This window comes from Schistocerca americana, chromosome 7 (genome assembly GCF_021461395.2).
Source record: "Schistocerca americana isolate TAMUIC-IGC-003095 chromosome 7, iqSchAmer2.1, whole genome shotgun sequence".
In the NCBI taxonomy this organism is placed as follows: Eukaryota; Metazoa; Arthropoda; class Insecta; order Orthoptera; family Acrididae; genus Schistocerca; species Schistocerca americana.
In genome coordinates, this window is record NC_060125.1 from 438616449 (window position 1) to 438688537 (window position 72089).

The following is a 72089-nucleotide window of genomic DNA, read 5'->3' on the forward strand; positions in this document are numbered from 1 at the left end:
CAGGCATGTAACTTGAATAGTACATGAGTTATGGGAGGTCAAATTGGCCAATTACTATCGATCGTGTCAGGCCATAAGTACTCCACAGTTACACGAAAAAGCGGTCGCAGCATCCTTATAAATATATTTATTCACCTATGTCTTTGTTTATATCCGATATATACTATTGATGAAGAAACTGGGTAAATATTTACTGTGTTTTAGAAAGCACAGAGACGTTAGGCTACTGGCCTACCTTTTGTTGCTATTCCTTTCATATATGTTTATTTAATTTGTTTATGTATTTAGTAATGTGTGTTAGAGGGAGTTTATGGCCTAGCCATAGAAATATTTATTTAATTTCAAATTATTTAAATGTAAATCCAGTGTTTGGAATGTGTTTCATTATGTTTATGAGTGTGCGTTGACTTAGAGACAGGGCGGGAGTGCTCTAGCCAATCACAGCGACAGTCGCACAGGACACGGAGAGTACGGGAGAGAGCTGGACAGTATGGAACGACGGACGCACAGTCGCTGGAAAGACTTGGAGAGTGGAGCAGTTTTGCGCCTGGTAGCGGGAGATAGAAATATTTCGTAGTGCCGACTTGTGCACTTGTGAGAGTTCCGTGGCTTCTGCCGTGAAGACGTAGGATGCGTTTAGAAGTGAATATCTCGCGAGCCATGTGGTTGCTCATAACTACGTAAAGTAGGAATCTATTGTTCCCCTGTTATTCAACTTATATTTTATTTAATTGCTGGACCATCGACACCAATAAGTGTTTTACAGTAATAAAGGGCATTCTTAAAGGTACTTCTGCTATCGTACTCACCATTTAAAGTCGTTAAAATAGTACCGCAGATTTTATTTAATTGCAATCTTTCATTTGTAAATGTCTATTCATTCAAAATTCACAATTGGCGAGAGATAGGAAACTTCGAACATTCGATTCATGTGTATATTCATATTGTAGACTCAGCAGTATTTGGCCTGTAATGCAGCAACTATGTATCCCAACCCCTAGGCAATGAAATCAGCCAAAACTTTTAATATTTCAACTCTGAGTCTGAGGGTACATAGTTGAGGGCCACCGCACCACACCATTTCATTATTATTAGTGTTGTGTACATAGTTCCACGTAGTCAGCGCGTACACAACTTTCCCACTAGAGCGCACCCCTCTAAGCACAACAGCGCAGGCGCAGCACTCGTCCATCTCCGCACTACTAGATGGCGCTGCCTTAGAGACGGACCAAATTCTGCTTCCGCCGATACGCGTATTAATATGTAACGCAGTCAATGAGATTGCTGCTAACGTTGAAAGGTGGCTACACTGAGCCACAGCGCCAGAGATTGCGCCAAAGAGTATTATTCCGCCGCCTCCACTGGCAGTGCTTGTCGAGGACTCGTAGTAGGCAGTGCTTGCTGAGATGTCGTAGAGAAAAGTTTTTGTTGAGATGTGGTAATGGAGAGTGCTTGTTGAGAACTCGTAGTAGGGAGTGCTTGCTGGGATGTCGTAGTGGAGAGTGCTTGTTCCATGTTTTATGCAGTTGTTTAATGGGATAGATAGCAGATGTTGTTCTAATGGAGATATTGTAATGATCATAGTGCTTTTCGTCAATATATATGAAGGTAACAAAATTTTCTGTTTTTTTTATTATTTTAATGTCGTAAATAATGCGTCATTACAGGTTCAGTCAACAAAGCATCTGGCTTGTGTTCTTGTATTAGAGTGTAATTCTGGTTTTCTTGCGCAATTATAGTATTTCTATTTTCTTTTAATTACTTCAGTATAAATGGTATTTAAAATTTCTTGTCTTGTTGAAGAAGAACTGTGCCAGATGTGTACGTTGAATCACACTCCCACACACAGAACAATTACACTTGTGTTTTGGTTTGGTAGGTTTTATAGTTGCTGGGGACTTAATTAATTAATTGTGTTAACGAGAATTTACATTTCATTCTTTGTTGTTGTTCTATGCAGTCAGATTGCGTACAAAAACTAGTCAGGGCCAACCGTTTACGACACTACGTAATCGAACATACAGCTACTAAAAAATTAAAAAGTATTTTGCATTCATCATATATATATAATTAAGCCCCCATGCAACGTAGAACCTTTTCTCCTCGCGGATCACACTCACGCAGTGATACCTGAACGCGTGAGGTATTATAACGAGTGTACAGACCTCCGATTAGTCAGTCTGCATTTGTCTGCACCAGTCTGTACTAGTCTGCATTAGTCTGTACCAGTCTATAGTCAAATTTCAGCCTGCACCTAAGAAGATTATCATATTCCTGTACATAGCCATGAAGATAAATGTATAGACACTTTGTCAAGTATCAGAGATATGTGAGAATAAGGTTAACGTACCAAGACCAAAGGAACTTCAGATTGTCAATTGTAAATAGCATCCAGAATCAAGTAATTTTATGCTTGTTATTATTTTAATAAATGTGTGTGAAAATTAATCAAGTTGTGTTTAAAGATGGTCACCGTCAATCTGCTACTCTAAGCGTGCAAGTGGCATTTCTATCGTCTGACCTAACGGCAGAAGATAAACACGCCACGATAAGACCACGAGACATATTTCTGACACTCGCCTACTTCGTTAGAGCGACAAGTCAAATAATCTGATGGTGTGTGTACCGAAGGTCTTACAGTACGCACACCACAATTAGATAGCCAGCAAACCCAAAGTCATGTGATAGGCTTTTGGCAAAACGATGCCCTGTTTATAAGCGAAGATAACTGGAGTACGGATATCTAAAAGATAAAAAAAGAAACCTGACTGGGGTTCAAATCATAGGTCCCTGGTAAATGTAGGTTTGATGTCGCTGCATACTCAGCGAGCTACAACAGCTGGTATGGTACTCCAGGGCGATACACCTTCCACTGTTATCTTCCGAAGTACTGCAGGATTTGACAGTGTTGCGAGCTCGTTTTCGTGCCTGTCTTTTCAAAAAATGGCTCTGAGCACTATGGGACTTAACTTCTAAGATCATCAGTCCCCTAGAACTTAGAACTACTTAAACCTTGCATGGGGGCTTAATTAAATAAGATTGGAAATATTTTTAGTAGCTGTTAGTCCGATTACGCAAGTCTCGTTATCGGTTGGCCCTGACCAGTATTATTACGCTATCTGACTGCAACAAACAATGTAAGTAGATTTTCGTAAACACAATTAATTAATTAAGTCCCCAGCAACTATAAAACCTACAAAATCCAAGCACAAGAGTAACTGTTCCGTATGTGGGAGTGTGACTCAACGCCCACATCTGGCACGGTTCTTTTCCAACAAGACAAGAATTTTTAAATACCAACTATACTGACGTGACAAAAGAAATTTAGAAAAACTATAATTACGCAAGAAAATCACAATTACACTCTAATCCAAGAACACAAGCCAGATGCTTTGTTGACTGAACCTGTAGTGACACATTATTTCAGATACACAACTAATAAAAAAAAACATTGTAATTTTTACCTTCATATATTGACGAAATGCACACAATAACATCTGCTATCTCTCCCATCAAATAACTGCATAAAACAAGGAACAACACTCTTAACTACAACATCTTACTCCAACTTCACAGCAAGCAGTGCCCACTAGCACCTCTGGGTACGACTGACCTCCACAAGCTCTTAACACACACTGTCCTCTACGAGCTCTCTGCTAGCACTGACTGCCACGAACTCTTAACACGCACTGTCCTCTCCGATCTCTTAACAACCACTGACTGCCACGAACTCTAAACAGGCACTGTGGAGGCGGCTTAAAAGTACTCTTTGGCGCACTCTCTGGCGCAGTGGCACAGTGTAGCCACCTTTCAACCTAACTAACCTAAGGACACCACACACATCCATGCCCGAGGCAGGGTTCGAACCTGCGACCGTAGCGGTCGCGCGGTTGCAGAATGTAGCGCCTAGAACCGCTCGGCCACCACGGCCGGCTGTGTTTTCAAAGTGCGCCCGATCTAATTTTGCTAGATCACCGTTTGCCTCGAATTTAGATGAGGACTCGCACGCCGACCTCCAAGTGCGGCATTTTTTCTTCACCGGGGTGTATTTGGTTTTCTTTAAGAGGAGCAAGAGCTGTGTTTACTTGCGGTCAAGCTCCCAGCGGCGTCGGCCAGTACCTGACCTTGCGAGACCGAGTGACGAGCTGCAAGGGCAGCAGGTAGGGACGGCTGGGTACCTGTGGCTGGTGCCTGCTGGCTGGCGCCACTTGTTGATCGTGGTGCGGCGCTGAGCGGCCGGCGCGCTGCTAATGAGCCGCGCCACTGTATAAAACCCGGCGAGTAGAGGGCTCGCCGCTCGAGAGGTCGGAACAAAGGGAGCCAGCCGGCAGCGCCCGCCCGAGATACTAGGAGCACCCGGGCCCAAGCGTCTCGGCCGCTAATCCTCACCGGTACGAGAGGCAACGCCGCCGCCCCTGCGCCATCTCCTGTGCACCGAGCGAGCAAACATCGAAACAAGCCTGTGTCACTTCCGTCTCGAACGCTCTAACACCTGCATGCACATTTTGTAACACCTGCATACATATTTTGCAACGTTGGTCACAGTGCGCCGGATATTTAATTTATTTTCAAATGATTCAAATGACTCTGGGCACTATGGGACTTAACGTCTGAGGTCATCAGTCCCCTAGAACTTAGAACTACTTAACCGAGCGAGGTGGCGCAGTGGTTAGCACACTGGACTCGCATTCGGGATAACGACGGTTCATTCCCGCGTCCGACCATCCTGATTTAGGTTTTCCGTGATTTCCCTACATCGCTTCAGGTAAATACCGGGATGGTACCTTTGAAAGGGCACGGCCGACTCCCTTCCCCATCCTTCCCTAATCGCCGGCCGAGGTGGCAGCGTGGTTCTAGGCGCTACAGTCTGGAACCGCGTGACCGCTACGGTCGCAGGTTCGAATCCTGCCTGTGGCATGGATGTCCTTAGGTTAGTTAGGTTTAAGTAGTTCTAGGGAACTGATGACCTTAGAAGTGAAGTCCCATAGTGCTCAGAGCCATTTGAACCTTCCCTAATCCAATGAGACCGATGACCTCGTTGTTTGGTCTCTTCCCCAAAAACAACCCAACAACCCTAAGGACATCACACACATTCATGCCCGAGACAGGATTTGAACCTGCGACCGTAGCAGCAGCGCAGTTCTGGACTGTAGCGCCTAGAACCGTTCGGCCACAGTGGCCGGCAATCACAAGAGGAGGAAGTATACTTGGAACAGGTCGGGAGATACGGGAAGATTTTAGTTACACTACGTCATGGTCAGACAGAGATTTCGAAATCAGATACTGGATTGTAACGAGTACCCAGGAACAGATACAGAGTCACATCACAATTTAGAGGTGATGAAGAGTAGGTTGAAGTTTAAGAGACTAGTGAGGAAGAATCAATGAACGGAGAAGTGGCATACGGAAGTACTAACGAATGAAGAGACATGCTTAAGTTATCTGAGACTATAGATATGACAATAATTAATAGCTCAGTAGGCAGTTCGGTTGAAAAGGAATGGACATCTCAAAAAAGGGCAATCACAGAAGCTAGAAAGAAAAACATAATTACGAGGAACGGTAACTGTGAAGAAACCATGGGTAGCGGAAAAAATATTCCAGCGACTGCAATAAATGTTAAGTGCAGGGAAGTTAAGGCGAAATGGCTGCATGAAAATTGTGAAGGAATCGACAAAGAACTGATTATTATGTAAATTGAAGACAGAAGGTGGTGAAATGAAAGAGAAGGGAAGGAACTAATGATAACAACTGCATCAGCACTTAATGCGGAATCAGCACCGACGAGTGAAAATGTGTGCAAAAGCGGGATTCGAACCCGTGACCGCCTGCTTATAGGCAGTTTCGTTAACTACTGTCGCACCTGGACACAGTGTTTATCGTGAATCGCTGATTATGTTGGCACACTCCCTGGCCGATCCACATTCACACCCAATGCCACCTATCCAGAGTTTTTTAGATTCTCACAGAAGGTCGAACATTGTTGTGCATTCGCCCTGAAGGGTCTGGGTTCACTGCCCATCGAGCAGAATCAATTACGTGAATGCGTGGCATCTGTTCCTTCAGACGTGTCGCAAGAATAGACGTCATTCATTTCTATACAATAAATGATTGTCAGAAAGGTTGGTTCAGCGTACAGTAATGTGAATTAAAAGTAAGAGTGGTAGCATTAAGAGTCCCCCCCCCCCAAAAAAAAAAAAAATTTTGTAAGTCCCTCCAGATCCTTGAGCACCATGCAGTTCACCTCGCCTTCTGTATAAGCCTCCCGTCCCCCACATGGATCCTCTACGACCTGATTCCTTTCCCCCATCTGCTCCTATTCCTCAAACATATCTGCGTACTCTACACCTCCAGCCGCCTCGATCCCCCTCATCCCCTGGCTTCTCCTTTCCTCTCCATACCCTGCCCTCTTCCGTGCCTTCATCATTGTGTCCCATCTACCCTCCATCTCTACACCCTTCATTTCCTTTCCCAAGGTGGCTTCCGTCGACTCCCCCTCCCGGATGATGCCCTCTCTCCATCCATTTATCCCTCCTATCAACTCTGATCCTCACTTCCCCCTCCCTTCCTCTGTCCTTTCCCCAGGCTCCCTCTCTCTATCCTGTTTTTTTCCCCGCCTACCCTCTCTCTGTCACATTTCTCTTCCCTGAGTCCTTTTGCATTCCCATCGTCTGGCTTTCCCCCTTCCCTGTCGCATCTGCCCTGCCCCCCCCCCCCCTATGAGTCCTCTCCCTCCAATGATTCCTCCCCCCCACTTCGTTTTTCCTCTCCTCCCCCCCTGTTCTTCCCCTCATTTGTCCAGGTCCCTCCCCCCCCCCCCCCTCCTCAATCTGCTCTTGGCTGTGGTGTGTCATCTTTTGTCAACTTTTCAGCGCAGTGTTTCCAGTGAGTGTTAAGTGTTGTGCATCTTCCAAAGTGTTGCGAACGGAAATCATACTGTCGCTGGGTATGATTTTTATATCTGTTGCAAACAGAAACCAGACTGTCACCATGTTTTTTAATTGTCTGTCTATTGCTTTGCCTGTCCACTTCCTGTGTATTTTCTTAGCATCGCCAACCCTTTGTTTTATGTTTTAAGTTCCCATAATTTTCCTCCGTTTTACAATTTTAGACACCGTTTTATCGCCTGCTTTTGTTGTTTATTATCTTCTTCTAATGTTTTAAAAATTCTGTAGGCTGAAGAGCGGCGTACTAAGCTGCTGCCAGCCCGCCCCCTTTGGGGGAATCGAAAATCAATAAAGAAAAAAAAACAATAAGAGTGCAATGAGAATTCCACTGTTAAATGCATAGGAGAGAGTGGATAGGTAGAAAGAGTACATTGAAGGCCTCTATGGGGGGAAGGTCTTGTCTGAAAACGTGGTAAAAAAAAGAAACATAAGTCGATAAGGAAGAGATAAGGGATCCAGAATTAAAATCAGAATTTAAAAGAGCTTTGGAACACTAAAGATCAAATAAGAGCCGCGCGGAGTGGTCGCGCGGTTTGAGGCGCCATGTCACGGATTGCGCCGCCCCTTCCGCCGAAGGTTCGAGTCCTACTTCGGGCGCGGGTGTGTATGTTGTTCTTAGCATAAGTTAGTTTAAGTACTGCGTAAGTCCAGGGACCGATGGCCTCAGCAGTTTGGTCCCTTAGCAATTCACACACATTTGAATATCAAATAAGACAGTAGGGATAGATAACATTCCGGAGTTTCTAAAGTCAATGGAGTAAGTGGCAATAAAGCGACTATTCACGTAGGTGTGTAGAGTGTATGAGACTGGCGATATACCATCCGCTTTCAGAAAAACATCATCCAGACAATTACGAAGACTACAAGCGCCAGCAAGTGCGATAATTATCGTACAGTTAGCTTAATAGCTCATGTGTCCATGTTGCTGACAAGAATAATATACAGACGAATGCGAAAGAAAATAGAGTCCCCGAGAAAAATTGGAATGTTTCGAACCCACCAAGCTGCAGTGGTCGGTCACGGGTCTTAGCGCCAGTCACAAGTCTTCAAATGGCGGCACACTAGCCCTCCAAAAACACCACGAAAAATCATACTCCAACGGAGAGGCTTGCCACCAAAAAATAGCGGCTCCTTGATACGTCAGCAGGCATCGCCCACTGTCCGCCAGCCTGCTTGCTCATTTTATAGTGCACGTTGGAAGATGCACTTTGGAAGACTGCAGCTTAGGAAGCGTAACCTAATTATAGTTGGAGTCATGAACGATGGCGGTCGAGTTTAGGCTCGTTCTGCGCACCTACGTCACGTATGCTCCGATAGCCAATGAGCGTTACGTTCTGAGCGGTCTGCTGTGAATGTCGTAGCTAATGCGAGCATTGAACGTGACCGTAGTGAGTTGTTTAATGAATTTCGCTTCCATTTGCTGCAAGCTGTCATCGCTGATTGTGGTGGTAAGTGATAAAGTCTGCTTAAGTCAACTAGAGACATAATTTACGGAATATACGCTTTCTTCAAGCAGTAAGCACGTACATGCGCGTACCGCACCTGCCGCTTGGAATTGTCAACTATGCAATCCCGTTCGCTCCTCGAGATGTGCGAAACGCCATTGTTAGTGGATCGGACTATAGTAAAATACTGTGCACGACGGGCACCCCTCTGCCACTGAACCGAGACTCGAAGAACACAAAGATACAAAGCCTGTCCGTCCTGACCCAGGGGCTACTGTGTGAAACTGGCAGGTTTCATGCAGTCCTCGCTACCTTCCCTCCGGCCGAGAGAAAGCCGAGGGCCTTTTTGAAAAACACCGCTATTGTCATCTGGGCGCCACCTTTCTGGAAAACCAGCCGACTCGGCGACGTAGAACACATTTCTCTCACACACCTATCCCACACAGGATATCCACCAAAAGGTCTTGGAAAATAGTGAATGTGACAACACCCATCACCTGATTCAATTTGAACATACATACATATCGACATGATGACGAGGTACTTTTGCACCCCAACTTGTCAGGACGAACATTCCATCTCCTGTCGAATCGGATGTCATGTGTAAACCAACGCTCTCTCACTACGCAACTGTTATAGACTGAAGCGCAACAGAAACTGGTTGTTGTTGTTGTGGTCTTCAGCCCTGACACTGGTTTGATGCAGCTCTCCATGCTACTCTATCCTGTGCAAGCTTCTTCATCTCCCAGCACCAACTGCAGCCTACATCTTTCTGAATCTGCTTAGTGTATTCATCTCTTGGTCTCCCTCTACGATTTTTACCCTCCACGCTGCCCTCCAAAAATAAGTCGGTGATCCCTCAATGTCTCAGAACATGTCCTACCAACCGATCCCTCCTTCTAATCAATTTGTGCCACAAGCTCCTCTTCTCCCCAATTCTATTCAATACCTTTTCATTAGTTATGTGATCTACCCATCTAATCCTCAGCATTCTTCTGTAGCACCACATTTCGAAAGCTTCTATTCTCTTCTTGACCAAACTATTTATCGTCCTTGTTTCACTTCCATACATGGCTACACTCCATACAAATACTTTCAGAAACGACTTCCTGACATTTAAATCTATACTCGATGTTAATAAATTTTTCTTCTTCAGAAACGCTTTCCTTGCCATTGCCAGTCTACATGTTATATCCTCTCTACTTCGACCATCATCAGTTATTTTGCTCCCCAAATAGCAAAACTCCTTTACTACTTTAAGTGTCTCATTTCCTAATCTAATTCCCTCAGCATCACCCGACTTAATTCGACTACATTCCATTATAATCGTTTTGATATTGTTGATTTTCATGTTATAACCTCCTTTCAAGACACTGTCTATTCCGTTCAAGTCCCTTGCTGCCTCTGACAGAATTACAATGTCATCAGCGAACCTCAAAGTTTTTATTTCTTCTCCATGGATTTTAATACCTACTCCGAACTTTTCTTTTGTTTCCTTTATTACTTGCTCAATATACAGATTGAATAACATCGGGGATAGGCTACAACCCTGTCTCACTCCCTTCCCAACCACTGCTTCCCTTTCATGCCCCTCGACTCTTATAACTGCCATCTGGTTTCTGTACAAATTGTAAATAGCCTTTCGCTCCCTGTATTTTACCCCTGCTACCTTCAGAGTTTGAAAGAGAGTATTCCAGTCAACATTGTCAAAAGCTTTCTCCAAGTCGACAAACGCTAGAAACGTAGGTTTGCCTTTCCTTAATCTTTCTTCTAAGATAAGTCGTAGGGTCAGTATTGCCTCACATGTTCCAACATTTCTACGGAATCCAAACTGATCTTCCCTGAGGTCGGCTTCTTCCACTTTTTCCATTTGTCTGCAAAGAATTCGCATTAGTATTTTGCAGCTGTGACTTATTAAACTAATACTTCGGTAATTTTCACATCTGTCAACACCTGCTTTCTTTGGGATTGGAATTATTATATTCTTCTTGAAGTCTGAGGGTATTTCGCCTGTCTCATACATCTTGCTCACCAGATGGTAGAGTTTTGTCAGGACTGGCTCTCCCAAGGCTGACAGTAGTTCCAATGGAACGTTGTCTACTCCGGGGGCCTTTCAGTGCTCTGTCAAACTCTTCACGCAGTATCATATCTCCCATTTCATCTTCATCTACATCCTCTTCCATTTCCATAATACTGTCCTTAAGTACATCGCCCTTGCATAGACCCTCTATATATCCCTTCCATCTTTCTGCTTTCCCTTCTTTGCTTATAACTGGGTTTCCATCTGAGCTCTTGATACTCACACAAGTGGTTCTATTTTCTCCAAAGGTCTCTTTAATTTTCCTGTAGGCAGTATCTATCTTACCCCTAGTGAGATAAGCCTCTGCGTCCTGACATTTGTCCTCTAGCCATCCCTGCTTAGCCATTTTGCACTTCCTGTCGATATCATTTTTGAGACGTTTGTATTCCTTTTTGCCTGCTTCATTTACTGCATTTTTATATTTTCTCCTTTCATAAATTAAATTCAATATTTCTTCTGTTACCCAAAGGTTTCTACTAGCCCTCGTCTTTTTACCTATTTGATCCTCTGCTGCTTTCACTATTTCATCCCTCAAAGCTACCCATTCTTCTTCTATTGCATTTCTTTCCCCCATTCATGTCAATTAATCCCTTATGCTCTCGCTGAAACTCTGTACAACCTCTGGTTCTTTCAGTTTATCCAGGTCCCATCTCCTTAAATTCCCACCTTTTTGCAGTTTCTTCAGTTTTAATCTACAGTTCATAACCAATAGATTGTGGTCAGAGTCCACATCTGCCCCTGGAAATGTCTTACAATTTAAAACCTGGTCCCTAAATCTCTGTCTTACCATTATATAATCTATCTGATGCCTTTTAGTATCTCCAGGGTTCTTCCATGTATACAACCTTCTTTCATGATTCTTGAACCAAGTGTTAGCTATGATTAAGTTATGCTCTGCACAAAATTCTACCAGGCGGCTTCCTCTTTCATTTCTTAGCCCCAATCCATATTCACCTACTATGTTTCCTTCTCTCCGTTTTCCTACTCTCGAATTTCAGTCACTCTTAACTATTAAATTTTCGTCTCCCTTCACTACCTGAATAATTTATTTTATCTCATCATACATTTCATCAATTTCTTCATCATCTGCAGATCTAGTTGGCATATAAACTTGTACTACTGTAGTAGGCGTGGGTTTCGTGTCTATCTTGCCCACAATAATACGTTCACTATGCTGTTTGTAGTAGCTTACCCATACTCCGGCCGGCCGAAGTGGCCGTGCGGTTAAAGGCGCTGCAGTCTGGAACCGCAAGACCGCTACGGTCGCAGGTTCGAATCCTGCCTCGGGCATGGATGTTTGTGATGTCCTTAGGTTAGTTAGGTTTAACTAGTTCTAAGTTCTAGGGGACTAATGACCGCAGCAGTTGAGTCCCATAGTGCTCAGAGCCATTTGAACCATTTTGAACCTTACCCATACTCCTATTTTTTTTATTCGTTATTAAACCTACTCCTGCATTACCCCTATTTGATTTTGTATTTATAACCCCGTATTCACCTGACCAAAAGTCTTGTTCCTTCTGCCCCGAACTTCACTAATTCCCACTATATCTAACTGTAACCTATCCATTTCCCTTTTTAAATTTTCTAACCTACCTGTCCGATTAAGGGATCTGACATTCCACGCTCCGATCCGTAGAACGTCAGTTTTCTTTCTCCTGATAACGACGTCCTCTTGAGTATTCCGCGCCCAGGGATCCGAATGGGGAACTATTTTACCTCCGGAATATTTTATCCAAGAGGACGCCTTCATCATTTAATCATACAGTAAAGCTGCATGCCCTCGGGAAAAATTATGGCTGCAGTTTCCCTTTGTTTTCGGCCGTTCGCAGTACCAGATCAGCAAGGCCATTTTGGTTAGTGTTACAAGGCCAGATCAGTCAATCATCCAGACTGTTGCCCCTGCAACTACTGGAAATGCTGCTGCCCCTCTTCAGGAACCACACATTTGTCTGGCCTCTCAACAGATACCCCTCCGTTGTGGTTGCACCTACAGTACGGCTATCTGTATGGTTGAGGAACGCAAGCCTCCCCACCAACGGCAAGGTCCATGGTTCATGGGGGGGGGGGAGGGAAGGGGAGGGGCAGAAACTGGTATAGATACGTAAACAGGAAAAATACGGCCCTGCGGTCGGCTACGGCTATGTGAGACAACACGCGTCTGGCGCGGTTGTTTGATCGGTTACTGCGGCTAAAATGGCAGGCTATTAACGTGGTGTTATAGTCGGCGCACGAGCGATGAGATACAGTATCAGCGAAGTAGCGATGAAGTTGGAATTTTCCCGCACGACCATTTCACGAGTGTACTGTGAATATCATGAATCCGGTAAAACATCAAATCTCCTACCTCGCTGCGGCCGGAAAATGATTCTGCAAGTACGGGACCAACGACGACTGAAAAGAATTTTTCAACGTGACAAAAGTGCAACCCTTCCGCAAATTGCTGCGCATTTCAGTGCTGGGCCATCAACAAGTGTCAGCCTGGGAACCATTCAACGAAACACCATCGAGATGGGCTTTCGGAGCCAAAGGCCCACTCTCGCACTCTTGATGACTGCATGACACAAAGCTTTACCCCTCGCCTGGTCCCGTCAACACCGAGATTGGTCTGTTGATGACTGGAAACTTGTTGCCTGGTCGGACGAGTCTCGTTTGAGAATCTATCGAGCGGATGGGCGCGTACGGGTATGAAGACAATCTCATGAATCAATGGACTCTTCATTTCAGCAGGGCACTGTTCAAGCTGGTAGAGATTCTGTTATGGTGTGGGGCGTGTGCAGTTGGAGTGATATGGGACCCCTGATACCCCTAGATTCGAATCTGATAGGTGACACGCACGAAAGCATCCTGTCTGATCACCTGCATCCATTCACGTCCATTGTGCATTCCGACGGACTTGGGCAATTACAGCAGGACAATGCGACACACCACACGTCCAGAATTGCTACAGAGTGGCTCCAGGAACACTCTTCTGAGTTGAAACAGTTCCGCTGGCCACCAAACTCGCCAGACATGAACATTATTGAGCTACCTGGGATGCCCTGCAACGTTCTGTTCAGAAGAGATGTCTATCCCCTCGTACTCTTACGGATTTATGGACAGCCCTGCAGGATTCGTGGTGTCAGTTCCCTCCGGCACTTCTTCAGACATTAGTTGAGTCCATGCCACGTCGTGTTGCGGCACTTCTGCGTGCTCACGGGGGTCCTACACGATATTAGCCAGGTGTACCAGTTTCTTTGGCTCCTCAGTGCATTAAAGCAGCAGGAGAAACATATTTTTAGCATATTTTTCGCCACAGCACTGTAAAGATATCTTATTTCGTAGGTCTTAAGAAAAAAGAACCAGTGCACCAAATGCAAACTATTATCTTCCTTTCTGTAGCTATAATTATTTAATTATGAAATTAACACACAGTTATACCATGCCTCGCAGCATACAGTTGATCTAAATTGTGTGTTAATCATTGATTTATAAACACAGTATTTACCTTTTATGGGATACATGAAAAAAAGCTGTTTATAAAACTTGTGGACTGTATGTTCCATACGTAGCGTCATAACAACCTGTTTTGCAAAGCTTAAAACGAAAGGAATAACAATTTTTAACGGTAATTGGTCTACAGAATTTGTTATCTTGAAGTTGTACACCGAAATTCTGCAAGAATGTGGAATAAAAGAGCTAACATCGTACGCGCAAGCATACGTGGCGCGGTTTGAGGGCGGCCTTGTGCAGGAAATGCTCTGGCGATGTGTGTTTAGCGAGGAGGCTGAGAAGCGACTGGACTACACCCGCCCTGTGACCATGCCTGAGCTTGTTTAACGTCGTGAGAATGCAGCTGCGATCACAACGACTTCATCGAGTTTCCGAAAACGCATGTGCCTGCTGTCAGCCGGTGCAAACAGTGGTAGGACGTGATGGCGACACACGCAGCTGCATTCTCGCAACGGTAAGCTAGTTCAAGCCTGGCTGCGGAATCGTCTGGCCCAGTCCCTCCTCAGCGTCCACGCTAAACATATTGTGCAGAGCATCTCATGCATAAGGCTACTGTTAAAACACTCCACGTATGCCTGGGTGTACGCTGTTAGCTATTCTATTCCACATTATTGCAGAATTTTCGTGTAGAAATTCATGTTAACCATTTTTGCAAACGAATTTTCGTTAAAAGCTGTTATTCCATTGGTTTTAAACTCGGTAAAAACGTTTGTTATGTTGCTAGGTATACTACATCTAGTCCACAAGCTTTATGAATAGATTTTTTCGTGCATCCCTTAGTGAAGTATATTGTCATGATTACACTCATTTTCGAACAGAACTCAGACGTAGAATTTATATCCATTACTGATTTAAATTGTCCAGCCAATAACTTGTAAGGAAGAAAGAAGGTATGTTATTTTCCCTAGTCAATAATTTTAGCTTTTTTTCATATACGTAAAACATTCACTGTGCATGGGGACTCACTCCTCCAGAGGACAAACTGCTGAAGACCACAAACACATTGGCAGATTTTATTGCATACAGACAGACTCCCCAACTGAATATGAAAGCGAGTTGCTGTGGAGCACTTTCACTTCCGGGGTCATAAAGTCATGTGGAACTTTAACAATTCTCTTTGCAAAAAAAACCGTCTCGGATCGAACATTTTGAACCACTACTCCAACATATGACTGTTTACAATTACTGTGGCCATGAAAAGCACCTTCTTCACAGCGGTTTCCTTTGCTAGTGCTAGTAGCTATGGGAATGCAAAAAATAGTTATACATCTTTAGAGACCTAACTCTCTTGCTGGTAAAGATATAGATACCTAATGCGTGCTAGCAAATAATGAACCCATGTCACAATTTCTTCGTATAACTTCTTGAGATTTTCAATGGGCAGCGGTAAGACATGCAAATACTATTAATTTCTGCCATATACATTTACACACAGAAAACAATCATTTCTTTATATTAGTTTGGTGAAGTTTTAATAACATCCATCTTAATTTGGAACTTACAATTTAAATCTACATCTGAACCACGAGCTCTTCGTCAGTCAATATTTTCACAAATATAAAGAAGGTATGTTCTAGAATTCCAATACATATCTGTTCTTCCTGTTAACTATCTCTTTCATGTCTACAACCATTAGTTCCGTTCATTCCTCCAAATAATCTATCCGATAGCGTCCCAGGTGTTTACTTTTACCTCTTCTATCCTGCATAATGGTTATAATTTTCCACATCTGTTTGGGCATACACCAGCAGCTCTTCTGCTGCACATTCGTGTGGGATCTGGGACGTAAATGTTTAAGTTTACCACTTTTGCCATAACAAAATAGCCATGATTACCCACTATGTTTGATCCAATCTATAATTATAGAGCATGTACATTTATATATTACCTACTTATTTGGTGTATGTAGAGATGGCCGTTGAGTGTGTGTGTGTGTGTGTGTGTGTGTGTGTGTGTGTGTGTGTGTGTGTCTGTGTTCACAAAAAAAAAAATCACGATGTCTTTATTTTATAATCAGTTTCCTATTCCATTTGCAAATCGAGCTTAGGAAAAAACGAGTACCTATATGCCTTCCTATTCAGTAGAGCAGATGTGTCCGTTCTGGTGGTAGCTGGGAGCTGAATAGCAAGATATCAGGCTGCGAATCGTCAGCGCGATGAATTTTCATACGCCGATGCTGATGTCTGTGGTGGACGCAGTATCTCATGAAAATGCACTCGGCATGGAGCTGCTGCTGTACAGTCTCTCTCTCTCTCTCTCTCTCTCTCTGTCTACATTAATTTATAGGCATGTGTTAAAGATGTGGTGCTGACACGAACTTGGACGAATGATATGCGTTATTCCAGTATTCCTATGGTTTTTTTTCTCGCCTATCTAAAAGACCGATTACAGTGGGTATCACGGATGGCAGTTTTGGCGGGCGAGTCGCATGCGTTTGGTGTAGGTGTCACGAGACAGGGCGAATCACGTTGTAGGTACATGCAACCCCTTTTCTCTGCTGTAGGTATTGCTTTAGAACATGAGGGTGTAAAAGATGGGTGGTGGTCTTGCTTAGACAATGCATCGACTCTTTGGTGGGTGATAAAAAATTTTCTTTTCTTATAGTGGAGGCGCTGCCCCCGATCATGTTGCCTTAAGGTTTACACGTATAACACTACCAATTCTTTAAACTTCCATTTTGGTCTACTGCATCACTTTTTACAGTTGATTCACACTTGACAAAGACGACACTGAATACGTTAACGCCATTTATTTTTTTTTTTCGGTGCACCCACTGTGCAGTAGTACAACATCTCATGTTTGCAACATAAATACTGTAGGTATAAATTGAAGCTTAACTCGTAAGATGGATCAACCATGTGCTACAAGACCTGATACAACACTGCCTCGATTTCCTCGTTAAATAATTGAAAATATGGAAAAGTAGACAATAGTTTGCGTTTGATACACTTGTTCTTCTTCTAAGTCCTATGATCCGATTCGACCAGTAGACGGAATATCCTGAGAGGTTGGGTCTTGCAAAAGTCCTTAGTCAATAGTCTTTAACACCTAGCGACGCATTAGAAATACATCGATGGCAAGCAATGAAAACCTAGAAACCCGATTTTGTTAAAGACTGCAGGTGAAGCGTAAACAGTGTCTCAAAAGATAATATAAAGTGATACAGAAAGTTGCTACATATATAACTGTAAATTAGAAGCCTAGTTATTGACAGATAAGAGAAATCCATCCACTTACAAATCTCTCTTTGATTGCGGCGTTAATGGCTACTGGAATTAACAAGTTTTCGCAGACATATGCAGTTATGAGGTTTTCATTGGCTACCATCGAAAAGTGTGTAGGGACAAGATTAGATTTGCAGAAATATGAGTTCAGTCGAATCTTTTCATGTAGATCCGCACAGAGGGCAGTGCAAGATGCGTTTCCTCTTAGCAATGATTTAGATCTTGATGCCCACACCCTGATCTTCTCACCACAGAGCACAGATCTAGAATGGAGAGGAAATTGGTTAAGAACAGAGGAGTGTTACGGCTATTGGCTAAGAGTAACAGCGCATGATTGATACATAATTCAGATACTTTTGAGTATAGGCAGTGTCGTAACATTGTTGTTAGCTGTTCGGGCGAAGAACTACACCTAACGTCAGGCAGATATTTATTTACATCGTACGCTTCTTTTTCTGCGACTAAAATTTTTCGGATTATGACAGGATATCATTGTTTTATACTATCAAAGTAATTTACCTACAGTAAAAATACCTAGTTCTTTTTGAGCACTAATTAATTTTGGGTGTTGAAATTACATTTCACCGGACTGTGTCGCATGTAAGACGCTCATCTTACATCGACATGGTACATGTGTGATGCACTCGTGACGCCATGCATATGTCACATACTGCAGTACGACGGCGTCAGCTCGTTCGGATACTTTTGGAAGGCAAAATAATTAATTTTGTTATATGAAATACCCAAGCATTGAGCTAGAATGGAAAGCATATTGGTCGAAACCATTTCCTTTTTTTTTTTAATTTTTTCATTACAGCATGAGACATGCAATTTCAATCTTTCAGCAATAAATATTTAATTGTATTTAAAAGACATCACTGAGCAAAGGTTTTGAGTGCAAGATGCACGTTGAACAAAGAAATACAATAGGTTCAAAATTTAACAAGGAAATCGATATACATCAGAAAATATCGAAAAGGGCTTCCTAAGCAGTGATATGACGCACTAAAATGCACTAATATTCCGATGGATAAATATGAACCCTGTTCTGTATAGTGTTTCCATGGTAACACATTTCACAAAGCCACGAATGTATTGTCTCAACATAGAGAGTGCTCATTAAAGTGTTGTGAAATCTGGTATCGCAGGACAGAGCGCATCAGGTTGTGGAAAGGGACCCAAATCAGTTGCTGTTAGTTGCACAAACATACAAACTTTATTTTGTCAAAACACACGCCCTTAAAAGAATTCAGAAACAATACGGCTGAAGGCCACAAGTTATTAAAATTGGCTCAAGGAATACACACAGCTGAAGGCCTTGGTTAAAAAATAGAAGAACTGAGGGCTTAAGGCCTAGATAAAATTTTAAAAGGTTTTACAAAAATTACCATTCAAATTTTAATTTAAGACGGCTGATTGCCTTATCTTAAAATATTTCACGTAAGGTGCGTCTGAAAGCCATATACTGAACATGAAAATAACCTAAATTAACACACAGCTGAAGGCCTTGCACACTACTTGAGACTAAAAGAAAATCACAATCCAAAACAACAGAACAGTGGTGCTCAGAAGCGTTCCAAGGGTCGGCCTGGGGAGGAAACTAACATGAGTTTAGGTGAGACAGGCAGCCAAGCGTAATACTAAATAATCAAATGCCAACACGACCTAGGGACGGCTTAAGAACCAACCAACAACTTAATCAATACCCTTCCATCGACCAATGGGATGACAATCGAAAATACCAGCAGAACTACAACTTGACAATTGACGTCTAAATACAGTCAAGGTACAATAACCACACAAAAAAATATGAACAACACCAAGCCTGTCGAACTACACGCCGTGCCGGACAGCATCGATACGGTGAGGAAAACACACTGCCGGAAAACTATGCTAACGACCAGGGCAGGTAACCGGAACGTTAACAGCCACAAGGCAGAAGATATCGCTGGTGCACTTCACTAATAATTTACCATCAATTCAGTAGTTAAAGACCATACAGGAAGACGGCAGCAAAATTTTGCCGACTCCAGCACACCATATGTTGCTGCTTGTGGGAACAGCCCAGGAAGCAATAACCGGCAATGAACGAAGAAATGTCATAGCAGTTGAGGTTTCATAAAAGGTTAACTGATTACTCAACTCAAGTATCCAGGTTCGGTGGGCGACGAACTTTGCAGCTCTCGCAGCTAGTACCTCACAAGTCCGACGGCGCGTGCTCGCCGCCAGCGGCCCCGGCCAGACCACGCACTGCGGAGACTTCCTCGCTGCTCCGTCGCAACCGACTGACTGCCTCACACAAACCACCATACGTAAATATGGCTGTCACACCAAAGATGGTACAGCAGTACTAGTATCAATAAGCGCTGCTGCTGCCACTAATGGAAACAAGTCAGCCACTCGTTATGGTAGTAGCTCAGGGAGATTGTGAGAAAATGCCAAAGAAGAAATGGCATCAATGCGAGCCGGCTACGGCTCAAATTTCGCCACTCTAAGCGTCGCAGTACGAATCAGAAAAACGCACACATTTATAGCATAAGATCTGCCAATGCATGAAAGTCTCTGACTTCAGTTCTACGTAAATCTTATTAATCTACAAAAGCGTCTCAGCAAACTTGCATCTCTCGAGCATGAGCCACTGACTACACTTGTTTCTAGACGTGTTCTGTTCATTTTGACCCAAGCGTTCTTTACTAACAATGTGGCACGTTCCACTGATTGGCTCCAGTGACTCACTTGCTCATAGAGCGTCTGACAGGCATCCTACTGAGTGTGGTCAATGATAGTTACGCTTTCAGAAATCGGCAACTTGGTACAGAACATATCTTTGAAAAGTATCTCCGACTTAATAACACGTGGAAGAACATCAGTACTAAAAGTTGTGAATTTGACCATTTTCATCATGGCTTAGCTTCATTTTTTTCGAAGTTGAGAAGCTCGTGGTGACTATGGCGTTTCCATTAGTTCCTGCTCATGTTGGTGCGCACGCTGTAGGCAGAGTGTTGGCTGTATCCGTCGTGCGACAGAGCACGGAAGTGAAGGTATAGTTTTGGGCCAACAGTGTTTCAGCTACAAAGCAGATCTGGGTCTGTTGGTTTCCGCAGCTAACGGAATCCATAGCGCAAGCACAGTAACAGTATTTTAAACCCATAATTCACTCACGTTGTACCACTGCGAAACGAGTAAAGCAGAAAGAAACCAGTTGATTTTGAGCACCACTCCTGAGCACACCAACTGCTGTACCTTAATGTATGCAGCCTATGACGACACTACGATTCTCCTCAAGCTTCAACGATCATCAAGGGACTTTGTATGAAGCAGTTACTTTTCAGTATTAGCTCATATTGTCTGATCCCAGCCCGCATCTCGTGGTCGTGTGGTAGCGTTCTCGCTTCCCACGCCCGGGTTCCCAGGTTCGGTTCCCGGCGGAGTCAGGGATTTTCTCTGCCTCGTGATGGCTGGGTGTTGTGTGCTGTCCTTAGGTTAGTTAGGTTTAAGTAGTTCTAAGTACTAGGGGACTGATGACCATAGATGTTAAGTCCCATAGTGCTCAGAGCCATTTAAACCATTTTATGTCTGATCCTAGTGCCTGTCCTGTTTCAACGTAGGATATATCGTGTACTTTCTTGACCTACTTTTTAAACGAAACGCTTTTCACTCTATCCTTGACGACACTAGATTTATGGCCATCAGTTAGTTGTTTCTTTCCCTTGTACTCATTCATTTGTGTATTTGTTCATTCATCCATCGATCATCTCATAGTGATATAAGATTTATCATTATAATACAGTACACATACAAACAGAATGAATGTGTTTACGAGGATAAGACAGGTGGTCGGCCATGACCTTGCTGAAGGAATAATCCTGAATGAGTAAACTGACGGAAAATTTGAATCAGGATGACTGGACAGAGCAAACTTCATCTTCCAGAATATGAAGTCAGTGTCTTGACAACTGCACTGCTTCATTCGCTTGATCTATATTGTAGAATCTTCTCTTGAGCCCATAAAACTTGCACCAAATATCTCATACTAATAAAATAGTTTTGCGTTGCGCCACAGCACACACTATGGACGTCCGCTCGTAATTCCAAGACCACGAACTTGCACATCTGCACATCCTTCCTTTAGTCCACCTGAAAAAAGTGAGTCATGGTCCCCCACGATGAGTGAGATGTTGAACTCAGGGGAATGACAAGACATTATTATCAGTAACTACAGATCTTGGCACATGATTTTCCTGTCAAAGCATTACATTGAGTCATATTCTGCAATGTTACAAGGTCTTGTAGTTATCGCTTTTCGACGCTCTACTAGAAGTGTTTACAATTTTTCGATGGAAAAGTGTACAGTACGTTTAGAATGTCACTAATAATTGGCCGGCCGGAGTGGCCAAGCTGTTCTAGGCGCTACAGTCTGGAACCGCGCGACCGCTACGGTCGCAGGTTCGAATCCTGCCCGGGGCATGGATGTGTGTGATGTCCTTAGGTGAGTTAGGTTTAAGTAGTTCTAAGTTCTATGAGACTGATGACCTCAGAAGTTAAATGCCATAATGCTCAGAGCCATTTGAACCATTTTTTCACTAATAATTTCACTCTCAACATCTGTGTTGATATTCAAGTCTCCTGACAATGTTATGTTAGTTGTGGGGGCTGAGATTCTTTCCAGGACTTCAATTAATTTGTTGAAGAAAGTGTTCACATTACTACTAGGGGCTGGTACGCGCACAGAATGATGCCTACCTTTGTTGGATCAACAGGTGACAATTCAAAATGTTTATCTACACCATGGGTATCAGATCGTCTCTAACTTTAAAATGTGTGCCATTTTTTATATAAATATATAATCGCCACCTACACACACACACACACACACACACACACACACACACACACACACACATACACACATAGCCTGTGATCATACAGTGCACATAGTTATATATTCCAATAGCCAAGTCGCCTCAGCGATATGTGGGTAAGTTGCGTTTACCATTGATTTTGGTAGCGGTTAATGAATGCATAGCAGAAATAATTTAAATTGAGAAAAGACTGCAAAATGTTTTGTGTTTCTTTCGTTTGCTGGATGAGGACGCAGCTAGCGAATGGTAGCCGAGGACCAATCTTCCAAGCTGCGCAAACATTTGTCCTCGACGAATCACAACTAAAAATTTCGACAGCATTTAAGTAAAAGATTTTGTGCCAACGTTTCCGCCGCAGTAGTGAATGAAAAGACTCTATTGAATTATAGTAACAGTCTGCACAAAACCAGTGCTGGACGATCTGTAGTGGAATAGATATTTCAACTTTGAAGTGAGAGATGTCTGTAATGCAAATACGCAACTTTCGCTACGCTACTTACTCTCATACTACGGCAACACTTTCGGGTAGCTCTGCAGTAGCAATCTGCACATTCGTATGACGACAGTACTATCCGCTGTACTTCAGTGTCTCTCCTCCAGTACTCCGTAATGCATACCACTGTGCAGTTCAAAGACAGTAGTTCGACTACAAGCTAGTGTATAACATCTTGGGTTGTCGGGTGTTCTGCCGGATATCAGCGTCGTACTTGCACGATATTTCGGTCACGTAGCTCGTAACCTTCATCAGATGCGACCTGAGACTGCTCCTCAAGTGGACCTGGTCCAGTATTTATGCCTATGGCCTTCCCCCTCCACCAACGGCTGCAGGCGCTTCCTCTGTGGTCCGCGCCCATTCCCTGCGACCTGCTGGAGCGTTGCTGCTCCGTTTTCCGTCTGCTGCGGTTCTAGGTGTTCCCTCTGCGGTCCGCGCCCACCAACCCCGCTCCTGGGGGTTTCATCTACGGTCTGGGGTACCAAGCGTTCCCCCTGCGGTCCGCGCCCGCTCACCACGACCTGTTGCAGCGTTGCCGCTCCGTTTTTCGTCCACTGCGGCTCTGGATGTTCCCTCTGCGGTCCGCGCCCACCAGTCCCACTTCTGGGTGTTCCATCTTCGGTCTGATCTGCCTGGCAGTCAGTCAGGGGCTCGTTTTCCATCTCCATGTCTCTGGTTCTTCTGTTTGTGTAGTGTTGCAGCTGGCCCCGTTGCTCCTTTAACAATTCCAGAGCCGGATCCCAGGCTCTGCTTAGCTGGTACCCTGTGTCACGGTTCATAAGATCGTCAGCCATTTTAATTTCTATCGATTCTCTTATAACACTGCCCCAAAATCTGGGTGTTTGTGCTAAAATCCTGGTATCCTCATACTGTCTAGAACTAGATCATGCCATGAAGTATGAGGATACCAGGATTCTAGAACAAACACCCAGATTTTGGGACAGTGTTATAAGAGAATCGATAGAAATTAAAATGGCTGAGGATCTTATGAACCGTGACACAGGGTACCAGCTAAGCAGAGCCTGGGATCCGGCTCTGGAATTGTTAAAGGAGCAACGGGGCCAGCTGCAACACTACACAAACAGAAGAACCAGAGACATGGTGATGGAAAACGAGCCCCTGACGGACTGCCAGGCGCACCAGACCGAAGATGGAACACCCAGAAGTGGGACTGGTGGGCGCGGACCGCAGAGGGAACATCCAGAGCTGCAGTGGACGAAAAACGGAGCGGCACGCACGCTTCTACCTTACGGGTCTGCCCTGACCCATGCAGGAGCAGGCTAAGCAGTCTTCTGCTATTCCTGCGTAAACCTTACACTTTGGAACTGCTGCCTCTCTTCATGGATTGGCCTCTAGGTTTCCTGGATGTAGATGTCCTATCTCTGTTGCGGAAGTTTTCATTCCCGCAGCAGGTCAGGCCAACGTGTTGTTGGCCTGTGGTGTGCAGGGTGTCCCAGATCCCTGATGAGCCGGTTTTCGGACCGTTCGGTCAGCTCGTAGAACGCTCGCGCCGATTGCTTGAAGCGGTCGCGGAGGAGGGGGATTCCCGTCGCTCGTGTAGTCGAACGGTCGAATATAACCTCGGCAGGCGCAGAGCGAGCTTGAGCGCCCTGTTCTGCACCCTCTACAGCTTGCTGATGTGTGTTTCGGCCGCGTTGCCCCACACCACAGCCGCATACTCCAGCACTGGACGTACCAGCGCCAGGTACAGCGTGATGCCGTGGTGAGGCGGCAGCGCAGACGAGGGATTGAGCAGAGGGTACAGGACACGTAGGCGCCCTATCGCTCTGCCCCTGACGTCCTCGATGTGCGGCTTCCATGTCAGCTTATGGTCCAATGTGACACCCAGGTAGCGGCCAGTCTTGCTCCATAGGACGGGGCTGCCCATGATGGTGACTGGCGGAAGATCAGGCGGCAGTGGTCGTCTCGTGAAGACCACCGCCTGGCTCTTCGCCGCGTTTTGCTTGAGGCGCCACTTGGTCGACCAGGCGCCAAGGGCCTCGCAACCTCGTTGGAGAAGACGGCGCATCTCGACCGCCTTCATGCTCCGCACGAACAGCGCAGTGTCGTCGGCATTTAGCGCCAACTTCACCGGCGTCACGCGCGGAGCGTCGGCGGTGTATAGGGAGTACAATAGGGGCCCAAGGACGGATCCCTGCGTGTCTGGCGTGAGGTCAGTCGTTTGAAGGCGCGTTTCGGGGCGGGCCCGCCCGTTGCCGGCGCGCCGTAGGGCACGGAAGCTCGCACTGGGGCGTATCGCTTTCCAGTCGGGTGTGCCGCGGCAGTCCTCACAGGGGAAGTGAAGCGTCTCTCATAGCCTCTCCTTCCCAAGTGGCTCTTTCCGCCTTCCCGTGGTGCCAGATGTTAAGCTTGGCATTCTGCCTTGCGACAAAAGGGAGAGCTGCGACCCAACCCGATGCGAAAGCGAAGGGTGCGTGGCACAGGGGGAGCTGTGTCAAGGGACCGAACACCAGTCCCTTTCTGTTCGCAGGGCACAGACCAGCAGGTGCTCTGCATGCCGGCGACCTCGTTTGTCGGCGTGGGATCACGGCGCGAGTCGGCAAGGGTGTTTCGCCGCGCCCCTGGGTAACCGGGGCGTGTTCTGCCAAACCCAGGAGGTGGTGACATCGCCTGGGCTAGGTTAGATGGGCCCAGACCGCCGAACGACTGGGGGACCGACCCACCACCTGAGTAGGAGTGGGTCCTTGGCCTTCAGGTGGAAGCTCGGGCAAGTAGGCGGCGAAGGGCGAGGGGTGCATTCGCCTCTCCGGAGTGCGGGGTGCAGTTGCCGAGGAGCGTCGTGTGATATCGTCGACGACGAGGCCATCGATGGGGACCAGTGCGCTGGCGACGGCGCGCTGAACCCGGCAGCTCAGAAGTGCCCTTGACCTAGGGGCGAGGTCGGTGGGCGAGCTGCAGTAGTCCCCCCCCCCCATGCCAGAGGAGCCGGTCCGGGGCAAGAGACGGGCTCCCACATCTTTATCACTCGTTACCTATGATGGCTGAAACCGAAGCGAGTGATACGAGTGCGCCTTTACGGGCTTCTATGATGTCTGCTCCCTCACCACAGGACGGGATGGGACAGGCAGATGATGAGAGCGTAGTACAGAGACACACAAGAATAACTATGCTCTTAGAGCAAAATGTTAAAAAAGGTAAAATAAGTCAATCGGCTCTTAATACAATTAAAAATGAGCTATCGGCCTGGGCCATAGCTCATGCAAGATTGGAAGGCCGCGTAATGGAGTTAACAAAGGAAAACGAAAGGCTAAGAAAGCAACCTAGTAAGATTTGGGCGGCTGTGGCTGCACAGGCGCCAACTAAACAGACCACAACAAAGGACACTATAGAAAAAGTTGCCAAACGGTCAGACACAGCAGTCTTCTTGAGGACTCTGCCTGGCCAATCCAAGAGCTGCTAACAACAACAATAGACCCAGTGAAGGATAAAATCAAAATCAAAAAGGTCAAACCCAGTAGGAATTCGGTTATTGTGGAAGTTGCTAGTGAGGAGGACAAAGAGAAACTTTTAAATAATCAAAAATTAAATGCAGTCGTTAAGTGTGAACCACCTAGAAAAAGAAACCCTCTAATAATATTATACGATGTACCCACGGCTATGACCAATGAGGAGCTACATGAGACAGTCAGATCACAAAATTTCGATGACATCAATGAGCAAGAATTCAAAAACTCTTTTAAGCTGAAATTTAAAACAGGACCTCGAGATCGCGATGTGGTACATCACGTGGCCGAGGTCTCTGCGCAATTATGGAAAAGGATAAGAACAATGGGCAGACTTTATGTAGGCTTTCATGCCATTAACACTAGGGACTATATAGTGGTACCTCGCTGCCATAACTGTGGCGACCTGGACCACATTCTGAGGCACTGCACCAGGGAGTCGGCTTGCTCCAGGTGCGGTGAGAGTGGTCACAACCGCAAGGAATGTAAAACAGCAGGGGTATGCATTCCATGTAAAAATCGGGGAAAGAAATCCTGTGGTGCCACGGGACGGAACTGCCCCACTTACCGGATGCTTGAACAACGCCTGATCTCAAGAACTGACTATGGCTGAGCAGAGCGCAGCTAACAGGATGCTCAAACACAAGTCCCCGAGTAAAAGAAGGCGGGATGCTGTGAGGGCTAATAAATTTAAGGAATTTCTAAGGTTGCTTTCGGGCACCTCAAACATCATGACAGTTGAGAGGGAAATTCAAACAGATCCCTTTATGGTGGACAGATGTATACAAACCGATTCTCCGGACAAAAACACAGCTCCCCCTTCCCTAAACCGGGGAGAAAGGCCGAACAACAACCTACAACGGCAGAAGCATCCTGTAGTGGTGGCGGCCTCCCTGGCCCCTACACACGAAGCTGTACAAACCAAACAACCTCTCCAAGAAAGTACAGTCACTAGCACCAGCACCAACCCAACTGAGGCAGATACCCCAGTAATCAGGCTACCGCCTGTAGATCCGATTAGGGTGTATCCCAATATAGAATTTACAATGCAACTGGCAAGATTGGAGCAGCCGGCTATCCTGACCACTGCCTTAAGACATGTGGTCCGGGTAGGACACGAGGACGGAAGAAAGGTCACCTTCTCAGTAATGGAGGCTGTGGATAGAATACAATTAAAGTCAGTGAATCTTCCCACCGACTTCGGGGCCCTGCGAGACTTACTTAAGAAAGTGTTTGACAGACGTGGGGAGAAGTTTGACTTAAATGACATCTACACTCAATCAATCCTAGCTCATGGTCGGATCGCTTTTGATTGGAGCAAGACTTGGCCTGATGACAGAATGCACACTTACTTCCCATAATGACAAAATTAACTGTTGGACAGTTGAACACGCATAACAGCAGGCTAGTGATGCAGGAGCTCCGAAGAGAGGTGGAGGAGAGGAGGCTTGATGTACTCTGCTTGCAGGAGCCGTACTCTCAAGCTGGAAAACTCCCATTTGCAGCCGCTACATGGCAGATAACGAGTAGTGGGGAAGCCCCCAAAGCGGCAATTGTCATCACAAACCAGTCTCTACGAGCAACAACACTTGCACAGTTTTCTACCAGTCACTGCAACGTCGTGGAGGTACAGGCCCCCATGGGAATTATAACCTTTATAAACATGTACTTTCAATACGGGGAAAACATCGAACAACATCTGGATCACCTGACCAGAGTAGCCACGGCGTTGCGAGGTCGCAAACTGGTTATAACAGCAGATATAAATGCAAAATCCCCCCTGTGGTACAGTGGCACAAGAGATGAAAACGGTGAAAAAGTAGAGGAAATGATTATGGCTCTACAACTTGTGGTTGCAAATAGACCTGGCAACCCTCCCACTTACGCAGCGGGAGGGGGGCGCGGCACCAATATAGATGTAACGCTAGTTACACCAAATTCTGTTAACATCATTCAGAATTGGGAAGTCAAGGAAAACGCGACAACAAGCGACCATAATCTTATAATGTTCAGCTTAGGAAATGGAGGTTGCCACTGGACCGCAGGGTGGGAGTTGCAACTGAATTTCAAGAGAGCTGACTGGGAGAGACTAGCGAGAGAGTGCGACATTCCTCCACTGCCAGAAGGTGATGCACAACAGGACTTGGACATAGACAAGCGAGCCGAAGAACTGGTAGGCGCAGTAACCAGAGCGGTCAAGGCAGCTGTTCCAACCAGGAGGAGAGCCATGGCGGCCTCCCCGTCACCATGGTCAGCTGAACTTCAGGAGATGCGTCAGTCTGTCAGAAGGCTGAGGAGGCACTACCAGCGCAGTGTCGTCTGGTGGGAAAAACAACGATGGTTACAGCTATACCGGGAGGCAAAAGACAAATTCCAAAAAGAACTAAAAGAAGTCAGACTACGTAGTTGGGAAAGATTTGTGCTGGACCAGCTGGCCCTGGATCCATGGGGAATACCCTACAAATTAGTGAGGGAAAAGATCCGGTCCCCAATGATGCTATCAACGGTCAGGTGCGGGGATGGGATGACAGAGTCCTGGCAGGAGACTGCCGAGGTTCTTCTCCGGTCCCTGCTCCCTGACAACGATGAGGCCAGCGACACGGAGGGACAGTCCCAGTTACGAAATCGAGATCTGGATAGAGTTGCTAACAACAGGGCAGTCTACCCCTTCTCTGAAGAGGAGGTGGCTGGCCACATTAAAGCACTGAAAACAGGAAAAGCCCCCGGCCCAGACGGCATTGTGGCGGAGGTGGTGCAGTTCCTGGCACCTCAACTGGTGGCACCACTAACCCAGTTGTATAATGAATGCCTAAGACAGGAAAAATTCCCGAAAATCTGGAAAGAGGCAAACGTTGTCATAATCAAAAAGGGACCCAACAAGGACCACCACGAGTACAATGTCCATTTCGATGAGTCTCGGCTGAAATGCACGCATAATAATATTTGTGAACGTAATTTCCATACAGTTGTGTCCCAGTGATTCTTCAATAAATCCTAACCGCTAAATCCAAAACTAAAAGTCACTCAATACTTCTAAAATAGCACATTATCTCCGCAACCAAAGCACACTGAACAGAACAGAATTACCAACATCTCACCACCTCTCGGTGCAGCAGACGAATAATCGGCTGGTGGACCGATCATTAACAGGCCTCAGTAGGGTACAGAATCACAACTTTGGCTTCCGATGCGAAAATTACGTCACTACTGACGCTAACCCACAGAACCGAACGGTATGGACGATACAGAATAGGGTTACTGGCCCCCTGGTTGTCCTAATCTGACTCCGCTGGATTTCAGTGCGTGGCGTTTATCAAGGACGCTGTTTACAGAACAAGAGTTCGAGATGAGACAACGGATGTACGTCGCAATAGACGTCACTACACCTGTTATACTTATCAACACGTGGAGGAAAGTGGAGTACCTTTTTGATATCTATCGAGCTACAGACAGTGGCCACTTTGAATTGTGTACAATGTTGGTCAAATAACGTTATAAGCCTTAATAGGTACTGAAATATAAACGAATGTTTTTATATACCTCCAGCCCGGACAACCAGGATACTGGACGGGTGTTACAGGGATCTGTATGATCAATATATGGCGCGCATGTGTAGGTGAGTCGCTGTGCTGATTGCGCGAAACGCTGCTAGCTGTTTGCTGAGCTCACCAAATGGACGGCAGCAGACTATACGGCCCCTTTCGGACGGCTGCACTTGCCGATATTGCACAAGCTGGCGACCTCGTCGCATTTCCTGCCATCGTAACTATTCAGCACATCTGCTCAAAGCTCCCCATCCGCTACAGAGCGACAGCTTATTCCCTGCGCGGCTTGTATATCGCCAAATCTCTCTTCATTTACGCACTAGCAATATCATTTGCACATGACCCGTCGTGCAAGCCTGAACAGTCGGATATTGCGCTTCACAGCTTAGTAATTCAATAGCGTGTCTTACGATCGTTGTTGAATATTACTAAGACACTGGCCTCGCATTCGAATGGACAATGGTTCAGATTCCGTAGGACCATCTAGATTTAGAATTGCCGTGATTTCCCTAAATCTTTTAAGACGGATTCTGCTGTGGTGTGGATACGGTCGATATCAATCACCTCTCCGAGTTTGTGCTCCGTTTCTAAACACATAGCCGTCTATGGGACGTTAAACCACAATCTACCTTCCTTTTGAAAGCGTGTCATCTCCTTACGAACCTCATATTAATACTCTTTTACTATTACAGTTTCTGTTCAATTTTATCCGCTCTGGCCTCCACAGGATGAACCAGAATTCCGCCCTTTCAGTGGTGGTAGTGTGGATGAAAGCAAGAGAAAAATGTCTGGTAAACATGGTCTCTAAAAATACATACCTTAAGAGCTAGTGTGAGGCACGTCTGTTCCACTGAAAGTTCTTTGCTTTCCATACTTTGAGAGGACGTAGACTGGACCAAAGCAAGCAAAAAATTTCCAGTAAACATGGGCACTAAAATGAATACTTTAAGAACAGTAAGCACTTGTTCATCTTCGCTGCTGTGAAACACGTCTCTTCCCATGGCTCTTAAGGTATGACATTTAGAGACCATGTTCACTACACACCACTCTCTTGTTTTGATCCACAATACCACCTCTGAACGTTTGTCGGTCGAGTTGTAGTTCATCCTATACAGGGTGGTCCATTGATCGTGACCGGGCCAAATATCTCACGAAATAAGCGTCAAACGAAAAAACTACCAAGAACGAAACTCGTCTAGCTTGAAGAGGGAAACCAGATGGCGCTATGGTTGGCCCGCTAGATGGCGCTGCCATAGGTCAACCGGATATCAACTGCGTTTTTAAAAATATGAACCCCCATTTTTATTACATATTCGTGTAGTACGTAAAGAAATATGAATGTTTTAGTTGACCACTTCTTTCGCTTTGTGATAGATGGCGCTGTAATAGTCACAATCATATGGCTCACAATTTTAGACGAACAGTTGGTAACAGGTAGGTTTTTTAAATTAAAATACAGAACGTAGGTACATTTGAACATTTTCTTTCGGTTGTTCCAATGTGATACATGTACTTTTGTGAACTTAACATTTCTGAGAACGCATGCTGTTACAGCATGATTACCTGTAAATACCACATTAATGCAATAAATGCTCTAAATGATGTCCGTCAACCTCAATGCATTTGGCAATACATGTAACGGCATTCCTCTCAACAGCGAGTAGTTCGCCTTCCGTAATGTTAGCACATGCATTGACAGTGCGCTGACGCATGTTGTCAGGCGTTGTCGGTGGATCACGATAGCAAATATCCTTCAACGTTCCCCACGTCAGATCCGGTGAACGTGCGGGCCATGGTATGGTGCTTCAACGACCAATCCACCTGTCATGAAATATGCTATGCTTCAACCGCATGCGAACTATGTGCCGGACATACATCGTGTTGGAAGTACATCGCCATTTTGTCATGCTGTGAAACATCTTGTAGTAACATCGGTAGAACATTTCGTAGGAAATCAGCATACATTGCACCATTTAGATTGCCATCGACAAAATGGGGGCCAATTATCCTTCCTCCCATAATTCCGCACCATACATTAACCCGCCAAGTTCGCTGGTGTTCCACTTGTCGCAGCCATCGTGGATTTTCCGTTCCCCAATAGTGCATGTTATGCCGGTTTACGTTACCGCTGTTGGTGAATGACGCTTCGTCGCTAAATAGAACGCGTGCAAAAAATCTGTCATCGTCCCGTAATTTCTCTTGTTCCCAGTGGCAGAACTGTACACGACGTTCAAAGTCGTCGCACCAGTTCCTGGTGCATAGAAATATGGCACGGGTGCAATCGATGTTGATGTAGCATTCTCAACACCGACGTGTTTGAGATTTCCGATTCTCGTGCAATTTGTCTGCTATTGATGTGCGGATTAGTCGCGACAGCAGCTAAAACACCTACTTGTTGCAGGTCGTGTTCGACGTTTCACATGTGGATGAACACTTCCTGTTTCCTTAAATAACGTAACTATCCGGCGAACGGTCCGGTCACTTGGATGATGTCGTCCAGGATACCGAGCAGCATACAGCACACGCCCGTAGGGCATTTTGATTACAATAGCCATACATCAACACGATATCGACCTTTTCCGCAATTGGTAAACGGTCCATTTTAATACAGGTAATGTATCACCGTCCGCACTGGCTGTGACCATCACAGCGCCATCTATCGCAAAACGAAAAAAGTGGTCCAACTAAAACATTCATATTTCTATACGTACTACACGAATATGTAATAAAAATGGGGGTTCCTATTTTAAAAAACGCAGTTGATATCCGTTTGACCTATGGCAGCGCCATCTAGTGGGCCAACCATAACGCCATCTGGTTTCCCCCTTCAATCTAGACGAGTTTTGTTCTTTGTAGTTTTTTCGTTTGACGCTTATATCGTGAGATATTTGACCCTGTCACTATCAATGGATCACCCTGTATATTAGCAAAAGCTCACCTGGCACACGACTATGTCTAATGACTTCGAGGGGCACAAAAAATTTGATTTTTCAGTATTTCATCCAGTGATGACGACTTTTAAAATTTTAAATGCTGTCATGATCTACTCATTAACAGCGGTAACCTTATGTTAAAGGTTTAACACAATTACAGTTAGGAACTGTGTAAATATCTTGAGGCATAATCTGACTCATGGAATGGAAATAACCCACATTATATTCATTTAGTATCTGAGATAACCGACGATGGAGGGAGGCAGGAGGACATATTAAAGCAGACTAGCACAGGCAAAGAGGGGATTCCTATCTAAGTGAAGTTTACTAGTATCGAACATAGGCCTTATTTTGAGGAAGAAATTTCTAAGAATGTACATTGAGAGTACAGATTTCATCTACATCTACATCTACATTGATACTCCGCAAGCCACACAACGGTGTGTGGCGGAGGGCACTTTACGTGCCACTGTCATTACCTCCCTTTCCTGTTCCAGTCGCGTATGGTTCGCGGGAAGAACGACTGTCTGAAAGCCTCCGTGCGCGCTCTAATCTCTCTAATTTTACATTCGTGATCTCCTCGGGAAGTATAAGTAGGGGGAAGCAATATATTCGATACCTCATCCAGAAACGCACCCTCTCGAAACCTGGCGAGCAAGCTACACCGCGATGCAGAGCGCCTCTCTTGCAGAGTCTGCCACTTGAGCTTATTAAACATCTCCGTAACGCTATCACGGTTACCAAATAACCCAGTGACGAAACGCGCCGCTCTTCTTTGGATCTTCTCTATCTCCTCCATCAACCCGACCTGGTACGGATCCCACACTGATGAGCAATACTCAAGTGGCAGTGCATCATGGACAGTGGGAAAACCGGAAAAAGAATCTAAGCGTTTGAGATGTGGTGCTACAGAGGAATGTTGAAATTAAGGTGGATTGATAAGATATGGAATGAGGAGCTTCTCCACAGAAAGAAAGGAACGTAAGGAAAACATTAAGCAGAGGAAGGGATGGGATGGTAGAACACGTGTAAAGACATCAAGGAATAACTTCCGTGGTACAAGAGGGAGCTTAAGAAGGTGAAAACTGTAGTGGATGGCACAGATTGGAATACATCCAACAAACAATTGAGAACGTAGGTTGCAAGAGCTACAACTATTAGGTTAGCGTAGGGAAGAAATTCGTAACGGACATCAACAATCAGTCAGAAGAGTGACAATTCAAAAAAAAAAAAGATTGAGAATGATAGCACTTAGCGGCTTCCAACAAAGCCTACACCTAGTTTCAAACCATTACAAAACTTTTTCTTGTTGACGCGCCCAACGAAACGATGAAAGGAATAAATGTTTATCGATTACCACGTTTTCGCTGTAATGCAGCAACAGTCCAGCATCAGGTACGACGTTTTAATTTATCACTTTTTTACTACTGTGTTGGAAACATATTTTGCAGACATGCACACTATAGGCACCTGTAAAGTTATATCATTGCGCGACGTATAGTTCGGGGGTTACGACGTGTTATAAATGGGAGTTCAATTCACTAAAGAATCGTATGTGGGGATTCATTGGTAATTTCTAAGCTGAATATAGCTCCTTTGAATTGCACATTACTAAAGAACTTTTTCTGTCTCTCTTTTTGACTTTTATTTCATTTATGTTGAAAATGTAACCAAGTACAGCAAGACCTGCAAAGGTTCTAAGCTCAGTTCTGGGACTACAGCTGACCGTCAATACTCTTATAAAGAAAAGATAAAGTATTCAGGCATGAACCCGAGATCAGCTCTGTGGAGCGGGTGGGGAGAGAGGAGGGCAGACATTGTTATATCAAATGGTTCAAATGGCTCTGAGCGCCATGAGACTTAACTTCTGAGGTCATCAGTCCCCTAGAACTTAGAACTACTTAAGCCTAACTAACCTAAGGACATAACACGCATCCATGCCCGAGGCAGGATTCGAACCTGCGACCGTAGCGGTCGCGCGGCTCCAGACTGTGGCGCCTAGAACCGCTCGGCCACTCAGGCCGGCCATTGTTATATCCTCTCCTCAACTTTCCCCCAACAATCCAATTTAACTTGCCACCACTCGCACTTTTAACTTGTCACAGATATCTGCAATAATAATAATAACAATAATAACATACATAAAATGTTTTATAAACTAAAAATTTGTTTGCATCAGTGGTTAGTACATCCCTTAAGGAAAACTAAGGAGAATTTCAATTCAGGGAAATGCAGTTCTCCAGAAGTCCGGCCCAAACTTTGAGAACTTCGGTTGTCATCCAGTTGGCTTACGGCCTGCAATCAGAGGTTAATTTCGGCCGGAAAGGCATTCCGGCACCCCTCAAGATTTTTTTTTTAATTCGCTGCAGCAAATCGGCATCGGTGATTTAAAATACACTGAGGTGAAAAATGTCATGGGGTACCTCCCAATATCGTGTCGGACCTCCTTTTGCTCGACGTTGTACACCAGCTCGACGTGGCGTGGACTCAACAAGTCATTGCAAGTCCCCTGCAGAAATACTGAGCCACGTTGTCTCTATAATCGACCACAATTGCGAAAGTGTCGCCGGTGCAGGATTTTGTGCACGAACTGACTTTTCGATCATGTAACGTAAAAGTTCGATGGGCTTCATGTCGGACGATCTGGGTGGCCAAAGCATTCATTCTAAGTGTCCAAAATGCTCTTCAGATCAATCGCAAACAATTGTCGCACGGTGACATTGCACATTGTCATCCATAAAAATTCCATCGTCGTTGTGGGAATCTAAAGCCCATAAATGTCTGCAAATGGTTTCCAAGTAGCCGAACTAATCATTTCCAATCAACAATCTGCACAGTTGGACCAGAAGGCTCTGTCCATTCCATGTAAATACAGGCCACACCTTTACAGAGCCACCACCAAGTTGCATAGTGGCTTGTTGATAACTTGGCTCTATGACATCGTGGCGTCTGTGTTACTCTCCAACTCCACCATCAGATCTCCCCAATTGACATATTACAATCGCCTAGGGTCCAACCGACATGGTCACAAGCCCAGGAGAGGCACTGTAGACGAAGTCGTGCTGTTTGCAAAGACATTCGCGTCGGCCGTCTGCTGCCATAGCCCATTAACCGACAAATTTCGCCGCACTGTCCTAACGCGTACATTCGTCGTACGTCCCACATAGATTTCAGCGGTTATTTCACGCTGTGTTGTTTGCACGTTAGCTCAGACAACTCTACGAAGACACCGCTGCTCTTGGTCGTTAAGTGAAAGCCGTCGGTCACTGCGTTGTCCGTGGTGAGAGCTAATGCCTGAAATTTGATATTCTCGTCATACTCTTGATACGTGGATCTCGGGCTATCGAATTCATTAACGATTTCTGAAATGGGATGCTCTATGCGTCTGGCTCCAATTACCATTCCACTTTCAAAGTCTGTTAATTTCCGTTGTGCGGCCATAATCACGTCGGACATCGTTACACATGAATCACCTGAGTACAAATGACAGCTCCGCCAATACACTGTCATTTTATGCCTTCTGTACACTATTCTACCGCCATCTGTAAATGTGCGTATCGCTGTCCCATGACGTTTGTCACCTCAGTGTAGTACAGGTGTATTAAATCGGAACGTAACTGTAATTTGCCACTGCACCGGCACTAGTGAAAGTGACAACGGGTGACCAACGTGATGCTATCTTTTACGACTGCCAGTAACGTCAGAGATATATAGTACAACCAAGTTAAGCTGTGCTTCGTTCTGAAGTTGTGATCGTTTTACATTGCCTTTTGTTTAAAACAATCAGCAACCTAAGCGATGTGATAGCATGGCGATGTGTCGTCAAATGTGTGTCAATGGAAAATAAATAACCTAAGGAGTGTTTGAACTTGAGTGTCTGTGTAACGTGCTTTCACGAAATCTTGTTTTTTCCGTGTCGTAATGTACGAGGTGCATTCAAGTTCTAAGGCCTCCGATTTTTTTTCTATGGACTGGAAAGAGATAGAAACATGCGCATTGTTTTAAAATGAGGCCGCGTTCATTGTCAATAAGTCCCAGAGATGGCAGCACCGTACGGCAGATGGAATTTTACCGCCAGCGGCGAGAATGAGAACTGTTTTAAATACTTAAAATGGCGACGTTTTCCTTACTTGAACAGCGTGCAATCATTCGTTTTCTGAATTTGTGTGGTGTGAAACCAATTGAAATTCATCGACAGTTGAAGGAGACATGTGGTGATTGAGTTATGGATGTGTCGAAAGTGTGTTCGTGGGTACGACAGTTTAATGAAGGCAGAACATCATGTGACAACAAACCGAAACAACCTCGGGCTCGCACAAGCCGGTCTGACGACATGATCGAGAAAGTGGAGAGAATTGTTTTGGGGGATCGCCGAATGACTGTTGAACAGATCGCCTCCAGAGTTGGCATTTCTGTGGGTTCTGTGCACACAATCCTGCATGACGACCTGAAAATGCGAAAAGTGTCATCCAGGTGGGTGCCACGAATGCTGACAGATGACCACATGGCTGCCTGTGTGGCATGTTGCCAAGCAATGTTGACACGCAACGACAGCATGAATGAGACTTTCTTTTCGTCGGTTGTGGCCATGGATGAGACGTGGATGCCATTTTTCAATCCAGAAACAAAGCGCCAGTCAGCTCAATGGAAGCACACAGATTCACCGCCACCAAAAAAATTTCGGGTAACCGCCAGTGCTGAAAAAATGATGGTGTCCATGTTCTTACCCATTGCGTTCCAAAGGGCACTACGGTAACAGGTGCATCCTACGAGCCGGCCGAAGTGGCCGTGCGGTTAAAGGCGCTGCAGTCTGGAACCGCAAGACCGCTACAGTCGCAGGTTCGAGTCCTGCCTCGGGCATGGATGTTTGTGATGTCCTTAGGTTAGTTAGGTTTAACTAGTTCGAAGTTCTAGGGGACTAATGACCTCAGCAGTTGAGTCCCATAGTGCTCAGAGCCATTTGAACCATTTTTTTGCATCCTACGAAAATGTTTTGAAGAACAAATTCCTTCCTGCACTGCAACAAAAACGTCCGGGAAGGGCTGGGCGTGTGCTGTTTCACCAAGACAACGCACCCGCACATCGAGCTAACGTTACGCAACAGTTTCTTCGTGACAACAACTTTGAAGTGATTCCTCATGCTCCCTACTCACCTGACCTGGCTCCTAGTGACTTTTGGCTTTTTCCAACAATTAAAGACACTCTCCGTGGCTGCACATTCACCAGCCGTGCTGCTATTGCCTCAGCGATTTTCCAGTGGTCAAAACAGACTCCTAAAGAAGCCTTCGCCGCTGCCATGGAATCATGGCGTAGGCGTTGTGAAAAATGTGTACGTCTGCAGGGCGATTACGTCGAGAAGTAACACCAGTTTCATCGATTTCGGGTGAGTAGTTAATTATTAAAAAAATCGGAGGCCTTAGAACTTGAATGCACCTCGTACGCCATAGTTACTGACTAACTGTGTGCACAGCGCACGCCTGTCAAATACTTGCAGCCTTTCGAGCCAATACGTTAACATTCTTTCCCCCTCCCTCCCCCTTTCCCCCACCTGGCGCTGAAGATCTTTTCTCATCCCCAGCCCCACATCTATTGTTGGAACATCTGTCGACACTCATCTTACAAAAATCGTAACTTAGGATTTCAGTGGCTGGGATGGGGCAGGAGAGGGGAGGTTGTATGGTTGTAGTAGTGCTAGTACAATTCTGGAAATTAAGCTCTGACTGTAACAACAACAAAATCCCAGAACTTACACGTATAAAATCGTCGTGTACTTTTGCCACTTAACGGCGTTTCATTTTAAGGGGTTCTACCACCATCAATAGTGGTATGGCGTAGTAAAACGAACCCCTTACACATCGTGGATCTCTGAAGCTTTCGGAACTGATCGCGCCTTATCCCGGAAGTGGCACTGCGTTGCTAGTTTAGGTTCTACAATGCCCAAGCGCTTCCAGTCATATGTCTGTATACAAGAAGGAGAGAGTTGTTGTTCAGATTTCGAGAGGAATAGTCGCATGTAGATGAGCTGCACAAAAATTACTGGAGTACTTTGCTAAAGTGCTGATTTATGAGTTTAGTTTTATTATGTCCACAGATAGAGTAAGAGTGAGCAGTCATGCGGTTTATTCTGGGAAGGTGCTGTAACGTAGAAAGTTATTACGAAATAAAATTCGATGCAATAAGGCACGCAGCCGTGTGTAGTACGGTGGCTTCAGCATGGCTATATTATTTCTTCGATCTGACTCACAGCGCAGCTGACGTTACCAGCCGTGAGAACGGTCTCAAGTAACATTCAGTGGGTACACAAATTCATACTCCCTACGAATTTATTTAAACCATAGTAATAACCATCCGATTTTGTTCAAGCTTGGTACGCAATCTTTTGTTATTAAGGAAGGGATCCTATCAAAATTTCAGATTTTAATCTATTATAGTTACGGAGATTGAGAAAGTTACTTAAATGTGCTAAAACCGACACTTATGTTTAAAACCTCAGTTAGGAACTGTAACCAAATGTCTTTTACTATCATCTGAAGTCATAACAAAGCTCACAGTATATAGAATCACTTAATCAGAATTCTCTTTTCAAAGACTTTAATTACTCTACCTAATGTAGTATAATAAAATCATTCAAAATTATTATTTGTTTATTATTTTGTTGTGTGAGTACATGGGAATGAATGAGAGACTGTATGCGGGACATACGTTAAAACTTAATGTCATTTTATGTAAAACTTATAAAACTGAACCGTGGGAAAATTGTGTTGCAACCACGATGCTGATGACGTATGTCATTGTGTGCTCGCTTTTGTGAGAGAGCAGCCAGAATAGAAGCCTGAAGCGGAAAAAGTTTCTATATTAATTTAAAGAATATTTTGCATTTCGTTATATTTTATTAAACTATATATTAGAAATTGAAACTGTAATAAATTTCCTTTACTTTACGTCTATGGTCACAAACTTTTCGTCAACAGATTACCGGTTTCGGTCTATAATGGCCATCTTCAGATCTGTTTTATAAAAACAATGGCTGCAGTACATTAGGACATTGTTTTTATAAAACAGATCTGAAGATTCTCATTATAGACCGAAACCGGTAATCTGTTGACTAAACGTTTGTGACCATAGACGTCAAGTAAAGCAAATTTATTCCATATACGGGACACTGTTTTATTCGCGACAATATCACAGCTTGTTGAAATTGTAATGACGTAAATGACTATCTGATTAGTAGTTGGTTACGGCAAGTTTTACCGCGAGAATGATCTGGAAGAATCATTCTGATTGGTCACTCGATCAATAGCCAATCAGAATTAAGCGGTTCCCACGTGCAGATGGTTAGGCAGAGATGAGAGGAGCATCGAGGGAATCGCTCGCTAAACTGCTTCCGAGTAACACCATGTTAGATGTCACCTAGAAAATAATATGTAAAATGAAGAACTCGGGAGTTCATTGTGTTTAGAACGTGTCGCGACTAAAACTGCTTAACTTACGAACATTTTGAGGAAAGTGTGATTTTTCGGAATTAATTAGTTGAAGTTTTGTAAGCGTGTGATCTTTTGGTCGTAGAGACAATTCTGCGTGGCATATTCCGTGTTCTTTATGGAATACTTTGGCGAGCACTTCTGTCGTAGAAGACCACCAAAAAGACGGAAAGTTCAACTCGCTGATAGTGGTGGGTCAGTGACTGTTAGATCGCATATTTAATCTGGTCAGACTTGCAGAAATTCTGGCTGCTTTTTCGTGTGAAAATATGTGGTATAGGCTGTGAACTTGGAATGATTTAGCCTTTGCCTTATTAAATACGGACTTGATAGCTATTTCATGTGCTTTATTAAGAATAAAAAGCCGTTTCAATAGAATTTTCAAATGTTTACTGAAATTAAACTGCATTCTCCTACCGTGCGAAATTTGTGGAAATGAACTTACAGGAACTGATTTGCAACTTGAGTTACGCGGCCTCTGTGTGGTAGGTATTGGGTAGTGGTTTCATCAACGCCGCGCACTGCCTAGCGTGTATCTACTACTGCAGAGTGCAGGGACGTCGGAAGGAAGAAATATAGGGGTAGGCGAACTGTTCGATGAAAGTGACTGAGAGAGAGAGAGAGTAAGGAGACAAAAGAACGACAGAACGACCCCGCCCCGCCGCAGAGCGTGTAATTACATATGGAATCAGTGGATGAAACAGCACCGTCGTTGTTAATCAATAGCTTCCATCGTAGGAACACATAAATATCTGAATAGTCATAAAAAGGTTACCGTGGACAGTGACAACCTTAAAAATTAATTCGGAAAAGCCATACAGCAATGGGAAACATAAGTGTGAAAGTGGAATGCATTTAACTGTTATTACGAGTGTGGCTAGGTCTAGGCATGGTTAGGGTGGTTCTCGCGGAAAGTCAATAAACGAAGTAGAATAATCTGTACTAAATAAGTTGAAAAATCAACCAGCCAGTTGCAAATAAAAGATTTTCAGCCCTTGACCTAGGTTTCGATATTTGTAAAAATATCTTCTTCAGAAGTAGTGGGCCTTGTTACATCACAGGATGGTACACTAGATGTAACAAGGCCCACTACCTATGAAGAAGATATTTTTACAAATAAGGACACCGATGTCTATGGCTAATAAATCTTTATTTGCAACTGGTTGGCTGATTTTTCAACCTCTTGAGATTTACAAGTAGCAGTCTCGCAGCCATGTTTAAGATTTTGTAATCTGTACAAGTATTCTCGTTTTTTTTTTTTTTTTTTTTTTTTTTTTTTTTTTTTTTTTTTTTTTTTTTTTTTTTTTTTTTTTTTGAGTTGGTCTTCGTTTCCTTTCTGTCTTAGTTCACTCAGCTTCCTGTGGGTTGCCAGTACTACCATTGGGCTCTGTGGAATTATTAGTAGTAGCAGCTAACGTGAGCTTGTGAGCAAACACCTACTCCTGACAGGAATAACCAGAATATTGTCTGCTTACCAAGTACGCTGCAAATACATCCAAGTGGGCAAGAAACTGAAAAGTTTCTTGTGTTAATCATCGATTGTAATTTTCTAGAAAACCTTGTCATTTTACTGTTAGTTCTCATGCTACTCCACTCTCCTAAAATTAGCTGGCATAATTGGAAATTGATTTTCGTAAAAATATAAATGCTTTTCATAATTACTGAGGCTTTCATGGCCACTTTTTGGCAAACTGACAGTTGGCTTAAGTCTCGAGTTCTTCAGCCGACATTGTGACAAACATGACAATACCTTCAACAAGAAACAGTTGAAGGATCCTGGATTCCCGTGCAGCAGGGAACGACCTCTGCAGGTAGCAAGGGGAGAACCACAGCGGTAATAAGCCCTCGGACGTTGGCGCGCCTGGTACATGTAATCTGCGGCCGCGAGCTCGACTCCAATCCAACACCAGCAGTGGAGGGGTGAAGGTTTGACGAAGCCAGCCACTTTTGTTGACGAAACGTCAGAAAAATCATCAAACCAACGACGGCCGAAGAACCTGAGACAGAAAACAACTGGCAGTTTGTCAGTAACTCTTTTATTAAAATTATTAATCCCACACCCACCATCCTCTTGGATCCGTGCCATAAGGTAATGCTTATAAACAGACGGAAGGATTACATGATCATATATATTATACTATATTATACATTATACCATTTTATTTGTTTCAAAATACTTGTTGTTGTTGTTGTGGTCTTCAGTCCTGTGACTGGTTTGATGCAGCTCTCCATGCTACTCTATCCTGTGCAAGCTTCTTCATCTCCCAGTAGCTACTGCAACCTACATCCTTTTGAATCTGCTTAGTGTATTCATCTCTTGGTCTCCCTCTACGATTTTTACCCTCCACGCTGCCCTCCAATACTAAATTGGTGATCCCTTGATGCCTTAGTACATGTCCTACCAACCGATCCCTTCTTCTAGTCTAGTTGTGCCACAAACTTCTCTTCCCCCCCAATCCTATTCAATACCTCCTCATTAGTTATGTGATCTACCCATCTAATCTTCAGCATTCTTCTGTAGCACCACATTTTGAAAGCTTCTATTCTCTTCTTGTCCAAACTATTTATCGTCCATGTTTCACTTGCATACATGGCTACACTCCATACAAATACTTTCAGAAATGACTTCCTGACACTTAAATCTATATTCGATGTCAACAAATTCCTCTTCTTCAGAAACGCTTTCCTTTCCATTGCCAGTCTACATTTTATATCCTCTCTACTTCGACCATCATCAGTTATTTTGCTCCCCATATAGCAAAACTCCTTTACTACTTTAAGTGTCTCGTTTCCTAATCTAATTACCTCAGCATCACCAGACTTAATTCGACTAAATTCCATTATCCTCGTTTTGCTTCTGTTGATGTTCATCTTATATCCTCCTTTCAAGACACTATCCATTCCGTTCAACTGCTCTTCCAAGTCCTTTGCTGTCTCTGACAGCATTACAATGTCATCGGCGAACCTCAAAGTTTTTATTTCTTCTCCATGGATTTTAATACCGACTCCAACTTTTTCTTTTGTTTCTTTCATTGCTTGCTCAATATAAAGATTGAATAACATCGGGGATAGGCTTCAACCCTGTCTCACTCCCTTCCCAACCACTGCTTCCCTTTCATGTCCCTCGACTTTTATAACTGCCATCTGGTTTCTGTGCAAATTGTAAATAGCCTTTCGCTCTCTGTATTTTATCCCTGCCACCTTCAGAATTTGAAAGAGTGTCCAGTCAACTCAAAATACTTATTAACTGGATAATTTGTATACAGCATTTCATACCTAATAGCCGTGAGCACTGCGGTAATCCATTATCTCTGCCTGTCGTACAAATTGACTTTTCTAAGAGAATGTATTTTCCGGAACGACAGACATCCTATAGAATTCTATCTTTCACAATGTCCGTCAGCATTACCGCGACATAAGCTTATACTAAAGGATAACACTTTTATGTTGATAAGAAGCCTGAACGCTAAACAGAACTCAGTCAATGGAATACGCATGGTTGTAACACTGTCGTAATACCACGGATAAATATCACCTGATCAGAGCATGCCTTTTCGATTGAGAAGAAAATATTTCATTTCCGATCACTGCAAACAAGTCGCATGGACTAACGCTTCAAAGAGCAGAGTTCTATTTACCCAATCCCGTCTTTACTCACGGACAATTGTATGTAACCTTTTCGAGGGTAAGTAAATCAACAAACATTTTTGTATCCCTTAAAGAATGAACAACAAAAAGTACACGAAAATTACATTATTACGTCAAATATTATCTACACCGAGGTGCTGTAATACTCTACAAACAATTTTGTTTAAAACTAGTTGCATGGAAATGTACATACAAGAATGTATCATAAATCCATGATTATTATTTAGCTTAGGCCTATCTCAACGACTGCACTTATTCCAAATACTGTCATTCTTTAAAACTACAAAAGTGCGAAAGTTTCGCACCGGTTCTCTGGCCTGCAAATAATCACAGAATACAATCACAACTGAAAAATATGTTGGATTATGTGTCTATACCTACTTATAAGTGAAATGACCACGCAGACTATCTTGTAGGAAAGGCAAATGCCTGAACAAAACTAATGAAGATGAACGTAACCGACACGTCCAAAGGGCAGATTACAAAACCATTATTTTGAGATTCTGTTGTATTATTTGTCAGTGTCTTCATCAAGAAATTGGACCGGTGAAGAAGATCCAAAGAACAGTAGCGTGTTTTGTCGCAGGTCCATTTACATCGATTAACAAAAGAAGTGAAGCTCCCAGAAAGTACTGAGCATGTCATTGTACCTTCATACTCGTGAACACTATCAGTGGGAGTGAAAATGATTAGAGCTTCAGTTCTCTATGACAGATACAAAAGCCACCAGAGTACATTAGAGTTGTAGGGTATATAGAGGACGTGACCAACGTCAGATGTTGAGTAATCACTGTGAAGGACCTAGATATAGCGCGCATTCGGGATGAGACAGCATTATCAGCACGTGACAGTCTTTGAAACCCATACAGCTGCGGTTGAAGTGTTGCCTTGAGGGAGGACATGGACTGTTGATGAATAGTGTCACACCGTGTTCAGTGATGGCTCAAGCTTCTATACCACCCTGGTTGACCGTAGTCGGCGATTATGGTGGCAACCTGGGAAAGGTTCCATTCTTTCAACGCTTTGGAGAAGCACAGATGTGTTACTGCTGGCTCTACGTATGTAAGCCCATCTGATACGAGTTCATGTCACAGCTGGTAGTCATTCAGAGAAGTCTGATGGCACAACAGAGAATGTCACAGACATCCTGCGTCTTCATGTGTTCTCTCTCACGCCACACTGTCGTGGTGCCGTTTTTCAACAGGACAATGCACGTCCGCAAATGATACATGCCTCTATAAACTGTCTGCACGGTGCTGGGGTGCTCCTGTTGCCAGCACGATCCCCAGACCTCTCCCCAACAGAATATGTATGGGACCCAGTCGAACGTCAACTCCATCCCAGTGCTTGTGCCCAACATATCAAGGATCGGTGCAGTAGATATCAGAGATGTTTCTCTCCTTTGACACAAAACTTTGTACCTGCTTGCCCCAAGAGAGGATACAACGACTTCGTGACACCGTGTCCAAATGAATCAGTGGATGCTGGATGCATCTGGGCCAGATAGGGTGCAACCTCATACTGGTAAGTGGGTTCATGCTTTCAAATTCTTTCCAAATTTGACTCGATTTTGCAATCACTGAAATAACATCACGTACCCTCTCAACCCGTGGATGTTATTGTCGTTTCTACTTTGCTTCTGGGAGCTTCACTTTATTTCTCAGACAATGCAGTAAATGGGTGGGAGCCGACCCCAGTGGTAGCCGATTCGACAGAAGCGTTGCAAATCAAAGAGATGTTTACCGTTGACCGTCAGAGAGTGTAATTCTAGGAAGTGGTAGACAAAATATTACTTCTTGCCACATATATCTTGCAAAAGGATCGTGATGGGAGGATAGAAATTAAAGCTCATATGTAGACTTTCCGAAAGCCTTTCTTCCCTTGCATTATTTGGGACTGGATCAGGAGAGGGTGAAATCATAATCATGCCAGAGCTAGGCCCTACTTCACAGTAAGGTGGTTTGTATGGAACAGTTGCAGACATTGATGAAAAACTGTCAGAGGTATCGTCTCATTGCCATCAGACATTTGGATGTACAACTGAGCACAACTGTAAATAACTTGTTAACTATTATAACATGTCGTCTTGAAACAGTACTGTTTCATACTATTTGCCACTTGGCATGTCCAGGCAAGTTGTAAATACGAGCTCACTCTTTTACTGTTATGAGGAGCATCTGAAGGAAGGATGGGGTGGATAATGTATTGGTTTGTTACCCAATAATATCTTTTTGGTCCACCTTCCATCTTCGAAATCTTTATGAGTGATTGGAAAGATAAGTCACTCCGTTCTGAAAGGCTGGCAGCTGTGGCCGAGTGGTTCTAGCCGCTTCAGTCCGGAACCGTGCTGCTGCTGCGGTCGCAGAATCGTATCCTGTCTCGGGCATGGATGTGTATGGTGTCCTTAGGTTAGTTAGGTTTAAGAAGTTCTAAGTCTAGGGGACTAATGACCTCAGAAGTTAAATCCCATAGTGCTTAGAGCCATTTGAGCCATTTGTTCTAAAAGTTCCGCAGGGTACCAGAGAGTTAACTCTAGCATGCATGAACTGCGCCAGTCTTACTGTATTCTGGTAGTTGTTGGACTAGCAGTAAATGCAGTGGGTATCAGCGATCTTCCTCTCCTTTGACCCTCGCTGTCAAGTAGTTGGCAAAAAGGTGATGGTGCTAGTTGTCCTCCTCCACTTAGTGAGGACGGGTCCACAGAAACCTACGAACGGGCCGACACTTTTCTGGTGTCCGGCGACTTGTAAGTATGGTACTTTACCTTCCTTGAGTTTACTGATGTAATTTGGAGGTAGTCATTGATATTTCATCATTTAGCAACTTTTAATCGATTTTTGTTTACAGCTTCAATTCAATAATTGTTTTTGTAGTTCCATTTCCCTTTGTATTTAATCAATTCTGGCGTGTTGAATGCGTTTAAGTAAGTTGGCCTCTGTTTAGAAAGCAGATCCACCTCCTTGTTCTTTAAAATCAAAGATCTTAGTGATTTTAGCACTGATTTACTCCAAAGTTAAATACGTATTTGTTAATAAAACTTTGAAATTCTCTTACTTCGGAACTCGTGCTGACTGAATGTGTTCATTCGTGCTTAAGTTTTGATCTGTTGCCAATGGTCACACCACATGGCACCTTAGTGGAAGCTCATCCTGAGCTCTTTCAATGAATATATTATCGCTTTCAGCGATCGAATTTAGTCAGTCTTCGGCTGCCCCTTCAGGGATATTTTATTAGAATTAAGGGCTTCTTCGTTCAATAGTGAACTCAGTAGCCATAGGCAGACACTGTCACTTGTCCTTCATCTAGCACGGAGTAAGTAATATAATGCTTCATACTGTACTACGCGGAATTATGAGCCCAACGAGTATCGACATCCATGACGACATTCTCCTCGTTTTACATTTATGGAATTTATGGTGTTTTTCAAGAGTTCGTTATCTGACCGCTAATATGACAGTAATCACCCCTTTTTTGTCACAGTGGGTTACACCGTAATAGTGGGACATCCGCGGTTTCCCAGTGGGTCTACCACTGAATGCCAATATGTTTGTGTCGATATCATGAGTGAACTGTTTCTGTTGCCTCTGTCAAAACCAATGTCCCTGTACGCCACATGCGTAAAACAAGCTACCTCTGTAGTAGCATCCCCAAGTTCATAAATGTGTATTACCAATTATGTTACAGTACCACATAGTTAAGAGTGTATCATTATTCTTACTGCCTCTGTTTACTGACTGAAACTTTTATTACTTGCCTTCTGTATAGATCGATGGCAGTGATGTGTGTCTGGAACCAATAAATGAATCCTTTGTGATCATAGCCCCATTACCTTTTGTTAATATCCTTCCTCCAATTGAAATTGTTACAAAAAAGTAAACAATTTCCCGAAAAGGAAGTGAAATTATTTACTAGAATGCGTAATTAGATTACTCTATGTACCATCATGGAAGTGAAACATGGACGATAAATAGTTTGGACAAGAAGAGAATAGAAGCTTTCGAAATGTGGTGCTACAGAAGAATGCTGAAGATTAAATGGGTAGATCACATAACTAATGAGGAAGTATTGAATAGGATTGGGGAGAAGAGAAGTTTGTGGCACAACTTGACTAGAAGAAGGGATCGGTTGGTAGGACATGTTCTGAGGCATCAAGGGATCACCAATTTAGTATGGGAGGGCAGCGTGGAGGGTAAAAATCGTAGAGGGAGACCAAGAGATGAATACACTAAGCAGATTCAGAAGGATGTAGGTTGCAGTAGGTACTGGGAGATGAAAAAGCTTGCACAGGATAGAGTAGCATGGAGAGCTGCATCAAACCAGTCTCAGGACTGAAGACCACAACAACAACAACAACAATGTACCATCACATAAATTTGAGCTTGTGTGCTAATAAAAATCATCTATCGTTTAAAGTCAATCGCAGCAAAAGTCGTTTAAACGCCCTCCTTTTTTCCTGGTGTTCCCGCTCAGGATACAAATTCGTGTAAACACCCTCCCTTCCTAGTCTACTGAATTTTTGGACTTCTAAGCGTTAATTTTTGAATGTTTATTTGCGCAAAGGATTTTTTATGTAACTTTTCGTGTGATGTAATGTGACTGCAATGAAATGTTATTGACAGAATCTGTGACACACAAACTTTAATCTTGATCTCTGAATTTCCACAGTCTTGCATTGAAACACTGTTGTCCAGAATGAGATTTTCACTCTGCAGCGGAGTGTGCGCTGATATGAAACTTCCTGGCAGATTAAAACTGTGTGCCGGACCGAGACTCGAACTCGGGACCTTTGCGTTTCACGGGCAAGTGGTCTACCAACTGAGCTACCCAAGCACGACTCACGCCCCGTCCTCACAACCCTTCCCGCGAAAGGCAAAGGTCCCGAGCTCGAGTCTCGGTCCGGCACACAGTTTTAATATGCCAGGAAGTTTCAAACACTGTTGTGATGTATCTTCTACTTTGAAGAGTCCGCCCCGTGTAGCTGAGTGGTCAGCGCGACAGAATGTCAATCCTAAGGACCTGGGCTCGATTCCCGGCTGGGTCGGAGATTTTCTCCGCTCAGGGACTGGGTGTTGTGTTCTCCTAATCATCGTCATTTCATCCCCATCGGCGCTCAAGTCGCCGAAGTGGCGTCAAATCGAAAGACTTGCACCCGGCGAATGGTCTACCCTACGGGAGGCCCTAGTTACACGACATTTTACCTTGAAGAACTATTCTGTAACACACGCTTATACTATGTTTTGCCTTCAAGATGATAGCTCTGCATGAGTCTCTTTTCTTGGCGTTGATTCGTACGTAAATGATTAAATGAAATACAAGGCCTAAAAGTATTCCGTTTGAGTTATAAATTACAATTTTCCACTTTGTTTTGCGATACTAGTTGCTACCATATAATATCACCGTTTATAGTACCAATTTTTCACTATGTTCAACAGTTTGTTAAAATTAAAACTTGTCCAATAACGGCCTTATTCAACAGTAACACCTATCTTTGAACTTTAGAAGTGTTTCAAAAATTGTTAGTTTTCTCAGTATTTCTACAGCACTCCAATATCATTCATAGTCACACTTTCTTACGTCCACCACTCCAGCCGTCCTAGGCTGCTGTGTTGTGTTGTTAAGCTACCTTGTCGTCCCTGCTCACGGTTCAGCGCCCCTGCGTCGCACGCCATACTTTTCGCGAGTTGCACAACATTACTTCGCGTGATTTACCCGAGTACGCCTCCGAACAATTCCGTTCTCTTACCAATGGTTTTTATCATCAAACTGCGAGCATAAAATTGTGTCTGAGCACACTGTGAATTTAATGAATTGAAATATTCAATTACCTAAAGAAAAGCTTTAATTATATGTCATTTCATAAAATTCTGACGAGACATCGAAGGTTTCTGATGATGTGGTCACCTTACACTATAACGTTTTGTCCATGTGCATCTGCTTTCAGCATAACGTTAAAGAGAGGAGGAGGGGTTAATTGAGGGGAGCACACACTCTAAATAAGTCATCTGAGTAACAAATGCACGTGAATAGAAAAATAAGTTTGGAATAATTTTGTTTCTTAGTTTCTGATATTTTGAACATACTGAAATCAATGATATTTATTTTGAATATACACTTACGGGGGAAAACGGCACCACGAAAGAATAATTAATGTAGAGTAATGCAATTTTGGGAAAACTTTTGTCTAGGTAAGTAATTAACATCGCAAGATGGTAGGTTAATGTAAGAACCAGATAAGCCATTGCCAATGTGTAACGTTGGCACGTTAATAACATTTGTAACCGCCAGACTAATGAATGCAAGCATGCAAACGTGCGTGCACCGTACTGTACAGGTGCCGTATGTCAGTTTGTGGGATGGAGTCCCATACCTGTTGCATTTGGTTGGTCAATATAGGTGCAGGTCCAGTGTGCCTAGAATGGATACAGGTTGGTTGCACGCCCTTAACCATCCTGGTTGTGGATGACACTGGAGTTGACGTCCGCTGATGTCCCATGTGTGCTCGATTGGACACACATCTGGTGATCTAGAAGGTCAAGGCAGCATGTCAACATTCTGTAGCTTTGGGTTACAACATCTGTATGTGGGCGAGCGTTATCCCGTTGGAAAACACCCCTGGAAAACTGTTCATGAATGGCACGACACGTCGAATGACAGGACTAACGTACAAATTTACACTCAGGATATGAAATCGCACCCCAGAAAATCGCACACCAGACCACCACTCCAGGTGTAGGTCCAGTGTGTCTAAAACGGATACAGGTTAGTTGCAGGCCCTTAACTGGCCTGCTTCTAACCATCACATGGCCGTCACTGGCATCGAGACAGAACCAACTTTCATCAGAAAACACAGTTTAACCTCTCGCTTAACTGCACTGAAGTCGCAAATAGCGGTGCTTTGGGGTTAGTGGAATGCACACTTCAGAGCGTCTGGCTCAGAGCTGTCCTTGAAATAACCGATTTGTAACAGTTCGTTGTGTCACTGTGGTACCAACTGGTGCTCAAATTGCTGCTGAAGATTCAGTACGATGCGACAGAGCCATACGCCGAACAGGATGGCCTTCCTTCTCGGCAGCGCCACGAGACCGTCCGGAGCCCGGACCTCTTGCGACTGTACAGTCGTGCTCAAAAGTATCCGAACGAACTGAATTGCATTTCGCCTGATTCGCATACAACCCTCATAACGCAGCTGTCAAGCAGATCCTCTAATCGCTCCTCGGTACAGTCGTTTGACTATTGAAAATGGTTCCAACAAATCACCACTAGAAAACACTGCTCTGTATCGCAATAACTCAAGATGTAAAGTAATACCACGATAGTACAAATATCAGATAACACCTTATCACAGATAAGACTGTCCTTAAGGCTTGTAAGCTCAAATTTATTACAATAAATGACATGCCTGAAATGTTACCACTCTCATTATTACGTCAGATTGGTAATGCACGTACTAAGTTTGTCGTATTCATGATTTCCTCTTCAAAGTAACATACCGTACTTATTATTTAACACAAAATGACATTAAAAATTTAAGTTCTTCACGAGCTGCTAGTTGAGAATATGTGTTGTTGTTGTGGTCTTCAGTCCTGAGACTGGTTTGATGCAGCTCTCCATGCTACTCTATCCTGTGCAAGCTTTTTCATCTCCCAGTACCTACTGCAACCTACATCCTTCTGAATCTGCTTGGTGTATTCATCTCTTGGTCTCCCTCTACGATTTTTACCCTCCACGCTGCCCTCCAGTACTAAATTGGTGATCCCTTGATGCCTCAAAACATGTCCTACCAACCGATCCCTTCTTCTAGTCAAGTTGTGCCACAAACTTCTCTTCTCCCCAATCCTATTCAACACCTCCTCATTATTTATGTGATCTATGAACTTCAAATGACACGATGAACTGTCTCGGCCGGCCGGGGTGGCCGAGCGGTTCTAGGCGCTGCAGTCTGGAACCGCGTGACCGCTACGGTCGCAGGTTCGAATCCTGCCTCGGGCATGGTTGTGTGTGTTGTCCTTAGGTTAGTTAGGTTTAAGTAGTTCTAAGTTCTAGGGGACTGATGACCTCAGAAGTTAAGTCCCATATTGCTCAGACCCATTTTGAACTGTCTCGTTCTGCATATGGATTCAAATCCAGGTCATGCAGACTGAGCAGAGATTTCGTGACTGGCGGAAACTAACAGCCATTCCTGACTAGGCATACAGAGAGTGATATACCTCGATTTTAGACAGTATCAGTTAGGAAATATCAACTTTAAATTATGTAACGTAAACATTTTTAACGGACGCAAATTCCTACCCAGCCTCTGTTGTCCCTGTTAACGAACTACGAGAGATGTTAAATATTGCTTCTTCACAAGAAACTTACTTGAAATGCCGTGAGGTAAGGCTTTGTGTTGGACAGGGATTCGAACTCAGAACCTAATCGGATTGTTATCGAAGCACAATCAACTGTGACATATCGGATTTTCCCGGCAGTAGCAAGATGTTTTAACTGAAATGACGAGACGACACATTAATTTCTTCCTTCCCAGGACTCCAACCCGGCACCTATCGCTGTTATATTCTAGAGAATACGAACGTTAAATGTGGGTTTGTTAAACCAGCAGCGACATGTGAGCATGTTTGAACTAGAAATAATATGACGAAGAGTTCAGTGCTGACTGCTAATCGAACCCAACACATATCGTTGCTGACTAACACGCAAAGAGACGTCAGCTACCGAATTTTTCTCCACCAGCTGCTCGGAATAACATCCTTGAACTTATAGTGATCTCGCAAATAGTTCTGTGTCTCACTGAGAGTCAGAAACGTCTGATATAGATAGTGTTGACAAAGAGTGAAAATACATTAAAAATCAGAATTATTATCCACCAGCACATACGTGTTCTCATGCTAGAGCTTGATAATACACAATGAAAACTTTAGTGCCCGATCAGGATTCGAACCCTTTCACGCGCAATATGTGGAGATGTTGATGAATCTTCAGTTTTGAACAAACAACAAATTGTAGTCGAGCTGTATTGTCACGAAGGGATCAAATTCCGCGTTAAGGACGGTCTGAGTTGCATTCCCAGTTCAGAACCAATTTTATCGACATACATAACCTCAAATAAAAGATGGAATAAGTGTCCTGTGACCCTACATAGCGTTTGTTTCGCCACTAGAAATAAATAACTCTTATAAGAAAGGTTACTGGTGATAGAGTTTCTACATGTCGCCACTCCTGACTTTATTGTGGTTCAACCTAATGTCTATTTGGTAGAGAAGGAATATCATGTTCAATATGAATTTCAGACATTCCATTATACATTCTTCACTTGGCGCAGCCAGAAGAGAATCGAATCTGTCTCTCATTATCAAAAATCATCGGCAGAAGTCGGATCGAACGCAGACCATGGGTACATGAAACTAACAACAATCCAACAGCCTACCGAATCCCCATTCCCGGGGCTCATTTTTCTATTGTAACGCCGTTGTGCCACACTGGATAAGAATTCTAAAACTCAGGCTCCCTGTAGTGGTTTGCAGCATGTTCAGTACATTCATTAACTTGGTTGACCGAATCGCCAAGAACTAGCTGCCTCGGGTACGCACTGCGTACATTCGACTCTACTTTGTAATCACCGAAATAAAATCACGTAACTGCCACCTACACAGAAGTGCCAACAGTGTAGGATGCAGAAACTTAAATAGGAAGTGTTCCTTTCCACTTGAGCTACTCTATTGCGATATCTGTTTGTTGAAACCGTCGTGCAGTGTAAAAGGAAAGCTGTAATTGTCTGCTTCTCAGAAGTCTACATCCGGTCATATGCATTATCTCACAACACTGTGAAATGCGCAAGTGCTGGAGGATTAGTTGTTGACTTCTCGAGCTGGTGTAGCAGCGGTTCAGCTAGTAGTGTAACGGTAAGTGTAGTGCTCAGTAGACAAAACGTCGCGAGTTCAAATGCATTCACTACTACATTTTTTTAAAACGCAATTCTGCTGTCTTCTGAAGTTATCAATCTAATGAAATTTTGAACATAATTCCCTTCACTTCTCGACCCAAAATAGTCACATGTGGAAAAAGGGCCAACTACTGCGACATTTTGTTTTTTCCAGGTTTAATAGGCGGCCAGGCAGCAGATGCACCTCGAAACTTTTGTATTACGCATGGCGAGAGCGCATGGTGCCAAAATACGCCCGAAAAGTATTTTCTACGTCAGCTATCGTGTGGTAGTGGCATTTTATTCTTCTTCAAACCTTGTTCGACAGCATTAACTCAGAACAAGTTTCTACATGCACGTAATCAATAAACTGCTTGTGCATTGTCAGGCTGTTATACATAACTTCAGAGAATTTGCGTATATCGTTGATGATTAATTTCTCTCTCATGTTTACTATTGTTTAAACAACACTTAAGGAAACCCTACGAAAATTGTGCACTGTATTATAAGAAATGAAAGAAAACTACCCACGATAACGTTACGACTAAAGTCTGTTTTAATAAAGCTGAGCATCTGTACACAAGCGTGCCTCTATCGAATCGAATTAGTAAAATATTACTCACTTAGATTTCGATTGGGTCTGTGTTTAATTGGTACGCTGTGTCATACTCAAGAGGTATGCAATAGTAGCATTTCATAAATAAAGTTATGTATTCCCGGAAACCCAAAATTTGCTTGTCAGTAATGGAAAGATGCATTACCTGTTGTGCAGCATTGTAAGTTTTTCACCATTGCACTATGAGCCGAAAGTATTTTATTGCGTTTTCCTTATCGATGTTTGATCTGACTGCTTGTAGCTCTTTCTCAGAAGGGATAAAAACTTCACATTCAGCGAGACTGAAACTGCAAACCAGAACCGACAGAGCCAGCGAAGAGGTATATACCTGGCATGTCTATTACGAGGCCAATCGGGACCAGAACTCGTAAATCGCTATTTAAAGGACAAGATTAGTTGCGATTTCCACGTGCAACGACCTTCCTGGGCTGAAAATCGTAAATTTGTAATCTTTTGTTACACCTCAAGCGATAACAACTCAGATTATTCAATGGAAATGAAAGAAAAAATCAAGTGAACTTTGAGACTTAATTCCGTGCACACCAGGAAGTAACTCGTCGATCACAGAGTTGCCAAACATACCTTGCCTTGTTGCCAAATCTCTGTTACAATACCACCAGGAAGAAGACGAAGCGATGTATTCCTACAGAGGGCTGGGAAGTGACCATAGCTGGCATCTCAAAAACGCGGCTGGCAAGGCTCGGAATACGTCTGACTCGCATCTCTGTAACTGGGTTTAGGAACTGGAGCGTAATTATTATTAATACTCAGAACTGACTGTAAACTAAGCATCATATATCAGTAACTCTCATAGTTATTTTTATATTTCTTTCGTAAGTGTACTCAAAACTAAGAAACCCATTTCATGGACGTTTTCGCACCTGGCCAACGTCGAGCAGAACAAACAAGAAAAATGATAAACAATATTTGTGTGTGTGTGTGTGTGTGTGTGTGTGTGTGTGTGTGAGAGAGAGAGAGAGAGAGAGAGAGAGAGAGAGAGAGAGAGAGAGAGACAGAGAGAGAGAGAGAGATAAACATAGAAAAGAATGAGAGAGAGAGTAGATAATTGTTGTAAAGAAATTGCATCATGGTATGTAAAGAAATCTTTCATTAAAATGACACGTTCCACATCATTATGAAGTGTTGTATTTATGATCTATGAAACAAATACACTCCTGGAAATTGAAATAAGAACACCGTGAATTCATTGTCCCAGGAAGGGGAAACTTTATTGACACATTCCTGGGGTCAGATACATCACATGATCACACTGACAGAACCACAGACACATAGACACAGGCAACAGAGCATGCACAATGTCGGCACTAGTACAGTGTATATCCACCTTTCGCAGCAATGCAGGCTGCTATTCTCCCATGGAGACGATCGTAGAGATGCTGGATGTAGTCCTGTGGAACGGCTTGCCATGCCATTTCCACCTGGCGCCTCAGTTGGACCAGCGTTCGTGCTGGACGTGCAGACCGCATGATACGACGCTTCATCCAGTCCCAAACATGCTCAATGGGGGACAGATCCGGAGATCTTGCTGGCCAGGGTAGTTGACTTACACCTTCTAGAGCACGTTGGGTGGCACGGGATACATGCGGACGTGCATTGTCCTGTTGGAACAGCAAGTTCCCTTGCCGGTCTAGGAATGGTAGAACGATGGGTTCGATGACGGTTTGGATGTACCGTGCACTATTCAGTGTCCCCTCGACGATCACCAGTGGTGTACGGCCAGTGTAGGAGATCGCTCCCCACACTATGATGCCGGGTGTTGGCCCTGTGTGCCTCGGTCGTATGCAGTCCTGATTGTGGCGCTCACCTGCACGGCGCCAAACACGCATACGACCATCATTGGCACCAAGGCAGAAGTTACTCTCATCGCTGAAGACGACACGTCTCCATTCGTCCCTCCATTCACGCCTGTCGCGACACCACTGGAGGCGGGCTGCACGATGTTGGGGCGTGAGCGGAAGACGGCCTAACGGTGTGCGGGACCGTAGCCCAGCTTCATGGAGACGGTTGCGAATGGTCCTCGCCGATACCCCAGGAGCAACAGTGTCCCTAATTTGGTGGGAAGTGGCGGTGCGGTCCCCTACGGCACTGCGTAGGATCCTACGGTCTTGGCGTGCATCCGTGCGTCGCTGCGGTCCGGTCCCAGGTCGACGGGCACGTGCACCTTCCACCGACCACTGGCGACAACATCGATGTACTGTGGAGACCTCACGCCCCACGTGTTGAGCAATTCGGCGGTACGTCCACCCGGCCTCCCGCATGCCCACTATACGCCCTCGCTCAAAGTCCGTCAACTGCACATACGGTTCACGTCCACGCTGCCGCGGCATGCTACCAGTGTTAAAGACTGCGATGGAGCTCCGTATGCCACGGCAAACTGGCTGACACTGACGGCGGCGGTGCACAAATGCTGCGCAGGTAGCGCCATTCGACGGCCAACACCGCGGTTCCTGGTGTGTCCGCTGTGCCGTGCGTGTGATCATTGCTTGTACAGCCCTCTCGCAGTGTCCGGAGCAAGTAAGGTGGGTCTGACACACCGGTGTCAATGTGTTCTTTTTTCCATTTCCAGAAGTGTATTAATCTAATGTAATCTAATCTAATTATATTGCTGACTAGCCATGAAGAGTCATGAAATACCGAAATTCTCACCAATATCAGTAACCAAATCTAAACTTGAAAATAAAAGACCACAGTTTTTGTAATAAACCGCGACTCCAATTATGGCCGTTTCGTCTCTGTTAACTAACCACATAAGATGTCTGATATGCCTCCATTCAGAAGTAACAAAGTATGCATGCATTTAAAAATGAAGTGAATGATATGAAGTTCTGTGACGGATATACGAACCGAACACGTAATCGGATTGTTAACTATGTAAAATCAAATGTTATGTATCGGCTTTTCTTACCAGCTGCTAGGTGTTTCAATCTAATATAAGGTTACAAATTTTTGTGCCTGAGCGACAATCGAACCACACACCTACCGTCCTTCTTTATCATTCACAAATCTAGCTTAAGTATCAATTGGTTACTCACCAACAGTAAGATGTGTGCTAGTTTGCCCAGAAATAACGACACCCATTGTGAATGTTGGCAACATATAAACAAACATTAAAAATGCATGTTGATTTCCATTAGCAGGCCGGTGTGCACATGACAGGGCTTGAAATGAAATTATGAATATTTTTGTACTGGATCAGTATTCGGACCCACATACTTTCCTTTGGAGGAGACCTAGAGGAGACTGCAGTCTTGGGAAAAGGAACGAAATGACTGAACTATACTGTTCCGAGAGATTCAGATCCTTGAGAGAGGAGATACGAATTCAGATTACAGTCCAGCCCCAAATTTTTCAACGTCTGTAGTTCAATCAAGTACAAGTAAAATAAGAGCCCTGTTCCTTTAAACGGCTATCGGTTCATCAAATCAAATAAAATTTTCTAATGTAAATAAGTTTACTGGTGACAGTATTTTTGTTTACTATGGCTTCCGCCTAGGTCATTTCCCAACGTAAACCGGCTCTGCCCAGTTGGTAATCAAGGACCGTGATGTTTCAAAAAATTGTTCAAATGGCTCTGTGCACTATGGGACTTAACTTCTGAGGTCATCAGTCCCTTAGAATTTAGAACTGCTTAAACCTAACTAACCTAAGGCATCACACACAGCCATGCCCGAGACAAGTTTCGAACCTGCGACCGTAGCGATCACGCGGTTCCAGACTGTAGCGCCTAGAACCGCTCGGCCACTCCGGCCGGCTGTAACGTGATGTTTAATGCGGATTCTTAATTATAACGTCTTTCTGTTGAGGTTACCAGAGGTAAAGTAAATCTGTTTGTGCCTCTTAAAAGTAAATGCCTGAACCCACGCGTTGCACCTGTGATAGCTCGTTCCACCAGACCATTGTGGCCACATTTCCCAGCCCCAGGAGTGTGCTGTACCGGATGGTATGCTTAGCTTACAAAATTAGTCACGGTGGAAAAAATGTGAATCTATTAAATGGTTAAGTAGAAGCAAGTTTCTGACGTGGAGAGTATGCTATTCCCATGTCAGCATGATGTAAAGACTCATCTGGGCATCATAGCCTCGATGTGAAGCCATTTTGAAATTTTCACTAATTTAGGAAATTTTTTAGTTCGAGAAAATCCACTGTGAAGTGTGAAGTTACGGGGTACTTCGATTATTACCGTCATTACTATCAGTTTCTTCATACCGTTGCTGGAACACATGTGCTTGAACATCATTTAATGCCTTTTGGTCATTATAGAATTAGTTGCCCAAGAACAGGATCTTTCCCTGTCTACGGAATTCTTTTCATGTTAATATCAAATACAAGCAATTACTCTTAGATTTCATTAAAACTGAACTAATTGCTGAAGATGTCATTGATAACAAAAACGCACTGTCTTTCATCATATACTAGCGCCTAGAAATGGCTTTCGAATACTGACAAACCAAAAACCAAGGGATATTACTGCCTTCCGATATACGTCGCTGTCAGTTCTTCCACATGATTTGGTCGACGTGACCTGTTTCAAGTTGTATATGACAGAGAATGTTTTAGAAAGTTAACTGTTTCCCTTTGCAACAAACAGAAAGATTTTCATTCAAAAATATCCAAGTTCAAATTTTTTGCAATATTAGTTCAAATTTAATATTCGTTTCTGTAATATGGGAAAGTATTTCACAGTTGCAAAACCCGCATCCGACTTATTGACCTTATACTTAGTCGCTGACCATAAATTCTAACTCAGAGTGACACCAGTTTAAGTAATCTGATGTAGCAAAGACTGTTTGCCAGTGCTCTTTCTCACCGGAAAATACGCAACTAACCAATTGGGCTCCATAAGTAGACTGTAACAGTAATTTCTGTGAGTATGCAATGCATACGGATTGTAGAATTTAGTGGTGCTCTCTCTTCCACTTCTGTATGCAATATGCCTTATCTAAACGGGCCCTTTATCATTACAGGCCCTGGGCAGTGCAACATCATACTGACAACAGTAATGTGCTTTTACTGACAACCTCACTGTTCGTTTTACCTGATTTTGTAATCATTTAAATAAAACAACATGACCTTCCGGTGGGAGACATTTCGTCCCCGGTTCCCTTCTGTGAAATTTGTCAGTAAGCTTTTTGCCGTCCAACGAGTGAAATGCGGCAGAGTATGGCTGGAAACGATTCACAAACCACGATTTAGTGTCGTTAAGACGATTCCTGTACAGATTGTCATAGCTGAAGGAATTTAGTTTCTTCTTAAATCGTCTCATGCAGCAACGTTCACAGAAATATCAAATAGGAAGAGCTCTTTATCCAGGTACGGAGGTCGTAAAACAAACTCCCCACAGATTGTGTCAGGTTGATCTTTTCGTCTGATAGCACTGTGTAAGTATTTTGTCTAAGAGGTGTCACAAGTAGTGTTCCTGTAGCTGTGGGAACCATTGGTTGAAAACGAGTTTAACATCAATGGGTACAGTACTGCTAAATATTCAAAATGATTATCAATCTAAGACATAGTTTATTCATAAACTGAAGCGTGTTTATAATATTGAAGCTAGACTGTGTATCCTTGTCTTCCTTGAGTGGGCACTGGAAGGCGTTTACACACAAGTATACAATACTATTAATACTTCGAACGCTATAGTTAACGTTGCTCTCTTAAACTAATTTTGTTTTTTTAATTCTTCTGGGTCTTCGGCGTTATGAATGACATCTTCAGCAATTCGTGGGACTGACCAGGCACCGAAGCCGAGACCTTTGTACTCGTAGTCTTGCTATTTATCACTTGAAGGTCATGTTGTTTTATTTAAATGATTACAAAATCAGGTAAAACGAACAGTGAGGTTGTCAGTAAAAGCACATTACTGTTGTCAGTATGATGTTGCACTGCCCAGGGCCTGTAATGATAAAGGGCCCGTTTAGATCAGGCATATTGTATTCAGAAGTGGAAGAGAGAGCACCACTAAATTCTATAATCCGTATCCATTGCATACATACAGAAATTACTGTTACAGTCTACTTATGGAGCCCGATGGGTTAATTGCGTATTTTCCGGTGAGAAAGAGCACTGGCAAACAGTGTGCGCTACAACAGATTACTTAAACTGGTGTCACTCTGAGCTAGAATTTATGGTCAGCGACTAAGTGTAAGGTCAATGGGTCGGATGCGGGTTTTGCAACTGTGAAATACTTTCCCATATTACAGAAACGAATATTAAATTTGAACTAATATTGCGAAAGTTTTGAACTTGGATAGCTTCGAATGAAAATCTTTCTGTTTATTGCAAAGGAAAACAGTTAATTTTCTAAAACATTCTCTGTCATACACAACTTGAAACAGGTCACGTCGACCAAATCATGTGGAAGAACTGACAGCAACGTATACCGGAAGGCAGTAATATCCCTTGGTTTTTGGTTTGTCAGTATTCGAAAGCCATTTCTAGGCGCTAGTATATGATGAAAGACAGTGCGTTTTTGTTATCAAGTGACATCTTCAGCAATTAGTTCAGTTTTAATGAAATCTACGAGTAACTGCTGATGTTTGATATTAACATGAAAAGAATTCCGTAGACAGGGAAACAAGCTGTTCTTGGTTCATAAACGGCTGTTAGCACTATGGGACTTAACTTCTAGGATCATCAGTCCCCTAGAACTTAGAACTACTTAAACCTAACAAACCTAAGGACATCACACGGATCCATGCCCGAGGCAGGATTTGAACCTGCGACAGTTGCGGTCGCGCGGTTCCAGACTGTAGCACCTAGAACCGCTCGGCTACCCCTACCCGGCTTCAGTTCTTGGGCAACTACATCTATAATGACCAAAAGGCATTAAATGATCTTCAAGCACAAGTGTTCCAGCAGTGGTATGAAAAAATGGTAGTAATAATGACGATAATCATCGAATTATCTGGTAACTTCACACTTCACAGTGGATTTTCTCGAACTAAGAAATTTGCTAAATTAGTGAAAATTTCAAAATGGCTTCACATCGAGGCTATGATGCCTAGAAGAGACATTACACCCTGCTGACATGAGAATAGCATAATCTCCACGCCAAAAGCTTTCTTCTACTTAACCATTTAATAGATTCACATTTTTTCCACCGTGACTAATTTTGTAAGCTAAGCATATCATCCGGTACAGCACACTCCTGGGGTTGGGAAATGTGGCCACAATGGTCTGGTGGAACTATAAGAGGTGCAATGCGTAGGTTCCAGCATTTAATTTTAAGAGTCACAAACAGATTTACTTTACCTCTGGTAACCTCAACAGAAAGACGTTATAATTAAAAATCCGCATTAAACATCACGCTACAGCCGGCAGGAGTGGCCGAGCGGTTCTGGGCGCTACAGTCTGGAACCGCGTGATCGCTACGGTCGCAGGTTCGAAACTTGTCTCGGGAATGGCTGTGTGTGATGTCCTTAGGTTAGTTAGGTTTAAGTAGTTCTAAATTCTAGGGGACTGATGACCTCAGAAGTTAAGTCCCATAGTGCTCAGAGCCATTTGAACAATTTTTTGACAAAAGGGCCTTGATAGGAGTCGCGGTTTATTACAAAAACTGTGGTCTTTTATTTTCAAGTTTAGATCTGGTTACCGATATTGGTGAAACTTTCGGTAACTCATGACTCTTCATGTTTAGTCAGCAATATAATTAGATTACATTAGATTAGATTAATATCTGTTTCATAGATCATGAATACGACATTTCATAATGATGTGGAACGTGTCATTTTAATGAAAGATTTCTTTACATACTATGATGCAATTTCTTTACAACAATTATTTACTCTCTCTCTCTCATTCTTTTTTGTGTTTATCTCTCTCTCTCTCTCTCTCTCTCTCTCTCTCTTTCTCCCTCTCTCTCTCTCTCTCTCTCTCTCACACACACACACAAATATTGTTTTTCATTTTTCTTGTTTGTTCTGCTCGACGTTGGCCAGATGCGAAAACGTCCATGAAATGGGTTTCTTAGTTTTGAGTACACTTACGAAAGAAATATAAAAATAACTATGAGAGTTACTGATATATGATGCTTAGTTTACAGTCAGTTCTGAGTATTATTAATAATTACGCTCCAGTTCCTAAACCCAGTTACAGAGATGCGAATCAGATGTATCCCGAGCCTTGCCAGCCGCGTCTTTGAGATGCCAGCTATGGTCACTTCCCAGCCCTCTGTAGGAATACATCGGTTCGTCTTCTTCCTGGTGGTATTGTAACAGAGATTTGGCAACAAGGCAAGGTATGTTTGGCAACTCTGAGATCGACGAGTTACTTCCTGGTGTGCACGGAATTAAGTCTCAAAGTTCACTTGATTTTTTCTTTCATTTCCATTGAATAATCTGAGTTTTTATCGCTTGAGGTGTAACAAAAGATTACAAATTTACAGTTTTCAGCCCAGGAAGGTCGTTGCACGTGGAAATCGCAACTAATCTTGTCCTATAAATAACGATTTACGAATTCTAGCCCCTATTGGCCTCGTAGTAGAGATGCCAGGTATATACCTCTTCGCTAGCTGTGTGGTAGCATGCTGATCTGTAAAAAAGCGTCGGTTCTGGTTTGCAGTTTCAGTCTCGCTGAGTGTGACGTTTTTATCCCTTCTGAGAAAGAGCTACAAGCAGTCAGATCAAACATTGATAAGGAAAACGCAATAAAATACTTTTGGCTCATAGTGCAATGGTGAAAAACTTACAATGCTGCACAACAGGTAATGCATCTTTCCATTACTGACAAGCAAATTTTGGGTTTCCGTGAATACATAACTTTATTTATGAAATGCTACTATTGCATACCTCTTGAGTATGACACAGCATACCAATTAAACACAGACCAAATCGAAATCTAAATGAGTAATATTTTACTAATTCGGTTCGATAGAGGCACGCTTGTGTACAGATACTCAGCTTTATTAAAACAGACTTTCGTCGTAAGGTTATCGTGGGTAGTTTTAAGCAATAGTAAACATGAGAGAGAAATTAATCATCAACGATATACGCAAATTCTCTGAAGTTATGTATAACAGTCTGACAATGCACGTGCAGTTTATTGATTCCGTGCATGTAGAAACTTGTTCTGAGTTAATGCTGTCGAACAAGGTTTGAAGAAGAATTAAATGCCACTACCACACGATAGCTGACGTAGAAAATACTTTTAGGGCGTATTTTGGCACGATGCGCTTTCGCCATACATAATACAAAAGTTTCGACATGCATCTGCTGCCTGGGCGTCTATTAAACCTGAAAAGAACAAAATGTCGCAGTAGTTGGCCCTTTTTCCACATGTGACTATTTTGGGTCGAGAAGTGAAGGGAATTATGTTCAAAATTTCATTAGATTGATAACTTCAGCAGACAGCAGAATTGCGTTTTAAAAAAATGTAGTAGTGAATGCATTTGAACTCGCGACGTTTTGTCTTCGGAACACTACACATACCGTTACACTACTAGCTGAACCGCTGCTACACGAGCTCGAGAAGTCAACAACTAATCCTCCAGCACTTGCGCATTCCACAGTGTTGTGAGGTAATGCATATGACCGGATGTAGACTTCTGAGAAACAGACAATTACAGCTTTCCTTTAACACTGCACGACGTTTTCAACAAACAGATATCGCAATAGAGTAGCTCAAGTGGAAAGGAACACTTCCTATTTAAGTTTCTGCATCCTACACTGTTGGCACTTCTGTGTAGGTGGTAGTTACGTGATTTTATTTCGGTGATTACAAAATAGAGTCGAATGGATGCAGTGCGTATCCGAGGCAGCTAGTTCATGGCGATTCGGTCAACCAAGTTAATGAATGTACTGAACATGCTGCAAACCACTACAGGGAGCCTGTGTGTTAGAATTCTTATCCAGTGTGGCACAACGGCGCTACAATAGAAAAATGGGCCCCCAGGCATGGTGATTCGGTAGTCTGTTGGATTGTTGTTAGTTTCATGTACACATGGTCTGGGTTCGATTCCGACTTCTGCCGATGATTTTTGATAATGAGAGACAGGTTCTATTCTCTTCTGGTTGCGCCAAGAGAAGAGTGTATAATGGAATGTCTGAAATTCATATTGAACATGATATTCCTTCTCTACCAAACAGACATTAGGTTGAACCACAATAAAGTCAGGAGTGGCGACATGTAGAAACTCTATCACCAGTAACCTTTCTTATAAGATTCATTTATTTCTAGTGGCGAAACAAACGCTGTGTAGGGTCACAGGACACTTATTCCATCTTTTATTTGAGGTTATGTATGTCGATAAAATTGGTTCTGAACTGGGAATGCAACTCTGACCGTCCTTAACGCACAATTTGATCCCTTCGTGACAATACAGCTCGACTACAATTTGTTGTTTGTGCAAAACTGCAGATTCCTGAACATCTCCACATATTGCGCGTGGAAGGGTTCGAATCCTGGTCCGGCACTAAAGTTTTCATTATGTATTATCAAGCTCTAGCACGATAACACGTATGTGCTGGTGTATAATAATTTTGATTTTTAATGTATTTTCACTCTTTGTCAACACTATCTATATCTGACGTTTCTGACTCTCAGTGAGACACAGAACTAATTGCGAGATCACTATAAGTTCAAGGATGTTATCCCGAGCAGCTGGTGGAGAACGTCTCTTTGTGTGTTAGTCAACAACGATATGTGTTGGGTTCGATTAGTAGTCAGCACTGAACTCTTCGTCATATTATTCCTAGTTCAAACATGCTCATATGTCGCTGCTGGTTTAACAAACCCATATTTAACGTTCGTTTTCTCTGGAATATAACAGCGATAGGTGCTGGGTTGGAGTCCTGGAAAGGAAAAAATTAATGTGTCGTCTCGTCATTTCAGTCAAAACATCTTGCCACTGCTGAGAAAATCCGATATGTCACAGTTGATTGTGCTTCGATAACAATCCGATTAGGTTCTGAGTTCGAATCCCTGTCCAACACAGTCTTACCTCACGGTATTTCAAGTAAGTTACTTGTGAAGAAGCAATGTTTAACATCTCTCGTAGTTCGTTAACAGGGACAATAGAGGTTGGGTAGGAATTTGCGTCCGTTAAAAATGTTTACGTTATGTAATTTAAAGTTGATATTTCCTAACTGATACTGTCTAAAATCGAGGTACGTCACTCTCTGTATGTCTAGTCACGAAATCTCTGCTTAGTCTGCATGACCTGGGTTTGAATCCATATGACAGTTCATCGTGTCATTTGAAGTTCATACATATTCTCAACTAGCAGTTTGTGAAGAACTTAAATTTTTAATGTCATTTTGTGTTAAATAATAAATACGGTATGTTACTTTGAAGAGGAAATCATGAATACGACAAACGTACTACGTGCATTACCTATCTGACGTAATAATGAGAGTGGTAACATTTCAGGTATGTCATTTATTGTAATAAATGTGAGCTTACAAGCCTTAAGGACAGTCTTATCTGTGATAAGGTGTTGCCTGATATTTGTACTATCGTGGTATTACTTTACATCTTGAGTTATTGCGATACAGAGCAGTGTTTTCTAGTGGTGATTTGTTGGAACCATTTTCAATAGTCAAACGACTGTACCGAGGAGCGATTAAAGGACCTGCTTGACAGCTGCGTTATGAGGGTTGTATGTGAATCAGGCGAATTCAATTCAGGTCGTTCGGATACTTTTGAGCACGACTGTACATTCTCGTGACCACCGCTGCCAACAGTCAAGTACAGTGACTACATTCGTACCAAGTGTTTTGCAGTATCGCAGAAGGAACATCCAGATTCTAGTAGCAGTATTACACGACCTCGTTCAAACTCCGTGAGGTGCTGACGAAGGCGTCTATGTCGCGTTAATGGTGTTCTTGACTAACGTCAACTCGCCACGTCCAATCTTGAAGGTAACTAACGCTCACGTTCGTTACAGCGTGTATTTAAAGCAATCCTGATTTACATCCTCATAGTGGTGCTACCAGCGTCACTCTAACGCGACTGGTACGAAATCGGATTATACGTCATCTTTCAGATGTAGAAACACGCCTGCCAGTTTTCGTTTATCTTGCACAACTTCGTGTTACGACTTTTTCTTCTGTCAGTGTATATAGGTGCTATCTGTAAAGTAACCTCCGTTTTATTACACTCGGATGCACAAAATTACCAGCCAATTTCACTGACATCGATTTGTGGTAGGATCATGGAACAGATTTTGTGTTCAGACATAATAACCTTTGTAGACTCTGAGAAGCAGTAGTATCACACGAAAGTTGTGAACAAATCAATGAGGATTTGCAGAAAATAAATGCGTGGTGTAGTGACTGGCAGTTGTCTCTCAATATTACTAGATGTAACCTACTGCGTATAACAAGGCGAAAATCCCCTTTAATGTAAGAGTACAAAATAAATGCCCAGTCTTTGGAAGCGGTAACATCTGTCAAGTATCTGGGTGTGGCTACTCGAAATAATCTCAAGTGGAATGATCAGATTACACAAATAACTGGCAAGGCGAAAACTAGGTTGCAGTTTATTGGTAGAATCCTGAAGCGATGCAGTCCTTCAACTAAGGAAGTACCTTACAATACGTCAGTCCGTCAATCTTAGAGTATTATTCGTCTGTATGGGACCCTTACCAGTTGGGTCTGATTCAAGATATTGAGAAGGGCCAAAGAAGAGCAGCAAGGTTCGTGACTGGTCCATTTTGCCATTGCGAGAGCGTTACAAATCTCATAGAAGGTTTGAAGTGGGACACACTTGTAGATAGACGGCCCGCTAAACGGAAGGGACTGCTCACTAAATTCCGAAATCCGATCTTCGCCGAGGAAGTAGAGCATATATTATTACCACCAACTTTCAAATCGCGCAATGATCACCATTCAAAGATAAGGGAAATTAGAGCTCGTACTGAACCGTCCCCCCCCCCCCTCCCCCCTGAACCGCGGACCGTGCCGTTGGTGGGGAGGCTTGCGTGCCTCAACGACACAGATAGCAGTACCGTAGGTGCAACTACAACGGGTAGCTGCAACCACAACGGAGGGGTATCTGTTGGATCTGTTGAGAGACCAGACAAACGTGTAGTTCCTGAAGAGGTGCAGCAGCCATTCCAGTAGTTGCAGGGGCAACAGTCTGGATGATTGACTGATCTGGCCTTGTAACACTAACCAAAACGGCCTTGCTGTGCTGGTACTGCGAACGGCTGAAAGCAAGGGGAAACTGTGGTGTCACCACCAGACACCACACTTGCTAGGTGGTAGCCTTTAAATCGGCCGCGGTCCATTAGTATACGTCGGACCCGCGTGTCGCCACTGTCAGTGATTGCAGACCGAGCGCCACCACACGACAGGTCTAGAGAGACGTACTAGCACTCGCCCCAGTTGTACAGCCGACTTTGCTAGCGAAGCTACACTGACAACTACGCTCTCATTAGCCGAGACGATAGTTAGCATTGCCTTCAGCTACGTCATTTGCTACGACCTAGCAAGGCGCCATAATCCATTGCTATATATATTGTGATGCCTGTACCGTCAGACCAATGTTCACCAATTGTGGATTAAAGTTAAGTATTACAGCCACTGCGTCCGTTTTCTACATTCTCATTTCCTTGTAATGTTCCTGACCTCACTAATCAATCTGCGTGAGCTTAACGCTTGCCTTTCGGCTACCTCTGAGTGGCTTGGCTGTCTTGCCACGCCAATACAGTTGGTGACGAGCTAAATCGCGTTTGTACCAATTGCTCTTGCCTTACTTTACTTGTGCCATGGCTTCGCCACAATCTCCAGATGTACTGTCCGAATTTTATCGCTTGCAGAATCAGCAAACGCAGGCCTTATTGGATGCCCTTGGACAGCTCGTCCAGGGTCAACGTGCAATGCAAAACGATGCGGCAGCCGCCGCTCCACCGCTCCCGCAGCCACAACACGCAGTTGCACCACATTTTCGTCCTTTTGATGCGGCACTGGAAAGCTGGACGGAGTGGTCACGCCAATTTGGATTCCATCTCGCCGCCTACAGAATTCAAGGTAATGAGCGGCAGCCATTTCTTCTTTCCGCCGTAGGCGTCCAGACGTACCGTGTGATAGTGAAATTGTTTCCCCGACGCGACGTAGCAACTCTGTCCTACGAATGAATTTTGTCTGCATTAGATGCATATTTCAAAGAATCAGTCAATATCGTTGCCAAACGGTATTCGTTCTTTCGTACCAAACGTACAGCCGGTCAAACTAACTGGGAGTGGGTTGCAACTTCGCAAGGCCTTACTAGGGATTGTGCTTTTGAGTGTGAATGTGGACTCCCTTATTCAGATACTATGGTGCGTGATGCAATTGCACAGAACGTTTCTGATGTTCATATACGGGAGCAAATTTTGAAACTAGTCAATCCCTCCCTTCAACAAGTGATGGACATATTGAATAGGCAAGACACACTTGACTTTGCTCAGGAATCATTTGAAGCTTCGCCAGCCGTGTGTCACATTGACCAGCCCGCCGGGCGACCTGCACGGAACAGTAAACAGCCCTCGCGCCCGTCCGCGCAGCTGCCGCCAAGCTCTCCGCTAAGTGTGCCGGTAAGCAGGCAAATGCAGTGCTAAAATCATGCCCGCAGTATGCTACTAGACATTCGCGTGAGAATTGCCCATCACGCCACGCTATTTGCTTTTTCTGTAATAAAAAAGGACATGTTCAGAGTGTTTGCCAGAAAAAGCTCAGATCGGACACTCACAACCATTCCAGGCCCTGTGCTTCGTGCCGGAATCGGAATCGAACCAAGAATACTCAGGCTCGTGAACCGTCGCCCATGGACATTCATGTAGTTCATTCCACTCCGCCCAGTGCTGCTCTTTCTAACAGTGACTGTGTTCGTTCCACAAATAGTGTGCGTCGACATCACAGGAAATCCCGTCAAGTCGCAAGTGCTTCTGTACCAGTGTCTGTTCACGTTGCACGAGACAGTCGCTCTTGTCGTCAGCAGGACAATAAACTTTTTGTGGACTTGGACATTCATGGCAACGTGATACCATTCCAGCTCGATACCGGAGCTGCAGTTTCAGTGATCAATAATGACACGTACAAACAACTGGGCACACCTCCGCTGTGTGCCGCAAATGTTAAGCTAACTACATATCCAGGTCACACGATCCCTGTGTTAGGACAGTGCAGCCTTCTTGCAACATACAAGGGACAAAGGAAACTTGTGTCATTTTACGTACTTCGTTCTTTTTCTGCAGTGAACTTGTTTGGCTTAGATTTAGTTCAGTTGTTTAACTTGTCTATAGTCAATCAGGTCCTATCAGTGAACCAGACTGTGCCTTCCGCCAGTGTTTCTAGTCTATGTGAAGAATTTGCAGACATTTTTGCACCGGGCCCAGGTTGCGCTACGAACTATACAGCACATTTGGAACTGAAAGTCAACGCGCAACCGAAATTTTTCCGAGCGCGCAATGTTCCCCACGCATTGCGTGATGAGGTCGCAAGAACCTTACACGATTTGGAATCACAAGGTGTGATTGAACGTGTGCAGGCTTCTCTCTGGGCATCACCCTTAGTAATTTTGCCAAAACCTTCCGGAAAATTGAGAGTTTGTGTGGACTTCAAGGCAACAGTGAATCCACAACTAGTGATTGCAACTTTTCCTTTACCCCGCCCAGAAGATCTTTTTGAAAAACTGTGCCCGGGTAAATATTTTTCGAAATTGGACCTAGCAGATGCGTACTTGCAACTACCGGTGGACGAAGAATCCCAGCGCGTTTTGGTGGTTAACACGCATCTTCGTTTGTATCGATTCAAAAGACTGCCATTCGGGTGTGCATCCGCCTCTGCATTGTTTCAGCAATATCTGCAAACTGTTTGTGCATCGGTCCCTACTGCAGCAAACTATCTGGACGATATTGTGATCTCCAGAAAGACGGAAGAAGAACATTTCGCCAATCTCCGAACATTATTTCAGGACTTGCGACAAAATGGTCTTCGCTTGCGGAAGGACAAATGTGTGTTTTTTGCTCGTGACTTACCATATCTGGGCCACGTACTCAATGCCCAAGGCCTACATCCTAGTCCAGAGCACCTCCGTGCCATACAAGACTTGCCTTCGCCGCAGAATTTGAAGCAGCTACAGAATGTGCTGGGAAAAATTAACTATTATCACAGATATGTCCCGCATGCCTCTTCCATTTCAGCTCCGCTACATCGCTTACGCCGTAAAGGTTCGTCTGGACGACGGAATGCGAACGCGCCTTTCGCCAGTTGAAATCGGCTTTGCTTTCTAAGACTTGCCTTACGCCATTCGATCCCCAGAAACCCCTTTTGTTAATGGTAGATGCATCGGATTTCGGGATCGGTGCTGTGCTTACGCACAAAGATGGATCGCATGATCGCCCTATTGCCTTTGCGTCCAAATTGCTCTCGTCTGCGCAAAGAAATTATTCCCAGATAGAGAAAGAAGCTTTGGCTCTGGTATAAGGTGTTACTAAGTTTCGTGATTTCTTGTATGGTCGTCACTTTACCATCATCACAGCCCACAAACCTTTGACGTCACTTTTTCATCCGAATCAAGCCTGTACCTCCACGTACAGCGCAGAAATTCATTCGCTGGTCTATTTTCCTCTCGCAGTACCGCTACAATATCTTGTATCGGGCCATTGCTAAGCACGGAAACGCCGATGTGTTGTCCCGTTTGCCTGTTGCTGAGGATAGAGCATTCGATTCTTCCGAACTTGCTTGCATGTTCATTGATGCGGAATCGGATGACGTGGTCGATGCAGCGATTACGAATATGTGCTCTTCTTGCATGGCGTGTGCCGAACAACAATTCGCACCGCCGCGGACATTCTTTGCATGGCCGAAAGCCACTTCCCCTTGGCAACGCTTACACATCGATTTTGCTGGTCCATTCTGGAATGCTCGATGGTTGGTTGTGGTCGATTCTTTCAGTAATTTTCCTTTTGTTGTCCGGTTGGCTTCCACGACGTCATCTGCCACCATCCAAGCGTTATCTGCTATCTTTTGCATAGGTCTTCCACAGACTATTGTTTCCGACAATGGCCCACAATTCATGTCCGCAGAATTTCAGTCATTCTGCAAGGCCAATGGTATTCAACATCTGACATCCGCTCCGTTTTCGCCTCAGTCAAACGGTGCCGGTGAACGATTGGTCCGGACTTTCAAGTCACAGATGTGGAAGTTGAAAGAGTCGCATTCTCGGGAGGAAGCGTTGTTGCTCTTTTTGTCATCGTATCGCTCTCAGCCCCGAGATGGTCGCTCGCCGGCTGAGTTGCTTCACGGTCGTCCTCATCGCACCTTGATGTCTTTGCTGCACCCGCCGCATCAGGTTCCTGTGCTGCGGCAGTCTTCTGCTTTTGCTCCAGGCGACGTTGTATTCTATCGCAACTATCGAGGTTCACGGCGTTGGCTCGCAGGGCGCATTCTTCGCTGCCTCGGCCGCGCGATGTATTTGGTTTTGGGGGCCTCTGGTGAGGTGCGTCGGCATCTCAATCAGCTGCGCCTCTGTCGTCGCACGGGTTCTGCCGCTCCCCGTCTGCTTTCAGCGACGGTGCCGTCCGGTCAGCGCCCTGGGGACCCATCTACTGGCTCGCCTCATCCCCAGGTGTTACCGACGCTGCCTTCCATTTTGCCCCATGGCGACGTGCCACCGCCCCGCCGCCTGTTCTCCCGCCGGCGACGCCCGCAGTGGACACTTCGCTGCAGCCGCCAAGCGCCTCCCTGGGTCACGCGCCGCCGATCGCTTCCCGTGACCAGCTGTCCTCCGACATGGAACTCTTGCCCGCTCCGGACCAGATGTCGTCTTCGCCCGTCGAATACCCCGCCCCGATGGAGGTCGAATCTTCGGCCCCTCCTGTCTCTTCACGGGCGCATACACCGCATGTTGGCGTGCACCCTGGACTAGGTTTTCAGGCGTTTCCTAGCTCCCCTAGGACCGAATGGCCGGGTGCGGGTGGCACAGCCTCGCCTGTTGTTAGGCTCC